This window comes from Silene latifolia, chromosome 5 (assembly GCF_048544455.1).
Source record: "Silene latifolia isolate original U9 population chromosome 5, ASM4854445v1, whole genome shotgun sequence".
NCBI classification, from domain to species: Eukaryota; Viridiplantae; Streptophyta; class Magnoliopsida; order Caryophyllales; family Caryophyllaceae; genus Silene; species Silene latifolia.
This window is the reverse complement of record NC_133530.1, coordinates 86,273,627-86,345,715: the sequence shown is the minus strand read 5'-3', so window position 1 is coordinate 86,345,715 and position 72,089 is coordinate 86,273,627. Positions and strand designations below refer to the sequence as shown.

Sequence of the window (72,089 nt, the reverse complement as noted above, 5' to 3'; positions counted from 1 at the left end):
TCGGGATCGATGACTTTCGCATATGGTGGAAGAAGAGACAGAATCTAGTTATAGCATATCTTACCTTTTCAGGTAAAATGGAACGAATAGCCACAGGTTGTAATTGTTGCATCAAAGTGTGACAATCATGTGACTTTAACCCGGTGAGTTTTAGGTCTTGCATCGACACTAGGCTTTTGATGTTCGACGAATAACCATGTGGCACTTTAATTCCATTCAAGTATGCACATAACTCTTTTTTCTCATTTCGTGAAAGGGTATAAGCTGCTGGCGGTAAAAATGTACGATTACCTCTCTTCTGTGGTGTCAACTCTAGCCTAATACCCATCATTTTCATATCTTCTTTAGCTGCGGCGTTATCCTTTGTTTTACCAGGAACATTAAGAAGGGTATTGATAATATTATCACGGACATTTTTCTCAATGTGCATGAAATCGAGGCAATGCCGACCTCCGTGTCAGGCCAATATGGAAGTTTATCAAAAAATATGGATCTTTTCTTATACCCACGAGTAGACAATTTAGAGCCGCTCTTCTTCCCATAATCTATCTCAATATGCTTTACTTTCTGATAAACTTCATGCCCACTCAAAATTATAGGAGGTTGACGAAGTTCTTGTCTTCCATTGAATGCTTTCTGCATCTTGCGATAACAATGGTCATGATACAAGAACCTCCTATTTCCCATATACACATACTTACGAGAAGACTTCAAGTATTCAGACTCGATATCCTCCTCACACAATGGACAAGCCTCTTTCCCATGAACTGTGTGCCCAGAAAGGTCGTCATAAGCCGGATAGTCAGATATTGTACACAATAACATCGCTCTCAAATTGAAAGTTTCGTTCTTATATGCATCAAATACTTCTATCCCACTATCCCACAACAATCGCAAATCATCTAGAAGAGGTTCCAAATATATTAGGGCCGGAAATTAACAACGACAACATCAAATACTTTCTTTTCATGCACACATATGGAGGTAAGTTATAAATAACCAACACTACTGGCCAAGTACTATGTTGGCTACTCATGTTTCCGTGTGGGTTCATTCCATCAGTGGACAGCGCTAGACGTAAGTTTCTAGGTTCATTGCCGAACTCGGGATACTTAGCGTCGAACTATTTCCATTGCTTACCATCTGCCGGGTGTCTTAGCTTTCCATCATTTATTCTTCCCGTTTCATGCCAAGTTAACATTTTTGCATCATCGGGATTCGCATAAATCCTTATGACTCTCGGTATCAATGGAAAATACCACAACACCTTAGCCGGGATCCCTTCCTTATCCTTATAACGCCACTCCAAACATTTAGGGCAATTGGTTAAGTTTTGATATAATTTCCGATACAATATGAAATCATTTGGACATGCATGTATTTTCTCATATTTCATACCCACTCCTCTTATTAGTTTTTTCGCCTCATATGTCTTAACAGGTAGAAATTTACCATCAGGAAGCAACTCCTTTATCAAGGCTAAAAAACTAGTGAAACACGTGTCACTCACCCCATTTGCCCCCTTGATATTATACAACTTCACCACAGCCGACATTTTTGTGAACTTACAACCAGGATACGAGAGGTGCTTGGACTCACACAACTTCTCATACATGTTGTTAAGGTCATCCCAATTACTAGTGTCATCACCTACATCTTCGAAAGCAATGGACTCGTCATCATTCTCTTCATTATCTATAGACCCAACATTCAACTTCTCTACTTCCAACTCTTCCAACTCAAAAAACTCGGCAAACTCAGGATCATCAGTTAGCCTTTCGTGTACCTCAACATCATCTTCTTCAGAGTTATTCTCTTCCTCTAATGATTCCCCATGAAAAATCCAACGTGTATAGGATCGACTAAATCTCCACTTTTCTAGGTGTATTTTAACGTCCAGAAAAGCCATATAGCTAATATTACCATATCTTTCACAAGGACATGCAATACTAGAAGAACCTTTCAAATTGTTCGAAACGAATTCATAAAATTCAGCTAAACCATCCTTGTAGGTGCGGTCACTCATATTTGCATCAATCATCCAAGTTCGAGTCATTATTCTACATTCGTAATAATAGGCAACTAATTCAGAAAATACAATAATAGGCAAACAAATAAACGAAATTCAGGAAAGCAATTAAGCTAAATTATCAACAAATTAGATAATAACCCAAAAAATCCTATATCTATAAGCGTTGCTAAGAAACATATATATACCTGATTGATAAACACGATGAGGGAGAGAAGACGGTGACAACAGTGACGGAGATGAAGACAGAGAGACGATCAGGGAGGAATGGAGGATGATATAGTAGCAGTATTAGCTTATGTTTGTGTTTTGTAGCGTATAGCAGAATAAAGCAATCTGTTGTTCTTAAGATTTTCATAACATTAATAACAACGGTTATTGAGTCTACAACCGTTGTTAAAAAGTATTAAAAACGGGTTCTAATATAACCGTTGTGATTACTTTTCACTAATTTGGCGCCAAACCATTAACAACGGTTAAAATTTAACCGTTGTTATTAGTTTTTTCATTAACAACGGTTTTTCAAGTATGACCCGTTGTTAAAACCTATAACAACGGTTAACAACACAGAATCGTTGTAATTAAGTTTGGTAAAATTCGCGGAATCAATTCTACAACATGTTTTGATGATTTTCGTGAATAAGCGTTGTTAAAGGGCCATTGTGGTTGCCTGTATTTGTAGTAGTGGCTGTGCTGCTTGTATCTGCAGGTTAGCTTTGAACAGGTTTGGTAGATGACGGCGTACGCCGTCATGCCGTCGAAATTTACATAGAAACCACGCAAAACATACATATGGCCTTGATTACCGCAAAACGAGTGACTCAAAAGAATGCAAAAATGCAAAAACTTTGCCGGAAATGACCGGACGGTGGGGAGGGTTACCCCCTAAAAAAAGAAAAAATAGAAACTATAAGTTAGAAATGAGATGATTAAAAAAAGAAATGAATAAAATGAAATAAATTTAAATTTTGAAATGAATTATAATGAGAATTATTTCCTAAAATGAATTTGTACGAGTGTGGTAAAATGACGAAAATGTCGATGTCGTCTCGAAATGCGCGCCCGCGGAAATTAGGAAACCCGAAATATGGTAACCTCCACGTATTTACCAAAATAATAACCCGTAGGAATAGCAAATTATTCGTCATGGAATTAGGAAAGATCCAACGCGGAAAATCACAGAAGTTAAGCTGAGGAAGAGGCGCAACATGAGCTGCGTCCCTTTGAAGAGGCGCAGCAGGTGCTTCGCCTGTTCCCAGGTTGTTCCGTTCTGGCGGATTTTTGGAAACAGAAATTAGTATAAATAGAGACGTCGATGGAGCTTTTATTCACACAATTCTTCCGTCTCTTCTTCGTCTTATTACTTAAAACTCTCAAAATAATCCTTCATCATGAATACTTTAGAGGTTCGCGTAAAAGAATGGACCAACGAATTTTCCAACATGGAGAAATATGATATGGGCGCCTATAATCTTGGATCACTGCTGAGTCTGAAGCTTATCAAGGTTGTCAAACCGTTCTTGGATGCTTGTCTTGATTATTGGGACCCGAATTACCATGTTTTTGCGTTCCCTGGAGGCGATATTTGCCCATTTCCTGAAGATATTACTGCGATTGGTGGGTGGGACCCTGAACACTTGTCTGCTATTCTTCTACTTCGCAAGGGTACAAGAGCAAATTTAGAGACTTGCTTGGGTTAACTAGACTCGAGGTGGACCGTCTAGTGACCTCGAAGGGAGTGCGAATGTTGGACTTCATTGACCGACGATTTATTAACGTGGTGACCCCACCGTTTCTTATGTTGCCAGGCGAAAGGCATTTGGGTTTTGCTTGTTGCATGTGTATGTCTTCCAAGGGCATGTTGATGAAGACTTGAGAGGTGATCCCCGTCTTCTGGGCCTTGTTGAGCAAATGGAGCTGCGCAGGAGCCCAACTTGTTTATGTTTAGGAGAGATCCTGTTGGGCTTGGATAATAGGAGGGCCAATCGTGACCTACCGTATTTGGGAAGTCCCGTCATTCTGCAGGTAAAAGAACTTTTCTTTTTCTTTTTTTTTCTTTTTCGTTTTTTTTTTTTTTTTGTCTAATACCCGCTTTTGGTAGGCTTGGCTTATGGAACGGCTTCGATTGATCGAGCCCCCAGTTCATGTTCCTTCTTATCATGCTCGTTCAATTGCCATGAGGACCAGGCTTTACATGGTGGATTTCACCCGGGTCTGCAATTATTGGGAGAACAAACTGAAGAGTGACGATGGCCCGTTGATTAGGTGGATTGTGCCGTGGTGGCACCTCAAATCTGTCACTGGAGTGTCTTCTTTGGATCCTACTCGGTCCGTGCGCATTCCTGGCTTGGAATTCATGGTGTGCATCTTCCCGGAAAGGCTGATGAGACAAATTGGAATGAAGCAGATGATCCCAAAGCTTGATATCGTTCCGCAGACTACCGTGGCGCTTACTACTGATAGCCGGAGGGAGTGGGCCGTTAAATGGGCTCAAAGAAATGTATGGTTCTTGAACTCTTCTGCTAATGCCTTATGGGTGTCGGATTCTTATCTGCGATGGAGGAACGCTACTACTCCGGAAGAGCGCGAGAGATTGAGGAAGCGTGAACCCGTTGACTACAAGGCGCGCGAGGTGGAGAAAGAGAAAGAAAAGCATTTGACTGAGGGAGAGGAAGAAGCCGGGTTTCGAGTTGTTCGTCCTTCGAAGAAACCGAAGACTTCTCCTGTCGTAGAGATGGTGATTGGCAAGAATGGGAAGTCTAGGCCTCGAGAAAGACCTTTGGTGATTAGGTCCGAAGTGGTCCAAGAGCGTCCGGCTTGAGGTCGTGACAAGAAATATGACAAGAATGACAAGGGCAAAGGGAAGATGGAAGAATAGCCCGAGTCTTTATATATTATTTATTATTATTATTATTGTTGTAATAAAAAGGTGGGGTTTTTAGAATCCTGGCCTATTCTAATTTTATTATGTAGCGTATTATTACTATTAGAAAATGAAAGAAATAAAAAAAGGTTAAATGGTTATGAAATCGTTGTGATTTTCTATTTATTCTTGTCGAATTCCAAATGCAATGCAAATGTCCTTCTATTTACATTTTTAAAATAGTGGGTTGTATCCTGTAAAGGATTGCCTACGTATTCACTTAAAAAAATGAAATCAAACCCTTGCGCGTAGTTCGAGTAAATGTAAAAGAATAATTGTTCTAAGCAAGAGCTTGTGATGTACTTAGAAAATAAGCATGAGCTTTTGCTTACTCTAAAGGTGCGAATTTAGTTTATTTGATGATATGAGGACGACAAAAAATTGCCAAAGTGCAAGAGCAAAGTGAAATTAGCTTATTTCAGCTTGGCCATGGGTCGTTTATTTAGTGCCACAAGAGCGACACGTGAGGTTACGCGAGGCGCGTTTTTGTTCCTATTTTAGGCATAGTACCGTTTTAATTGGTCGAGGTTTGTTGTGTTGGAAAACTCATTCCCGTCTAGGTCTGTGATTCTAACCGCACCCCCTGGAAGTATGGACTTGACTAAAAATTGTCCGACCCAATTAGGTTTGAATTTTCCCCGTGAGTCAACAGGTAAAAGAGCTCTAACCGATTTGAGTACTAAGTCTCCTTCCTTGATCTTTCTTGGCTTAACCCTTTTGTTGAAAGCTCGTTTGATACGTGCTTGATATGTTTGGACATTATGCAAGGCGCGTAGCCTACGTTCATCCAGGAGGATGAGTTCTTCATATCTATCCCTCTTCCAATTGGCTTCTGGGATTTAACTTTCGAGTAGAATACGCAAGGATGGTATCTCTAGCTCGACTGGTTGTACAGCTTCCATGCCGTAAGTCAAATAGAAAGGGGTAGCCCTAGTGGGCGTCCTAACAGATGTACGATATCCCCACAAAGAAAAGGGTATCTTGCTTGGCCAATCTCAATAGTTGTCAATCATTTTCTTGAGAATTGTGACAACGTTCTTATTTGCTGCCTCTACCGCGCTGTTAGTCTGTGGTCTATAGGGCGAAGAGTGGTGATGCTTAATCTTGTATTTGGCTAGTAATTGCTCAGTCTCAGCTTGGAAATGTGATCCATTATCACTAATGATCTCATGTGGGCAACCGTATCGACAGATGAGGTTGTTTTGTATGAACTTTGCCACATTTTTAGCCGTGAGACTAGTGTAGGAAGCCGCTTCTACCCATTTGGTGAAATAGTCGATTGCCACTAGGATGAAACAGTGACCTCCTATTCCGGCTGGGGTTATCTTCCCGATTATGTCTTTTCCCCAAGCATAAAATGGCCAAGGAGATGTCATCGTATAGAGCAATGAAGGAGGTACGTGTTGTACATTCCCGAAGATTTGGCAATTGTGGCAATGTCTTACGTATTTGATGCAATCGGATTCCATTGTGGTCCAATAATACCCCAGACGTGTGATTTTCTTTGCCATCATGGGCCCACTCATGTGAGGACCGCATTCTCCATCGTGAACTTCTTCCATCACCTTTCGTGCCTGTGAATGATCAAGGCAACGTAGGATTACACCAAGAGGTGTTCTTTTGTATAACTCTCCTTGCATGAGAACGTATTGGGAAGCTAATAGGCGTATAGCACGTTATCCCCTCTTGTCCATATCGGGTGGATAGGTACCGTTGAGCTTGAAATTCAGGATTGCTTGGAACCAGGGTTCCTGTGCGATTTCCTCTTCATCGGTGATTTGGTGTACATAAGCCGGCTCTGACCGTCGTTCGATGCACAAAGGAATTTCCATCATGTCATCTGGCATATTAATCAAAGATACAAGTTTTGAAAGAGCATCTGCAAATTGATTTTCTTCCCGAGGTAGGTGTAGATATGTCACGTGATCAAAGAATTGGGCAACTTGGTCTATTCTGGCTTGATAAGGTGCTAGGCTTTCGCTTCGAATTTTCCAAGATCCTGTAACTTGGTTGATGATCAGTGATGAATCCCCATGTACTCGGAGGTTTTTAATGCCAAAGCTCACTGCCGCTTGTAATCCGATGGACAAGCTTCGTATTCGGCAGCATTGTTTGTCACCTCGAAGTCGAGTTTGACAGCGATTGGTGTGTGCTGGCCTTTAGGAGAAATGAGCAACACTCCTATTCCAAATCCTCTTAAGTTTTATGCCCCATCAAAGTAAAGGACCCAGTAGTCTACATCAGTTTGGAGTATATCCTCGTCCGGAAATGACCAAGTGTCTATTGTTTGTGCATCATTGATGGGATTTTCTGCGAAGAATTCGGCAACGGCGCGCCCTTTTATGACTTTTAGAGGCACGTATTTGAGGTCAAATTCTGAGAGCATCAAAGTCCATCTTGCTAGGCGTCCGTTGAGGATGGGTTTCTCGAAGAGGTATTTGACCGGATCCATTTTGGAGTATATTTTGACGGAGTAGCTAAGCATGTAATGGCGTAGCTTCTTCGTCGCCCACACAAGAGCGAGGCATGTATTTTCGAGTTGTGAGTATTTGCACTCGTACTCCAAGAACTTCTTAGTAAGGTAGTAGATAGCCCTTTCTTCACTTCCTACGGTCTGAGCTAGCATGGCACCCATGGCTGTTTCAGTTACTGTGAGATATAAACTAAGAGGTTGATCTCGTTGAGGTGGCATGAGCACTGGTGGTCTAGCTAATATTTCCTTTATTCGGTCAAATGCCTTTTGACAATCATCATCCCACATGGTGTGGTCTGTTTTCTTGAGCTTCTTGAAGATAGGCTCGCAAATCATGGTGAGTTTCGATATGAATCGACTTATATATTGCACTTTTCCCAGGAATCCTCTGACTTCTTTTTCTGTTTGAGGTTGTGGCATTTTGATCAGAGTCTTGATCTTGGAAGGGTCTATTTCTATACCTCGTTGGCTAACGACGTATCCCAGGAGTTTGCCGGACGTTACTCCGAATGTGCATTTTTGAGGATTGAGCCTCATGTTGTATTTTCGTAGCCTTGCGAAAAATTTGCGAAGGTTCGCAATATGCCCTTTTCTATCCTTGGATTTGACAATCATGTCGTCTACGTATACCTCAACTTCTTTGTGCATGACCGTATAGCAATAGGTTCCCCATTGAGTGACAAAGGCGGTCTTATGCATGTCTTCTATGGCCATCTTGATTTGGTTATAACCCGCGTACCCATCCATGAAGGATAGTAATGCGTGGTCTGCAGTATTGTCCACTAATATGTCGATGTGTGGTAGAGGAAAGTCATCTTTAAGACTGGCTTTGTTTAAGTCCCTAAAATCAACACAAACTCGGGTTCTCCCATTCTTTTTGTGTACAGGTACTATGTTGGCTACCCAGTCAGAATACTCAGAAACTTTGATGAACCCGACTTTGAATTGCTTGTCAACTTCTTCCTTAATTTTGAGAGCCCATTCCGTTCTCATTCGTCGAAAACATTTCTGAGGCTTGAAACCTGGCTTAATCGGAATTCTATGCTCGGCGATGTCCCTGTCGATCCCTGGCATGTCTTTGTAGGACCAAGCGAAAACGTCTTTGAACTCGTTTAGGAGGTCTGTGAAATCGGCCCTTTCGGTAGAGCTCAAGGTAGTCCCTATCCTAAGTTCTTGGAGTTCTAGTTCGGTTCCTACGTTGATGGGTTCAGTGTCCTCTATTACTGGTCCCCTTTCCCCTTCCTATAGTATTTCTTTGGCTACGTAGGGAGGTATTTCGATTGAGTCTGGGTCTTGGTCATCCTCAGTATCATCGTAAACAGAATTGCACTCAAGATAACACAAAGAGTAAGCGTAACCCGATTTATTCATATTAAGGTTTGAGTAAAGTTGAAACAAAGAAGCCATCGATTCATGGTCAGTGGCGGCAAAGGGACAGTGGTTGGGACATTTCCCGAACTACTGTGACTACTCGAGGCTAAGCTAGGAGAAACAGAGGGAATGGGGATGACGACAGGAGAAGACTCCCTAATGACTTCTGTAGACTCCGACTCTGACTCCGACTCTGACTCGAATTCATCATCTTCTTGTTCTCCTTTAAACATCTCTCCTTCTCCAGTGGTGAGCTTGAAGAGTCTTCCTTGATTGTTGGTCCACTTGATTGACTTTCTCCATCCTTTCTGCTGACTTGCGTTGGTTTCTGTGATTAACGCGGTGGGGTTGAAGCGATTGTCTTGAAGTATCATGGTAATGATCTCATCCTGCGCGGCCCTAACAAATCGATCTTCTCCGAACATTAGACTAACAGCTTGTTCGTCTAAGCAAGGTGCTTGACGGGTTTTGACGGTAGGAACCGTTTCTGGAGGGATGAAGTAGCAATCGTGAAAGATCTCGATTCCGGCTAGCTTCCTCTCGAGATAATGCCAAGGCTCGGGAAAGCCGTGAAAGAGTTCTAAACTTCTTTCTTCAACAAAGTACCCATTTAGGGTAGGGAGATAGGGTCGCATTTGGACTCCTACATGCTTACGGTTTTGGACTTGAGCGAGCATCTCGAGAATCTCTTCTTTGGTGGGTTTGTACCCTAGTCCAAGTGGTATCCTCTTTGAGTTGCCTTCCTTGTATGGTGCGAAGGTGTTTCTTCGAGTAGGGTTCAAAGGCATTCCAGGGAAGTATCCCTGGGTTTTGAGTATGTGGTTGACCACCAAGTTGGAGTAGGGATCATAGTATAAGGTTGCCAATTCGCTTTCTATGACACTTATGCTTTGGAAGTCCCCAAGTTCGTATACGGGATCTGCAAGGACTTGATTGTTCGACTTCTTTTCGATTATTGCCTTGATGGGTGACGAAGTGATCGTCACCACTTTGCCATTTAGTGGGATCTTAATCTTTTGATGAAGGGTGGATGTTACCGCTTTGGAAGCGTGAATCCAAGGTCTTCCAAGGAGTATGTTGAAGGAAGCTTCGATGTCCACTATTTGGAAGTTAACCTTTCGCTCAATTGGCCATGTGGCTATGGTTAGGTTAACAAGTCCTACCACCTTTCGTCGTGTACCATCGTATGCACGCACACCTTGATTGGTAGGGGTCCAATCTGACTCTTTCATGCCTAATTTGTATGCCGTTTTGAGGGGTATGACGTTGACCGCAGAGCCATCATCTACCAAGGTCATTGGCACATTCTTCTTTAGACAAACGACGGTGATGTAAAGAGCTAAATTGTGACTAGCGCCAAAAGGTGGCAAATCTTCGTCTGAGAAAGTAATAGGATTACTTAGCTTTGGTGATTCTTGGAATACCAAGTTGACTACATCATCGGGTGTCGAGTTATGTGCTACATTTAGTTTGGCCAAATCTTGCAGTAAAGCTTGGCGATGTGGGAATGAGCTCGCTACCAATTGCCAGACTGAAAGATCAGCCTTTGTCTTCTGTAATTGCTTGAGCAAATGGTCAGCGGAGTCCTCTTCGTTATCATTTGGTGTGACAACGTTGGTTGGACCATTTTGAGTGGTGTTTTGATATGGACGTCCCGAACGAGTTTGGTGGTCTACATCTTGGTCTTCACCATTTTGGACTATTTCCTTGACGAGGGAGTTCTCAATGAGATACTCGTCCTCATCATCGTCGGCCCAAACTCTATTGATTGTAGCTAGTTCCCTCATTCTCATAATTTCATCTTCTAGTCGTATGATTTGGTTGACTAGTCTATCAACCACGGCAACTATTTCTTGCATAGTAGCGTTTTGAGAGAAGATTAGTGGCACATGCTCCTTGGGTGTTGCGTTGGGATCACGTAAAGTTGTCACCACATTTTCTAACTCTCAAAATTGTCTATCCACACTCCTTGCCCATGTGATGAAGTCGGAAATGGTAGGGGAGATAGTAGAGTAGAACCCTTCATTCTCGATTGCGTGGATTTCTTTTTCAATTGGAGAAATGAGGTGTGAGCAATCTAAGGTAGATTCGTCACTTATAATCACTAGAACTCCAAGAGGATTCTGAGTGTTGTTGGGTTTACCTCCCGGCGGTATTGGTAGTCAGCCATCTTCAATCATGTCTTGAAGCACATTTTTCAATTTGTAGTATTTCTCTGTGTCATGCCCTTTGCCCCTATGGTATTCACAGTACGAGCTCTCGTCCCAGAACTTGGATTTCCTTTCGGGTTCTGGAGTAGGTCCAATGGGTTGAAGTTTGCCTTGCTTCATTAACCTTTTTAGAGCGTTGGAGTAAGTGTCCCCAAGATTTGTGAATTTCCTTGGTGGGGTACTTTTATTGGATGGCTTGAGAAGGTTAACTTCATCGGTCTTGCTAGTGGAGCCGTATGAACGACTTGTTGAGCCTTGATATCCTCGACCTACCGTTTTGGACAAGAGCCCTTTACGGATGTCATTGTTTGGGCTGAAAATAGCATAATAAAGAAAGCCCACTTGGTAAAATAAAGATTATAAAGAAGAATTGAGGAGGAAGGGAGCCCGCGGTCTGGAAAAGGGAGATGGGCTTGAGAAGGATCAAGAGCCCACCGAGGAAGGTGCCCGCGTTAAGGAAAATAGTGTTAGGGAGAAGTTAGGGAGATCGGGGAGAATTGGTAAGAGAGTCCGGGTTTGGAAAGAAGTCCTTATGGAAATAATATTCCCTTTCCATATTTGAGGTAGGACATATCTAGGGTTCTTACCCTATAAATAGCCAAGGAAGGAAATCAAGAAAGACATTCACTCATCCATATATTCATTCAAGATTATATTCAAGACAACCATATCACGTCATATCACTCACAAATATACACCGTCCGAGATCTTGCAGGCCTGATACCTAACGCCAGCAAGATTAGCATAAACGTTATCATTGTAATCATCCTCCTATTCATATAGTGCAATACTTGGCAGGGTACCGTCCCTCCCGCGGTTGTTCCCACATTGGGTTTTCCGCGTCACCAAAATCTTACGTGTCAGTTTACATTACTTACTCTATATCCCGTTTACTTATTGACATACAAATCATCATACAATCGACCAACGAATATAGACTACATTGACCCTAATAAATCGACTTAGGTAAAAAAGACCTAAACAGTTTGGCGCCCACCGTGGGGCATTGTGGTCGTCAATCGTTGATATTCAGAATATACAATGGAAAAGCAAGTATCTGAAGCCATGTCAGGGAGCAGGCAGCCATCGCCACCACCATCGTCTACCCAAAGTCCAACATCGACAGTGGCCACGCAGGCTCCCGGACATACCCCAAGAATCATACCGACAACAAAAGCCTCTCTACCTCCCAGGACCCCTGTTGTCTCGTGCCCACCCGGCATCGACAAAGGAACATCAAGCTCAGGCGTCACTCCGCCGCCCAGTCCCACGCAAATCCTGCTCACCGGCGTGGAAAATCTTCAGAAAGCCATGGAAAACATGAGAGAAGACCAAAGGAGAGCAGATGCCGAGGTAAGAAGGAGAAACAGAGAGCTCTGGGCACAAATTGATCTCTGCAAAGCAGTCCCAAAGACTCAATGAACGGGACGGGTGAAGGAAGATTTCCTTTGGTAGATCGACACAAGGAGCGAAGAAAAGAGCGGATACCAGTGAAATAATTACAAGATTGGATTTGGCTATGACACCGTCGAATGGAAGGATAACTCCACGAGGGTTAGGATACCTCACACGAGATAGGCGCGACCCGGCCCGGGTGCGTAGGAATAAAAACAGGTGGCCTCCCCGTCAGCAGTCCTGCAACAATCGATCAGACACCTGTAGCAGGATCCGAGTCAAACCAGCAAGTGAACTGGCAGCAGAGGACAATCGTTGCCACAACCCCCCTGGCAGCCGGAATTTATGAAAATCTTCAAGAGCCCTGATCAGGAGGAACTATGCAGACAGCTGACAGGCGGACCCCAGATTCAACCAATATAACTAATCAGCAGTACTTGGAACTAAAGGAGATGCTGAGCATAGTTCCAGGGCTACCACCCCCACTCGAGAAAGCAGCTCTAGACAGTTATGTCGACTCGCCATTCGTGGACACCATATCCATCACAGCCATGCCAAAGGGGTTCACAAACCCAAATATGCCTCTCATCGACGGCACAGCAGACCCCTTTGATCATATCAGCCAGTATAAATAGAAAATGATGACCGTAACAGCCATAGGACAAGTTAAGGAAGCCTGCATGTGCAAAGGATTCGAGTCCACCCTAACAGGACCGGCACTTCGATGGTTCGTAAGCCTGCCAAACAGGTCGATATCTACATTTCTTGAATTGGTAAACGCATTTACTCAACGGTTCGCAAGCGAGCAGAAAGCCACGAAGCACGCGGGGGACATGCGGGAATCGTCGGGCGGAGAGAGCATTGGAGAATACAATACAGATTTAACAATGAGAAGGTAGCGATGACGAGAATGTGATATCTCAACGGCAGAGAAGCCTTGAGAATAGGCCTCCACCACGACTCGACCTATACAAGCGATTAACCATGCATCCATGCCATAGTTTGAACGGACGAGAAGAAGGCGTGCCGCAATAATCGAGGTTGGAAGAGGATATCCTGGCGAGCCGACTTACAGAGCACGTCAAGTATTTCTAGTACTTCAGCCGTGGAGAAATCAGGAAGAAAGCAAACCACCAACAAGAAGGACGAGAGATACAGGCCATATGGGAGGGGAGTCAACAGAATCGAGGAAAACCAGCTACTCCCCACCCTGGCAGAATATGGATTCACTACAGGTATCGGAGGAATCTTGAAGGCACTTAGAGAGATGGGAGATGGAGTCAGGTGGCCTAACCCACCGGTAGGAGAGCAAGCTTGGAGAAAGGATAGCAAGAAGAAGTGCGAATTTCACCATGATATTGGGTACAATACTGAGGACTGCTATACATTGAGAAGAGAGATCAAGCGCCTGTACGAACAAGGAAAGCTGAGCCACCTGTTACCACGTGGGGGCAAGTAGCAGGATAAGGTAGGTTCCGCCAAGCCGGCAGACCCACCCACATGCACTAAAATTATAAACGTGATAACAGTGGCTCGGACTTAAGCGGCCCGACATACTCAGCAGCTAAGAGGCATGCTACCGAGACCAAAGGAGACAGACCAGCCAATTCTTGCAGAATATCTCACAGTGATCTGCCAGCAGTCAGCTTTGATGAAGGAGATACATACGATGAACGAGAGCACCATGACGCACTTATTATCACCTTGCCAATGGCCAATTGCACAGTAAGAAAGGTCTTGGTAGATACAGGAAGCTCGGTCAACTTAATCATGCTGAAAACCATAGAGAACATGGGATTCAGCGAGAAGGATTTACAGAAGAAGACTATTCCGCTAGTAGGCTTCAGCGGAGAAACAGCCAGCTCGCTAGGTGAGATAATCATCCCTACCTATGTGGGAGGAGTCAACAAGCAAGTCAGGTACCTGGTTATAGATGGCCCCTCTACTTACAACGTCATCCTAGGAAGACCATGGCTGCACCAGATGAAAGCAGTCCCTTCAACATATCACCAGTGCATAAAGTTCCCCACCCCATGGGGAGTAGAAACGATAAGAGGAGATCAGGAGGAAGCTAGAGGCTGCTACAAGAAGGCACTCAAGTGCACTGCCAGCCCTCCCGCATAGCAATTACAGAAGCAGCCTATCCAGGACGAATACATCGAGCCCCCAGCAGAAGAGCTGGATCAGATTAACCTGGACAAGCTGCACCCAGAGAGAACCGTGCTCATTGGAGCAGGATGTACAGGAAGCTTACGACAGCAGCTAGTCAAGTTCTTACAAGATAACATGGATTGCTTTGCATGGTCACACGATGATATGATAGGCATAGATCCATCCATCATAACACACAAGCTTAGCGTGGACCCAAAGTGTAAACCCATCCAGCAGAGAAGGAGAAAGTTTGCAGCAGAGAGAAATAAGGTAATCAACCAGGAAGTAGACGACTCTTTGGCAAGAAAGAAGATAAGAGAAGTGAAATACCCAGAATGGTTGTCTAACGTAGTGGTGGTGCCTAAAAAGAATGGGAAGTGGAGAGTATGTGTGGACTTCACTGATCTCAACAAAGCATGTCCTAAAGATCCATTCCCGCTGCCTCATATTGATGCAATGGTAGATGCAAATTTGGACACGAGATGCTAACATTTACGGATGCATGGAGTGGATACAATCAGATCAAAATTGATCCTGCAGATCAAGAGAAGACAGCATTTATGTCCGAGAGAGGAATATATTGCTACAACGTCATGCCATTTGGCCTAAAGAATGCAGGCTCCACATATCAAAGGCTGGTTAACCGCATGTTCAAAGAGCAAATAGGAAGAACCATGGAGGTGTACATTGATGACATGGTGGTGAAGTCAGAAAAAGCCAAAGATCATATGCGGCATCTAGCAGAAACATTCAGCACCCTCAGGGAATACAAGATGAAACTAAACCCATCTAAATGCACCTTCGGGGTATCTTCTGGCAAGTTCTTGGGCTATATTGTGACTCAAAGAGGAATAGAAGCCAGCATCAAGCAGATCAAAGCTGTCTTACAGCTGGAATCACCCGAGAAGCCTAAAGATGTTCAGAGATTAGCTGGAAAGGTAGCAGCCCTAAACAGGTTCATTTCAAGATCTTCAAACAAATGCAGGCTATTTTACGACGTGCTAAGGAAAAGCCAGAAGTTTGAGTGGACCGCTGAACACGAGCAAGCCTTCAGAGACCTGAAGCACTATCTCAGCAGCCCGCCACTGCTGTCAAAACCAAAGCCAGGTGAACCATTATTCCTATACCTGGCTGTCACAGAAAAGTGATGAGTCTTTGTCTGGTCGAGAGAGCAAGAAAAGGAGCAAAAGCCGTATACTACGTAAGCAAGTCTCTCTCTGCGGCAGAGACCAGTACACATCCCTTGAAAAGTTAGTACTAGCATTGGTAGTAGCATCTCGCAAACTGCGTCCCTATTTTGAGTCACACATCATACATGTTATGACAAACTACCCGCTAAAAGCTATCATGAGGAAGACTGAACTGTCAAGAAGAATGTCTAAATGGTCTGTACACCTCAGTGGATACGACATCCAATACGACCCTAGAACAGCAATCAAATCACAGGCACTGGCCGACTTCGTGTCAGACTTCAGTCCAGCCATCCATAATCTGGCAGATACCGAGATCCTCACTTTAGAAGGAAGCAAGCAGACAGAAGTCTGGCAGATGCATATCGACGGAGCCTCCAACCAAAGGGGGGCAGGTGTAGGATTAATTCTGCGATCACCACAGGGAGATCTGATAGCACAAGCTGTAAGATGTGAATTCAAGGCAACCAACAATGAAACGGAATACGAAGCCTTGATATTGGGAACGAAGCTAGCTGGAGTTAGGGTCGATACTGCTCATATTCGGTGACTCTTTGTTAATAGTCAACCACGTGAATGATGAGTTTATAGCCAGAGATTCGAAGATGATAGCATACCTAAAAGTAGCAAAGGAATTAAAACAAAAATTCGAAACTTGCAAGCTTAAACGGGTCCCCAGAGATCAGAACGTGGAAGCAGACACCCTAACAACCCTGGGGGCAACATTCAAACCAACAGAGCTGTCCAGCATTCCAATAGCGCATATGCTGGAACCTTCTATCCAGAAGGCAGACGAAATAGATAGGGGTGAACTGGAGGATCCGCAAAGCGAAAAGGAAGTCAGCGATTCTGAGAGGAAGGTGAGAGCTCTCGGTCAAAAGGCGGACGCGACGACTGTAGCCGATCCAGCAGACGACTGGCGCACACCTTACCTAGACTGGCTGCGCCATAACAAGCTACCAGATGATAAGAAGGAAGTTAGAGCTTTTAGAATAAAGTCTTCCAGATTCATACTCATTGATGATACACTATTCAGAAAATCGCTAGCAGGTCCCTACCTACGGTGCCTGGACAAGGAAGAAGAACAGACTGTGTTACATGCTCTCCACAGTGGCGAATGTGGAAACCATGCAGGGGCAGAAGTCTGGCAAATAAAGCCCTCAGACAGGGATACTATTGGCTTACAATGAAGGCAGATGCAGCAGAGTATCCACAAAAATGTGACGCCTGCCAGCGCTCACCACAAATGATTCACCAGCCAGCAGAGCCCCTACACCCTATTATTTCTCCCTGGCCATTCATGGCATGGGGCATGGACATAGTAGGCCCTCTACCACGGGCCACAGGAAACAGAACCTGGATGCTAACAATGACAGATTACTTCTCCAAGTGGATAGAGGCAGAAGCATTCACGGAAGTAAAGGACAAACAGGTCATCTCATTCATAAAACGAAACATCATCTACAGATTTGGTATCCCATCAGAAATCATATGTGACAATGGCTCACAATTCATCTCAAACGATCTTGAAGGATCTTGTGCGGTGGAACATCACCTTAAAAAGTCAGCACCCAGGACTCCAAAGTCCAATGGACAAGTGAATCCAAAGAATAAAATCATTATGGACAATCTGAGAAGGAGGTTACATGAGTTAGGAGGAAAGTGGGCAGATGAATTGCCACTAGTGTTGTGGTCAGACAGAACGACGCCAAAGATAGCAACAGGTCAAACACCCTTCAGCCTGGTGTTTGGCGCGGAAGCAGTCATTCCATCAGAAGTTTTAGTTCCCACCCACAGGTATGAAAATACGACGAGGAACCGAAAAAGTGCGAGATGACCGAAGCCGGACACTGATTGACAAGTGCGAGCAAGCGCAAAAATCCATCTGTCGCCTACAAAACGGTCGGTGGCCATGAGTTATAACAAGAACGTAAAAATCAGGCTTCTGGAGGTAGGAGACCTGGTTCTCCGAGAGGTGTTCCAGAACACCAAGAATCGAAAAACAGGCAAATTCGCCTACAAATGGGAAGGACCATACCAGGTAGAATGAGTTGTTGGCCATGGTGCATACAGACTGATGACTATGGACGGTCAAATCATTCAACGCCCATGGAACATACTTCACCTGAAGAGATATTACTTTTAATAATAAGTAGACTCTAGTTTTCAGAATAATGTACTATGAGAAGCCAAATCATTTTTAAAAGATAAAATAAAAAATTCGGTAGTAGGCATACTGTCAGTTTCACTCTTATTTCTGGTGTCTTTAGTTGTTTTTAAACTTTAAACTACTATTGGATGGTGTGGTCAGCGGCGTCCGGGACCACAATTGCTCGGTACCCCATGAGATGGCGGCAGGTACTTCACACCATTCGATAGATTTTTCTATTTTCGAGGCTTCTCTAAGTACATCACTTTGAATACTGGTATCTATGGTACTTTAAAAGGATGTCTAGCAGATCACAATCGCCAACGCGGGGTGACAAGGCACATGACACTCCAACATGCCTAACCTATTTTCTCCACAAGGAGCACCCTCGCCAGGCGGACTGTGGAACATACGAAAGGGAGCCTGGCTGACAGCTGAATATGCTTATCCAGCTACCCCTGATACCACCCCCTGGACGTAGCTCGCACTAATCGCACTTAATCAGGGCCCCAGCATGCATGCAAAAATGAACATGGAACGTAGGGATATCTGCGCTACCAGAATCCTGCAGCGTCTCCATCTGGTCCTAGAATGACGATAAACTTGCCTCAATGACGCCCCTGCTGGCATAAAACGAGACGAACACACCTTGCGTCATTAACAAGGTTAAGTAGTCCACAAACTGCGGCATACGCCTAAATCAGCCAGCCGGCTGACACGGCAGCTAGCTTGGTCTGGATCAGTCTTTTCAGGCTGACCAGGCTGGTCTAAATCAGCCCCCTGGGTTGACACGGCCACTCCTCCTTACATTGTGGCATACTCCTAAATCAGCCGTAAGGCTGACACGGCAGCTAGCTCAGTCATAACGTTATCCTTTTCAGGGTGACAAGACTCGCCTAAATCAGTCAAACAGACTGACACGACATAAACTTCCTAAAAACAGGGAGAATAAACAAACAAACGAACGACATATAAGCTAAAACCTTGCTAAACTATGACAAGGGGCATTTCAAAATATGGCCAAAATACGGTCCCAAGTTTAACCGCCACCCTGGCGGAGCAAACACAAGAACAAGTTTAAAAAACTTACAAAGTCTGCCACCTCTGGGCCAGACTGCCAAAAAAATTCATCAAAACATAAATACTTAATTATCGGTCACATTAATGACCTCCACCTCTGGCATCTCCTCTGCCTGCTGACCTCTAATTTTTGTCTTGCGTCGTCACTGAGCATCCTCGTGACCATAGCTCCCCGAGCTCGTCAAGAAACATCCGGGACATTCCAAAGATCACCCCCTGACACTGCTCAGCCAACGCAGGAGAATTCACCTCACCAACTTCAGGCATCAGCACGCTCAAATCAGGTTGGGTAGGGTAGAGCATCTCCAGCTGCTTCTCCTCTTCCTCTATGGCCTGCTGGGTGGGAGCCTCCTCGAGTGCAGCACTCATGCCACTGATCTTTCCCCGCCAGGTGGCATATGCAATGACGTTGGTGGCCAGGGAGATCAGCTCACTGATCTTCTCCTCGACCGCTTGAGAGAGTCGAAAAGGTCCGCACACCGCCGGGTTCGAGCCAGGTGATCGGCCCCCTCCTTCAACTTCTTCTTGGTGACAAGCTCGGTCTTGACTCCACCACGCACTCCTTGAGATCAACCCGTTCTTTGTGCCGGATCGCAACAGTCTCCTTGACTCCTGGTTCTTGCGCGGTAGCACGGCTGGTGGTCTGCACTATGTTGATCATCTTCCTGTTGTAGAGTGCAAACTGAAGAGTCTGGGGCATAAATAATCAGAAGTCAGCAAAAGAGTTGGAAGGCAGAATTTAAGCAAGAAGCAGATAGACAGACAGGCGGATAGAAGATGAAGAATATTTACCATGAAGGAATTATGCACATCGTTCTCAGCCATCTCCTCTGGAGTGAACTCCGAAAACGTTTCCTCAACAGGAGGAAAGAGCAGCTGATCAATCTCCGGCCAGTACGGCACCTTGTCCACATTCCCAAAGCCTTCTGGGAAATAAGCAATGATGCCCCCACTAGTAGAAGCACGAGGTTTAGCAGGAGGATTAGGCGGATGGCGAGATAACGGATTAACCTCCAGGGGCACGCGAGCAGCAGAACTAGAAACTGCAGGAGGAGTCTGAAAAGAGGCGGCAGGAGCACTCCTCTTGGAGGCAGAGGCCACATCAGGGCTGGCAGACGATCTCTTTCTTTTAGCACTTTGGAGGATGAGTTCCAGTTGATCAACTTTTGAACCTGCAAGCATATACAGTCTCAGACGGCAGAATGTATAAAACATCAGTAACAACAGCATGCAAATAGAAGTGGTTACAAAAACCTTACCAGAAGACATACTGTGGGCTGATTGAGGAGGATTGGAGGAAGAAGCGGGTGAAAAACCAGGAAGCAGGTCTGGGAACTTTCTCTCAGACTCAGAAATACTAAACAGCTTGCTGCAGGCAGGGATCTTGGCGCCGATACGGGTAAGGTCGCAGGGGCCTGCACGAAGACGATGAAGTAAGCTAGTAAGCAGCGAGATAAAACAAATCAGGTAACAGGAAAGCTACTTACTCGAAGTCAGAACCCATTTCTCAAAAATATAATCGGCAGGAGGCTGGATGGAGTCCTTCCTCACATAGAAGAAGTCCTCGAACCATTTCTCATCTCGAGATTTTGACACATGTTTAAAGGGAGCCTCTCCACGGCCTCGGAAAGAGAATTGACCCCTGCCCAAGGACCTGATGTTGTACATATAGGCCAGATCGCCCAGAGTGACAGCTTTGCCAGTACTCTGACCAGCGGCCAGAGAGTAGAGAAGAACTCTCCAAATGGCGGCAGAGACTTGTGCCATGGCGAAATTGTTGGTGAAAATGAAATCTTGGACGAGTTTAGGGAAAGGAAAACGGTGGCCATATCTAAACGGATATAAGTAGAAGCAAACCCATCCTGGACGGAAGGCATCAGCTTTCTGTCCCGGTTCAGGGATGGCAATATCCACCCCATCACCAAGACCCAGCAGGTTCTTGATCGTTGGAATGTCGGCCGGAGTTAGGACGGAGTCACAATCGTGTGGGTGTTTGAAAAGTCCCTGAGAAGGGAAAGTAGGGTCGAGATTACGGTCGGAGGGTGTTGAGGTTGACGTGGATTGTCGGGTTTTGCCCATGGTGGAAAAGAGAAAATGAAGATTAAAAAGGGAAGGGAAGACGGATTACCTGATGATGAAGATAGAGAAGGGGAACAGTGAAGCCGGCGAGGAGTGAAAAAGAAGGAAGATTGAGGGTTTAATAGAGGAGAGCTTTTGAAGTGATTTGAATGATTAAATGAAAGTGGAAGAGAGACGTTGGGGTTATAAAGAGGAGAGAGGGAGTTGGGTGCGGAGAAAGAGGAATAGGGCGGCTGGAAGTGATGGGTTGCATGGGAAGAAGTAAAAGACGGCGTAGGGTTTTTAACATTTGGTTACGTAAATTCCTTGTTCGATACTTGAAAGCGTACTTCAATCCTTGTCCCTGGTACGGTTAAGTCCTTGAAAGTCTTGATGTTTTGGTATCTCAAATGGTTGGTATAAATGGGTTTGAGATTATCCACAAACTTCTCCACAAGGGTAGCCTCATCCGGGTGTTCAACTAGTTGGGTACTAGTCTTCCTCCACCTACTTAGGAAGTCGGTGAATCCTTCTTTGTCATTTTGGGTAAGAACCTCTAAAGTGAGCATGTTAACTTGGATCTCGGCATTATCCGCATATTGCTTAGCAAACTCGATTGCGGCATCTTCCCAAGTAGCGACCTTCTTGTGTTCTAAGGAGTAGAACCATTGCTTCGGGATGGTGTCAAGAGATGAAGGAATGATCCTTAAGAACATCTCGGGTTTGATGCCTTTGATAGACATGTAATCCTTGAAGGCACGGATGTGGTTCAAAGGGTTTTCGTGCCCCTTCAATTTAGGGATATCCGTCATATTGAAGTTGGTTGGCAATTTGGAATTGACGGCCTCGTACTTGCGGTTATTCTCCCTATAAATGTCATCCCCTTTAAGGTGCATCAATTGCTCCTCTAAGTATTGGAGTCTTTTCTCGGCTATAGTTAGTCCCATGGGAGGATTTTCATCCCTGGATTAATCCGCGGAGTCACCTATTACTTCACTTTCATGAGGAGGCAACCTCCCCTCTATGGCATAGATCCGGCCCTCGATGATCTCAAGGCGATCATGGACTTGGTCTTGGGTAACTTGGATTTGGGCTAGCGCGGCTAGGATTCGATCATTACCATCTTGAAGTTGGTGGAGGTTTGTTTCGCTGGATCCAGGCATCTTGAAAACTGGATAAGAGATCGATGACGAATCAAAACACGATCGACCAATCTAACACACTTGCTAAAAGAAGAAATGTTTTGACTCGTAAAGTGGGTGTGTGCCACTTGTGTTGAGTGAGCTTTGAAGAAAGGACAAGAATTTTTAAAATGTGTATCCTAGTCAACTATAGTGTAGTTGTAGGAGTGGACTCGAAGTGAGGTTTTGAAATGGGCTTGCGACCCGGAATTTGACTCGACAAATGGACAGAGTTTCGACTTGGTTTTGCGCTAATCAAATGGCCTTTTTCGAAATTTTGATTAAAAAAGAGGATTTTGATTTTTACAAAAATCGTCATGGTTTCGTTTAGAAATGGTGATCACGTAAGGTACAAACATTTATACAAGCATTATAACGGGATGCTGAGTGCATTTAAAAGGGTTTTGGTTTAAAGGGTGGGTTGCCATACCGAACCATCAAACCCGAAGTCTGTGGAGAGGCTCGTACCAAACAAGAGTAAGGCCGATTCCTAGTCCATTTCCTCAAGTAGTGAAGGCCCTTGATACAAACAAGAGTAAGCATCATGGTATGGATGACGTCAATCGCTATCCATCCTTAGGCCTAAATAAGAATTAGGACCGTTTAGACGGGACGATTGGTCGAATGGGTTAGGTTGGGCCTAGGAAGGCCGAATAAAACGGTCTAGGAAGACCGAGTTATGAAAACCGACAATTGTCTTATACAAATTATTCCCTAACCTTGTTCAAGTTTCACCCTTGGCTACACGCAAGTGTATTATCCCCAGCGGAGTCGCCAAACTGTGGACAGCGGGGGGCCCACGGGGGCACTTGGGAGGAAGAGAACAAGCGTTTGCATTTTTGTTGGAGTCGCCACCAATTTTTATGGGAAATTTGAACCGTTCGAATACCTCGTGTCACATCAAGACACAAAGTAGTGACATGAACACTAAGAAATCGTTACTCTTAGCATTCTATGTCTAGAATGACTCTCGTGGATGCCAATGAACACGGATGTTCACAGAGATCTGGAGTAAGGGGTGAGGGTACATATTAGGAAGCTCTTTTGATCGAACACCTAATCCCGCCCGCCTCGATAGTGGCCTCTACTAATGATTAGGGACATCATCTATACTTGATATATCGTCGATTATATGCATGCAATGCAACATCCAAGTTTTAATCCTAACATGTGAAAATTAGGCTAAGTCGGTGAGACACGTAATTTAATCATACAATTAATGTCAAAGTAGGATTTAATGTTCAATTACATGTGAAAACATACAAATGATACAAAATTCAATGATAAATGCAATAGAAAAATTAAGATAATAAAAATTACAATAATTACAATGGATTAGGCGATTTATGTCGAAAATACCTTTAAAACGGATAATTTGAGAAAAACAATAAAAGAATAAAATAACGAACAAAGGTTAGGCGATAATACGGATAATAGTCAATTATACGTAAGCTAATTAAACTAGGTCAAGCAACAACGGAGTTCAGAGACAGAACTCATCCTGGAACAGGCGCTGCAGGACTGCGCCCTCTGGAAGAGGCGCAGCAGATGCTTCGTCTGTTCCAAGGGTGAGTTCTGGCTATGAAGCCGGAACTGCAAATCGTTAATGTTCGTGGGTTAATTTAATGATTGATTAATAATATATACTCGGATGGAAGTGATTAATAGGTTATTTACATATGATTAATGGTCATAAGAGCGATAAAATATGGATGAGACGGATGCAAACGAATTATGTACGTGAAGGAATGATTGATTAGTGACATGGGTGAATGAAATAAACTAAACATGATGAATTAATGACAAATTAATGACGAATACGATAAAAGACAGATGAAAATATACCAAAGGTCGAATTCCAGAAACCCGATATGAACAAATCGAATTTCTACAATCCGGATTGAGCTTAATGACGAAAACCCGCAAATATGAGATTATAAGGGATTTAAGTCGAATTTAATGATGAATTAAACGTGTTAATGATGAACAATAATATACATGTGAGATGATAAGCTTATTATGTGTCAAGAATTAACGGGAAACAAATGAAACAAATTTTGACGAACGAATTACAGAGGACGAAGGAAGAAGAAAGGAAGCAGGAACTGCGGCAGCCTCACGAAGAGGCGCAGCAGGTGCTGCGTCCCTTCGAAGAGGCGCAGCAGGTGCTGCGTCCCTTCGAAGAGGCGCAGCAGGTGCTGCGTCCTTTCTCGACAGTTTGTCTTCTGGAAATCCGCAAAAAGAGGTTTTAAAGCACGGTTTTAGAAATCGGTTTTAAGAGATGTTTTCGACATAAACCTTACATTAATGATGATACAGAAAAATAACAATAAATAAAGAAGGATTTACACCCTCAGACATACATGTTTGACGAAATGAGAATGACTAAGATATCGATTAGTGATGCTCGACGCGAATGTAAAGAAAGTGCCCTCGTAAGAGGAAAACGATTAGATTAATTAAGTTGATTATTGTGGAGTTGGTCAAATTGGTCGGTCATGCAAACGAGGCTGGTACTCAGAAGGATCCGAGCTTACGTGGTCGAATGTTCAAGCACGTAGACGCCAAAAAGTAAGAACAAAGGTCTAGAATGCAAAGGGAGAAGAGAAGGGCGGACACTCGCGTGAGAAATATGAGGAGCGAAGGCTCCTATTTATACTAATCACATGAAGGAGTTAGGGTTTCGGAGAGTCTTCAGAAGTGAATCTCGGAAAGATATGTAAAAGATACGAAAATTACGCAGAAAAGGACCTGGGAAGAGGTGCAGCAGCCACTGCGTCTCTTGGAAGAGGGCCAGCACCTGCTGCGTCTGTTCCCAAGTGGTTTCCTCATGCGGAAGAAAGATTTCTGTGTTTAAGTTATGGAAGGACAGAATAATTTGGTTTTCCTTAATATTTTATGTGAATATTACGGGAAATTGTTTACCAAAGGATGAAGATTGTGAAATATTTATAAAATATGGAATAGAAATATCCGGAACATTCCAGAACATTCTGACTCGGGATTTAACGGTTATCAGAAAATGAAGACGGTTTTAGGCCCGGACTCCAAATGTACTCTAATTACTGTCAAAACGACCGTATCGGCACGTAGATGACAACTAAGAGGTAGACATTAGTATTTGAGCAATCACTTGACGATAAACTTACGAACTGTCACAAATCGTTCCGCGCAGCAAACATGCGGCCCAATCATCACCGGGTGGTTTGCGAGAGGTGCAGAAATGAGGTATCTACACACTGCAGCTGTAGCCAACTCGTTAACTTGCTCACTACCTCGGGGATTTCCATATTCTGAAACATGAATGGCCATCTCTTCAATAAGGCGCCACCCTTGATCATCTTCAACATTCTTCGTGAATCTCCCCTTAGCTACACTATCTAGAATAGCTCTTTGGTTTCGATATAACCCGTTGTAGAACTGGGTACAAAGGAACCAACGTTTGAGACCATGGTGAGGCACAGAACGGACGAGCTTCTTGAACATCGCCCACGCCCCATCCAAATCTTCAGTAGGTATTTGCTCAAAAGAAGTAATCTGAGCTCTCAAGGCATTAGTGCGCTGCGGTGGAAAATATCGCCTGTAAAAGGCCAAAGCAAGGGAACTCTAGTCGGTTACACCGGCTGCCTCCCTATCTAGATCTCTCAACCATTCCCGGGCATCATCAGCTAAAGAAAAGGGAAAAAGAGCTCCCTTCACTTTGTCCTGTGTCACCCCAGCAGCAAGAGGAATGGTAGAGCAATACTCCGTAAATGTGACTCTATATGCCCGCATGGATCTTCTTGAGTACCCTCCCCCTTAAAGAGATTTCTCTTGACCAGCTGTATGTAAGATGGGTGGATTCCAAAGGTTCTAGAATCAGTAATGGGTAATAAGAAACCTTTTGGAAGAGAATCCACATTCGGCTCTGAATGGCTGGCTATATTCGGCATTCTGGCAAATAGAACTTATGAAGCAAAAAGATAACCTGCAAAACTAATCAAAAACTTTGCAGAAATGAGATCAGTCTCAAGGAATAAATTCCTTGAGACGAGAGACAAACTTAAATAAAGCAACAAAATTGCGCCACCCCCCCAACGGCGCGCCAAAAATTTGACAGGGCGTCGTATACCTATCAAAAATAACCAACTGGCTCTAACTAATATAGCTAGGGAAGTCGGGTCGATCTCCACAGGGAGATGGAAAAATGTCAGCTTTGTCTAAGTTCGTCACGGTAACCAAATTGGGGGGTTTTAATTGATTGATTGTTATAAACTAATGAGAGTAAGGAAAAGAATAAAGCAGAGAAAAAGGATTAAGCAGATAAAGAAAACAACTAAGACAGACGGTTCACCATGGTCATTTGGTCAAGTAATCTAGGTCTCAGGTCAATGCAAGTATGGTCTAAGGAGTAGTGAATATCTCCTTTCGGTCTCAATTCGCCATAAAGCACAAATAGCTTAGCTCTCGCCCTCACTATAACACCCTATTGTTCGCTACTAGTCTCACCCCTTCCAACCTTTCAGTCCAGGTCAAGGTTTACTATGATATAAATGCCTAACTGCGTCGACTCAATTAGACAGATACAGATAATTGCAGCAGTTAACAACAAAGACTACACCAGCATTAACCTAATAAATCGACTACTATCCCTTCATAATAATGGATCCCCTATAGTCTTAGTAGGAGGGAATTAGCTATCCATCATCATCGAATCAACAACAATAACATATAGATAATTGAAACTAAACATACTAACGAAACTAATGAGGATTGAAAAGGGCAAAGATGATAACAATAAAGGAAGGGAAGAAATAAAACAACAATTAAGATTAAGGAATTAAGAAGAAAATAATAGTACCGATCACAAATCCGAATTCGAGTAGCAAAAGGGTAGAAAGAGAGCAAAATCTAAGAAACAGTAGCAAGTGATAGAGTAAAAGTGAATGATAGAGTTCTCGCAGTCTACTCCCTCAGTCATATACGAAAAACCTCTTCTAAACCTAATCCATAACTAAATTACAAAAGCCCATACGAAAATAAGCGGAAAATCTCTATTACAGGTAAAACCACTCGATCGAGTGGAAATAAACCACTCGATTGAGCAACTAAGCGTCAAACCCCTCGATCGAGTGGAAATAAACCACTCGATCGAGTACCTCCTTGTATTGCCTACTTGATTGAATATTTGGACTGCTCGATCGAGTAACCTCAATATATAAGGCATTCGATCGAGTAGAAAATCTACTCGATCGAGCTATCTTGGTACGTTTAGGCACTAAACACCTTCCGAAACTAGCTCACGTGTCTTCAAAGTGATAGATTCCAAGCTCCGGCTCCTTGTTCTCCATGAATGCATGCAAATGGGATGAGTTAAGGCTTGATTTAGCTCCTCTTTGATTTATTCCTGCAATTTACACAAAATGAACCAAAGTAGAATATTCGGGGGTAATCGTAGCTAAATGCTACATAAATAGTACAGAAATGCGTGTAAAAATGAGGTAAAAACTTTATATAAAATACACGCATCAATAGTCACGCTTGAAGTCGGGACAATCACTGATGACATGTCCCTTACTTCGACAGTATTGGCAGCGGCCTAAGAAGGGTTTCAGGTCAGGGTTGGACAGCTGATTTTGGGAGGACTGGTACTGGGAATGAGACTGGTTGGAATGGGGTTGGGAATGATGACGAGGCTGGGCAGAATGGGGTTGATAGCGTGGAGTGGAGGGCGTGTAAAGATGGATGGAGGCGGCATGGGCAGAGGGGGTGAAAGGCGTGACAGGGGATTGATTACTCACAAGAAGCTCATGATTGATAAGCTTCTCATGTAAATCGTCAAATGTGATGGGTACGTCACGAGCACGGACGGCATCGATGACGGGTTGGTATAATTTTGGGTCGAGGCCGTCAAGTATTTGGCTTGTGACATCCTCATTGTCGACGGGTTTACCTAATTGGGCAAGGTTTGCGGCACAGGTCTTGATGGCTAACATATAATCCGTGACGGATCTGTCGCCCATGGTAATGTTTTTGAGACGGTTCTTTAATTGTAATATGTGACCACGAGAGGGGTTGGCATAGGTGGTGGCAAGAAGGGTCCAAGCCGCGTGGGATGTGGTGCAGTCAAGGATAAGTGGAGCGACGGTTTCATGTAGGGTACTGGCAAGGGCACCGAGAATTAGTTGGTCTTGTTTAAACCAGGTGTTGTAGGCAGGGTTCGGTATGGGGTCTGGATTGCGTTTGGCTTCGGTGGCTGCGGGTGTGGTTGTTTGTGATGGAGGGGACAACGAGCCGTCTAGAAAACAGAAAAGGCCGAAGCCTTGGAGAAGACGGGTGATTTGGAATCGCCAAGAGCGATAGGTTGTTGGTGTAAGTTTGGTGCAAGTAGGGAAGGATATGGAGATCAATGGTTTGGTTGGCTCGTCGGCATTTAGGATGAGGTTGTTGGAATGGTTGGCCATGGTTGCTCGAAGGAGAAGAAGGATAGAGATAATGGTTAGGATCGATGTGGGAATGATACCACATATAAGAATATGAATTGTGTTATTGAATAATAAATTAGAAAAGATTACAAGCTATTTATAATTACATTAGGAGTAGAAAACTAGGTATAAAACTAACCCTAAAGAAGAGGAAAAAGACTAGGGAAGTTAGCTAACAAAGTACATGAGAATAGGAGCAATAACAGAAGGATAAACGTACAACAAATATCCTAGATACAAGCAAACTATGATTTAGTAATATCTTCAATAGATAATACACGAGTGAATTCAAAGAGAAACAACACAAAAATGGGTTAATTGTTACATAAGGTGGCACTAAAGTCACTTGACCAATGACTTCCTATGACTACTTTAAATTGTGACGGATTTAAATGTAACTACTTTAAAATAAAAAGTAATCACTCATAAAATATTATCTATTAAACAATGTCACATTTTTTCATTAAAATAGTCACATTTAGATTTGTGACGATAAAAAGAACTTGTGAGAATTTGCATAAATTATTAACCCTTTTCTTATTTCTTTCACAGGAAAAAAAATGAATGGTGGTCCCAGTTGATGACAGAGAATTATACTTCCTCCATTCAACTCCACTCTACTTATTTCACTTTTGTACACTATTCACAAATCACAATTGTGTATTCAATTTCGATTTTCTCTCGATACGCAAGTGAAAATATATTCATGTGGGATCTTGTTTGATTCGTCTTTACGAGTACATTAAAAATATCTCACTTTTATAATTTTTGCAAATACGTAGCTAATGATATTTAGCACGTAAAATACGCGTTGGCAAACGTGAAAAAAGAAAGTAGTAGAGTGGAGTTGAATGGAGAAAGTATCACCTAGCGCTTCTAGTTGGAGATTTTGGTACGTAGAATCAAAATCTTGATCCAAAATCTTGATAATTTTGTATTTGCATTGCACTTTTCTTTGCACCTTTTAAGTTTTCACTTTTAACAGTCATTTTTTATTGGTCGAATAAATTATTGATTCTTGCTCATATAATTTGATTTCGCATAAGAGATTGATTTCTAGTGTTAGAGCATGTACATTGAAGAGTATGGTTTCATCCTCTTATTTTTTCTCTTTCATTTTATATTTTTGACACATTATACTCTCTTTCATTTATCCCACTTTCCACTATCTCCTTCCTCTTTCTCTCTTTGTGTCCACATCAAAGAGGATGCTACCTTCCTCTCCTCTTTCACCATTTAAGTATAATTTTATCTCTTATTTGGCACAAGGGCCAAGACAAGAACATTCTCTATTTATAGAGGATGTCATCCTCTTCCTCTTCAAAGAGGATGCTAAGAGTATGTACCCACATTGAAGAGGACATCCTCTTAGCACTCTCTCTCATCTAAGAGGATGATCCATCTTCTTCAATGTGGGTGCTCTTATACTCGCTCATATTCTAATTAACCCTCTCTAGTCTCTATTCATGGGCACAAGAATTAAGAAAGGGAGTATTATATGGTAAAGTATTTGTTTGGGGGTAGGAGATTGGAGAGAGGGAAGGTATTGTGTGATTAAAATAAGTATTGTTGTGGAGTAAGATGATTAAAATAAGTATTATTTTGGGGTAATGTAAAATAAGATAAAGTATGATTATTGTGGGGTATTGTTGTGGGATGGGGGTGATTAAAATAAGTATAAAAATTTGTCAAATAAGAAAATAGGGAAAGTATTGTGAATAGACGAAAAAAGAAATAGGGAGAGTTATTTTGAATAAGAGGGAGTATCTACCAAGTATTTGATTCCGCTTTGAGAGAGAATGATTTCTGGAGTTTTGTCTACCAAGTATTTGATTTAGCACAAAATCTCATTTGTGACGGCACGTATCCGTCACTTTGGAGTGACGGATACCATTTTCCCTCACAAATGACTCAAATAGAGGAGAGAGGGAAACACATGGGGGTGCCCCACCTTGTCCCCCCCTATTCGTTTTGTGAGTGGCATTATCCGTCACTTGCTCCGACCCGTCTTCAGCAATACTAATTGTTGATTTAGCTTATAGTCATTGATTTCATGTGTGATATGTACCAAGGGGTTTGATTTCACACAAAGATGATGATTGTGTGTCCAAGTATTTGATTTCTCTTAAAGATATAGCACAAATTATCCCTTATGACGGAGGGTATTCATCGCAAACTTACGACGGGTACCATATTGTCTCACAAAAAACCCATAAGGGGTGAGACAAAAGCACATGGGGTGGGTGCCCACCTTATCCCCTCTACCCATTTCCACTCACAAAATACCCGTCGCAATATCCGACCCGTCACAAGGGAGACCTACTAAAGATATAGAGGTGGTCCTTTATATTTTTATGTTGATAATGTGATTGAACATGCGTTAGTTGATAATATTCTTGATTTATACATAAGATATATTCTCTTTGTCCCGATGAAAAATAATTTGTTTTTGTTTTTCAGCTAGTCTCACTTGTGACGGACACTATTCGTCACAAGTGAGTGACGGGTCACCTCCCTCTCACATAAATGCAAGTGGAGGCAAGTGGGGCGCTCCATTTTCGCCCCACTTGCCCTCCTACTTGCATTTATATGAGAGGGAAGTGACCCTGACGGATAGTGTCCGTCAAAAGTGAGAATTTGTGTTTGTTTTGAGATATACTATTCAATAGTTATCCATTTTTATTTTTAACATGTCATAATCCACATGCAAGTGGAGTTGTATTTCATGTGGTCCTAAATCACTCATTTGTCTTACCTTGGTCTTTCTTTCAAAAATAATACATAACCATTGATCAGGACTCCGTTTTGTTATATTTAGCTTATTCTTATTTAGTTCAATCTAAGTTACATTAGGTAGAAGATTATATTAATCTTGAAATCTTTTAGAACAAATTTAAAATTAATAGCCTTAGAATTAAAAGTTTTATATTCAAAATAAATTTAATTTAAAAACGCAAAATATAGTATTAACTCAAATCTTTAAACTCAATTCCCTTGAATTAAACACGAGAGTGGCCATTCACCCATCTAATAGTCACCAAATAGCTTTGATCTCTTTTAGAATATAGTTAGTTTTGCTGAAGACGGGTCGGAGCAAGTGACGGATAGTTTTAATGGGATAATCTGGATAGTGAGCTCTTAATCTTATCAATTGAGCTAGTAATCTTGCAAACGCCAGGTTGCGAGTTGATAACAAGGATACGTGTGACCATCTAGTTGATGCATCAATTAATACCATAAAGTATCGAAATGGTCCACTTGGTGGATGTATAGGTCCACAAATATCACCTTGTATCCTTTCCAGAAATGTAAGGGATTCATTCCCTATCTTTGTAGGTGATGGTCTAATAATTAATTTGTCTTGTGAACAAGGGGCGCATGAAAATTCACTAGTTTGAAGAATTTTCTGATTCTCTAATAAATGTCCACGTGAATTTTCAATGATTTTTCGCATCATTAATGATCCGGGATGGCCAAACCGGTCATGCCAAACAATAAACTTGTTTTTATCTGTAAACTTTTCGTTTACTAGTGCATGAGATTCAACTGCACAAATTTTCATATAATACAAGCCAGAAGATAACGCTTGTTGTTTTTCCAACACACTTTTCTTGTTCAAATTTGAACGTGTGATATATAGGTATTCAACCCCATTCTCATTTGCTGTCTCAACATGAAATCCATTTCTACGGAAATCATTAAAACTCAGCAAATTTCTTTTTGACTTAGGAGAGTACAAAGCCTCCTGTATTTCAATATTTGTTCCATTAGGCAACAAAATATTAGCTCTTCCGGAGCCTTCAATTAATTTTGTACTACCAGCAATTGTACAAACATTTGTCTTTTCCTCTTTAAGACAAGTAAAATATTTCTTATTTTTAAGAATTGTGTGCGTAGTCGCACTATCCGCGAGGCATACATCTCCATGTGTAGCTCCCATAATCTTCATAAAATAAATGACATGTAATAAGATACATGCGAAAATAAATAAATGAGAGAATGTAATACTCTTAATTAAGCAAACACAGATGCCACAAAAATTTAATGTCTTGATAATATGGAACTAGTCATGTATTATGCATAATATACATGTAAAGTGATACCATCAAGTTTGATCATTAGTGCGCATGTACATACAGGAGCTTCGTATTTTTTTTTTTTTTTTGATCATATTATATATTACGTATAAAGTTACTAGTGACGTAGAATTATTAGTGCACTAATATGGTGATAACGACGCGACTTGTACGGACATAATTTTAGGGGTGTTGTACGGACATAATTATTAATAAGAAAATGAAAGTTGGAAGATTGTAACTAAATTAAAAATTTAATTATCATAAATAAGGATTAGTAGTGTCCATAAAATAAACTTAACAAACATACTTGATAATATCCGAAAACAAAAAAACGACTAGTAGCTAAATTTAATGAAAATAAATAACTTAAGTAATACAAATAAATTTAGTCCAATTTCGGGACACTTCCATTGCCAATCAAAGGGCCAATTTCTCCATTAGGATCAAAGGTCATGAAATCTGAGATGTCCAAATGCTTAAATTTGCCAGATACGAAAGGTAGATTGTTATCACCATCAGCATAATTCGTCTCAAAATTTTCATGCTCAGCAGCAAAATTTGCTTCAATATTCTTCCCTTTATTATTTTTTTGAGACTGCTTGTAAAGATCAACAAGATGTTGCGGCGTACGACAAGTATTAATCCAATGTCCTGTACTACCACAACGGTGACATGGATTTTCACCAGTTTTCTTTATCTTATCATGTGGACGATCTTTTGGTTCCCCCTTTCGGTGAGAATACGATCTTTTAAATTTTCCACCTCTACCACCACGAAAATTGTTTCGTCCTCGTCCACGTCCACGTCCAGGGCCACTACCTCTAGTGTGACCCGAATATTTATTTGTCGCATTCTCTATATGGAATGGACTTAAAAGCGTCGCATTCACTGGGAATGGATCGGTGCCGATAGGGACGGATCGGTGGTTTTTTAACAGATTTGATTATTTTGCTCACCACCAATAAGCATGAAACTAGTTCGAGTATTTTTTAAATCCTCTCGACGATATCTGCGTGAAAGCAAAGAATTGTGAACTATGAAAAGTCGATATGTTTTTTCCAACATATCTGCATCAGATATCTTTTCTCCACACAAAGTTAACTGTGAAGCGATTCTGTGCATGGCTGAGTTATACTCAATAACGGATTTGAAATCCTGTAACCTTAGGTGAATCCAGTCAAATTTTGCTTTAGGAAGAATTACTGTTGTAAGATGGTCATACCTTTCTTTCAGATTTTGCCATAAGATCAAAGGATCTTTCACAGTCAAATATTCATATTTGAGTCCCTCATGGAGGTGACGACGGAGAAAAATTAGGGCCTTGGCCTTATTTTGTTCGGATGCTGTATTCCCATCTTTAATAGCATCACCAAGGGCATAAGACTTAAGATACATCTCGACATCTAACACCCATTCAGAATAATTACTTCCAGAGATATCCAAGGCCGCAAAATCAAGTATTGTTGTGGGGTAAGATGATTAAAATAAGTATTGTTGGACCCAAGTCCCACAAGGCCACTCACAAAACGGATAGAGGAGACAAGGTGGGGCACCCCATGTACTTCCTTCTCTCCTCTATTTGGGTTATTTGTAAGAGGAAATAATATGCGTCATGTTTAGAATATACCACGTGGGTTGTGGCCTTGTGGGACTTGGGTCCAACTTTTTATCTCTTGAGGTTCACTTCGGCCCTGTTCTTTTGGACTTCAAGTCACTTAATTTAAGTTCACTTCAGATCCTATAAGTTCGATTCGATTCGATTCGAGATCCTATAAGTTGATTCGAGATCCAATAAGTTCGATTCGATTCGAGATCCTATAAGTTGATTCGATTCGAGATCTTATAAGTTGATTCGAATCCTATAAGTTGATTCGATTCGATTCGAATCCTATAAGTTGATTCGAGATCCTATACCTCACTTAATTTAAGTTAACTTCGGATCCTATAAGTTAAGTTGATTCGATTCGAGATCCTATAAGTTCGATTCGAGATCCTATAAGTTGATTCGATTCGAGATCCTATAAGTTCGATTCGATTCGAGATCCAATAAGTTGATTCGAGATCCTATAAGTTGATTCGATTCGATTCGAGATCCTATAAGTTGATTCGATTCAGATCAGATAAGTTTCAGTCCAAAAGAACAGGGCCTTCCTCTTCATCAGTACTTCATCTCAACTTTCTTATTACTCCCTCCGATTTTTTGAAATTGCTCTACGGCTCTACTTACCTTTTGCACAAAAAAAAATAAGAAAGTAAGTTGGTATAAGTAGATGGTAGGTCTCACGTTCTCAACATTGAATTGTGACCCCCACAAATTAGAGGTGATTAGTAATGGGTTTGGGCCAAACATATTTCTAGATGAGGAAGAATAGTGAAAGTTAATGCCTTAAATTAGGTGTAAGGCGCTACTTTATTAACTCACGAAAATAATGAATATACTTTATTTTCCTAATTAAAGGATGTTTAGTTCTAATATTAACAATTATAGAAGAAATTTTCAAAAGAACCTCCGACTTCCCACTTGGATGAGTTCTTATACTCAAATTTATGACATTATTGTACATCTTATATTTAAGGAAAAAAAACTCCTTTTATTTTAATTGCTTTAGATGCATTTACCATAACTAAGATTTTGTCTTACATATACTACTTAGAGATTGATGCATTGGGTGTATCACATTGAGAAATACTTGTGACCATCCTCCTCATTTTTATTTTGGTCTTCCTCCTTTGAGTGTAAGGAAAACGTCCTCCCGAAGAATACAAGTATTTTCCGTACCACATTATTGTACATTTCAGCTAATGGGAGATTCCAAGTTTAGAACAATTCAATTCTCGCAAGTAGTAGTAATGAAAAGATTATTTTAATTCACTATGAGTCTAGGACTAGGATGTAAAATAATCTGTTATATTATATTATTTAGGTATAAAAGTATTGATTGAGTTTCAATTTTCAGCTTAAGTATTTTGACTCAGATGGTTCTCTCACATGATATTAGAGCTTAATAATGCTAATGTCCCGAGTTTGTATTTTGGGAGCTTTCAAATCTAAGTAATAATATTTCTTTTTCTTGTGTGTGAAGGGAGGTGTAAGGGTAAATATAATGTTGAATGGGTTTGAACTCAGGTCATGAATATCACAACTCATGACTTTAACTAAGATGTGATTTAAGTATGTATATTGCAGTACATTACTACAAGGATATCTACTCACTATTCAAGCTTTAGACATTTAAGTTTTGACATAAGGCTTGAGATAGCCTTATATTGCAGTACATTACTACAAGGATAATAAATAAACTTTAATGTTGAAAAATTAATCTTATATAGAATACTTGGCAAATTTGTTACGCAAAAGGGACGAGTGGGAATATAAATTAAGAAGTGGAAAGAGTGGTGTGGCCTATGGACCAAGAGGCAAGAAGATACGGAGTACCTTTCTTGGCAATGCTTTTCGTTTTGCGCTTTTCTATTGGGTTATACCAATATCTATGGGTTTATTTGTCACCATAGATTCTTCTTTCATTCAGATAATTGACAACACTAAATCATCTAGAGTTTCCTTCAAATATTCTTCTCAATGCAATCCCATAAGTCAACATTACGTGGGTATGGGGTGCATGCAATTTAGATCATCTATATTTTTTCGTCTCTCTATTTCCTTCCACTTTCTTTCAATGGTCTGATTATATTTTATAACGATCAACCTGTGCAAGTAGTTGATGAGATAAATGAGAAATAATACTAATGTAATATAGAAATGTGAGAGTAAATGGACAAGAGAGAAGAAAATGGAGAGGATTCTTTTAAAAGGATGCATGGTAATAAATATGGGATGCATATTAAAAAGAAACAACTTTGTAAAGATTTCTTAAGTTACTAGCAATATCATATATTTAACATAAAAAGCACCACATTAGGTTATAAATAATTGGTTTAGCAAGCGTGATTAATCACAAACTAAATGTCGTCTAGAGTTTCCTTCAAATATTCGTCTCAATTCAATCCCATAGGTCAACAGTCAACATTACGTGGGTAGGAGTATTTAGTACTTCCTCTGTCCTAGACTCCTAGTTAATACTGATCTATTTGGGTATATTAATCAAGGCAATCTTTTATGTATATGTGGGGTTATGTGATTTGTGTGGTCCAAATTTATCTATCTTTTTTTTTCTTAATCTTTGTGGCAAAAATAATACTTCTTCATATTCAATATATTTTTCTCTATTTCCTTATTCGATTATTCGGGTTTGCTTCCCTATTTTCTTTGTGACAAAAATAATACTCCCACCCAACCCAATTACGTCAAAGTAATTCAAGATTTTATATAGGCGCATTTTTGCTAGCTGTAAGAATTGATATTTGGGAAAATATTGTTGTGTTTTCATTCAACCAAACAATTGTTACATTTATACAATGCTATGGTCTATGGAAATAAGGAAACAAATAAATTACATACAACCTAATGTACAAGTTTTACCAAAACCGGGTGTGAAAGCAATATCATACAATATGCACAATATCGGAATTCTATCGCAATATTCCTATTACCCCCCCCTCAAGGTGGAGCATGGAGGTCGGAAATGCCCAACTTGGAGAGAAGACCATCGAATATAGGACGAGGTAAAGCCTTAGTAAAAATATCTACCAACTGGTCGGTAGTAGAAACGTAAGCAGGACGAACCACACCACGTAGTATCTTATCACGAACAAAATGGCAATCGACCTCAATATGTTTGGTACGTTCATGAAACACAGGATTTTTTGCAAGATGAAGAGCAGATTGATTGTCACAAAATAGCGAAAGAGGGGCGGAAGATGTAACACCCAAAGTCATCAACAAACCACGTAACCACTTGATTTCACGTGTGGCATAGGCCATAGCGCGGTATTCCGCTTCAGAAGAAGAGAGGGATACCGTATTTTGCTTCTTTGTCTACCATGATATAGGCGAAGACCCAAGAAAAACGAGATAGGCAGTTAACGAGCGACGACTCAAAGGACAACTAGCATAATCGGAGTCACAATAAGCACGTAACTGAAGATCATTCGCAGCGGAAAGAAAAAGACCATGACCAGGACTTTGCTTTAAATAACAAACAACATTGAGTGCCGCAGCCCAATGTTCAAGACGAGGAGCAGCCATAAACTGTGCAAGAATATGCACGGAATAACAAAGTTCAGGGCGTGTAAGAGTAAGATACACAAGGCGACCAACAAGACGACGATAGCGAAGTGGATCCTTGAGAAATTCACCCGTGGCCAAGGCTAGCTTATGGCCTGGTTCCATTGGAACAGAAACGGGTTTAGCACCTAAGAGCCCAGCCTCCGTAAGAATATCTAACGCATATTTGCGTTGAGAAATAAAAAGACCCGATTTATTACGAGCAACCTCGATCCCAAGGAAGTATTTAAGAGGACTAAGTCCTTCATGTAAAAATATTGACTTAAATAAGTCTTAAATTTCCGAATGGCGTCAGAATTATTTCCCGTAATGACGAGATCATCGACGTATACCAATAAGTGAATTTCAATATTAGACTTATTGAAAGAAAATAATGAATGATCAAAAGAACACTGAAGAAAACCATAAGAATGTAAAGCAGTAGCCAACTTAGCATACCAACACCGAGGAGCTTGACGCAAGCCATAAAGAGACTTACGAAGACGGCATACTTTGTTAGGCACTGAATGCTCAAAACTGGGAGGAAAGCGCATATAGATTTCTTCCATTAAATCACCGTATAGAAAAGCGTTATGAACGTCCATCTGGTGAAGCTCCCAATTTTTAGCAGCGGCAACAGTGAGAAGTGTCCGGACCATGACAAGTTTTACAGTCGGGGCAAAAGTCTCATGATAATCAATCCCCTATACTTGCATATTACCCAATATAACAAGGCGTGCTTTATATCGTTCAACCGTACCATCAGAATTATATTTGATCCGGTACACCCATTTACAACCGATAGCTTTCTTTCCCGGAGGTAGTGTCTCAACAGTCCAGGTGTGATTATTTTCAAGTGCATCAATCTCAACCTTCATGGCATGCCTCCAGTTAGCATCGTCCATTGCCTCACGAAAGGAACGAGGTTCGTGACCAGAAGTTACAGCTGCTAAAAATAAACGATGTCGAGAAGAAAACCGATCACAGTTGACGTAATTAGAAATAGGAAAACGCGTACCTCAAGAAGAAGATGACGATGAAGATGGAAGCGACGAGGGAACAGAAGCAGTGGTGTTGCGAACATAGCCTTGAAGAAGAACACTGGGAATCTTAGGACGATGACCACTGTTGGACCTTTAGTCCTTATTAATTGTTTTGATAATGACAGTAATGATTTGTATGTGGACTTAATATTATAAACATATGCGTGTAATTGTGTGCTTAAGTCTTAATATAGAAAGGAACAAATACAATGACGCAAGCTTGAAGTTTGGACCAAGAAGGTACAACTTCAAATATACTTGATCAATGTATTCAAGCAAGATCAAGATCAGAAATCAACCACAAGACTCAAGATGAGAGACTTGTGAAGAGACGATTCGTTTACTGAAGATCTACTGAAGATTAGATAGTATAGGTCGTCATTCGGTAATGGTTTTACTTTGTTTGATTTAAAGGTTAGTGAAGTTATGACCTAATAGCCATAACTTCATTGCTAGACAAAAATGATGCGTTAATTTTTGGAAAATATATTTTTAGTGATTTATAAAATAAGAGAGTATTTATTTTAATTGGAATTAATTAATAAGAATTTAAGTTAAATAAACTATTGGTTTGTAACACGATATTTATATCGTCATGCAACCTAGGGCTTTAACTAAAATTCTATCTCGATTTGTTGTGGGCTATAGAAGCAAGAAGTGGACCGAAGGAGGCCTAGAGGCCGGCCAAACCCTAGGTGGCCGAACCCTAGGTGGCCGAACCCTGGGGAGGCCGAAACCCTAGGGAGGCCGAATCCCTAGGAGGCCAAACTCCCTCTTCCTTTGCTTCTTACTTGTTCATCAAGTTGTTTAGGGATTTATTCTTCCAAAACATTCCTATGCCCTAATTCCAGAATATTCCTAACCCTAATTCTCTTCTACTATAAATACTCTCATTCATTCAACAATAAAAGTTGACACACACATCTACACTTTTAGAGAAAAATATTTTAAGCAAAATTCTTTGAGTTTCAATTCTTATTTTCCAATTTGCTTATACAAAAATTGCGCATCAAATTTGTCAATCACTCGAAGTAAAATCGTTATAGGATACTAAGTACACAAGATATTGTACTCACTCGCATAACGTGAGATTAGTATTTATCGTTGTACTTTTCTTATTAACGTAAGAGCAACCTAGAATATTTAGCGATACTCAATCTGAGTTATAATCATATAGTTGATTATACGAGTGGATTGATAATTTTTGTAATCCGGAGAAAGGTACTAAAAATTATTAATCGAGAATAGTGGACGTAGGTTTCGACTTGTGAAACTGAACCACTTCAAAATCCTGTGTGTCTCTCTTTCTCTCTCTCTCTCTTTATTATTGTTATTTCGATTTTGCATTTATTATTATTAATTTAATTAGTTGATTTTAATCAATAAAATCAAATAATTATTTTATATCATATATTTCGAAAAAGCGGTCATCGTTTTTAATACTCACTAGTACAGAAATGGTTTTTAGCTACGGTTAAAAACGACTTTTGGCTACGGTTCCTCGACCGTAGTAAATCGGGGCGTTGCCTTAGATCAAGTAGTTATGGCTACGGTCAAGAACCGTAGCCTAAAGTGACTTATGGCTACGGTTATTAATATGAACCGTAGCCTAAAGTGACTTATGGCTACGGTTATTAAGATTAAACCGTAGCCATATGTCACTTTAGGCTACGGTTCTCTTTTAACAACCGTAGCCTTTTCTCAATTAAAATTGTACAAAAAAAAATTATTTACAAAAATATGATTTATTATAAATGTAAATTCTTTAATTAAGATAATAATAATTAATTACAAAACCAGTGTTTATCATACAACTAACATTACAAATTAATATCAATACTTTGCTAAAAAAATAAATTTTCTCTGATGCAAAAGGTAAAGCTACAAATTTTCTCCAAGTAGCATCATTCAAATTGATTTCACATATCAACAATTTCTTAGGCACAATTCATGTCTCTCCATGCCTGACAAAAAACAGACAAAAAAAAACATATTGGACTTCACAGAAGAATTTTAAGTAGTATGAACTGCAGATAATAAGCTGTCAGAATCAGTAGGAGAATCGAATCATCAATTTTTTAGCTTGCACCCCTCACATTCTTGTATTTGAAGGGTCAGTTTCCCAACAAAATTGCTTGGAAAAATTATTGAAATGACTCGGCACTACAAAAGTGAGTCAAACTCCAAAGTAACTTCAACAACAATACAACAATGATTTTCCAAGAGCTTACAGTCATAGTCCTTAATAACAAAGAATCATCAAACATCTATCAAATTGTGAAAAGAGAAATAGCTTAACAGATATTAAACGGACTCAATAGCGCATTAGTTGTGTATTAAAACATAAGTCAGTCACCTGTACAAGTTTAAGATAGAAATCACTACGAGCATAGTTCCATAGCCATCTGCTACTTTACAACCGACAATAGGAAAGGTGACTTATGGTTCTTAGAAACCTGCAGAATTCCAACTGAGAGTCAAATATAGTTCAAATCATTGCTACCATTATCAAGAGAACTTATAACTTTAAGCAGCTTACAATCTTGCTCTCTCTTGTCATACTTACTTAATTCACCCCCCCCCCCCTTTCGTATTCGATCAATAGACTCCTCAATTGGTATCAGAGCCTCGTGCTCTTGATAAGCCTAACGGCTAGAGTCCGATTTTTTTTTGCGTCTATTTATCTTTTTTCCGCTGCATTTATTTTTTATCAAATGGATTCCAAACACCTAAAGTGTCCTATATTCAATGGGAAGAACTATGGTTTATGGAAAAATATGATGACCCACTTCATTAAGGGAAATGACTGGGAGTGTTGGTTGATTATCAAGAATGGTCCGAATAAGATCTTACTTACAACCAGTAATGGCACTACCGTCGAAAAGAAAGAAGAAGACTATATTGAGGCGGATTATAAAAAGGCCGAGAAGAATTCAAAAGCAATAAGCTTATTGCAAAACGGTATGATTACTACTGAATTCGATCGTTTCTCAACCAGTTCATCTGCCAAGGAAATATGGGATGGTCTAGAATTAGCCTATGAGGGAACCACTGTTGTCAAAAAGCAACGTATGGCATTACTAATGCGAAAATACGAGCTGTTTGCCATGGAGCAAAACGAGTCAGTTGATAGCATGTCCTCTCGCTTTTCTAGCATCATCAATGAGCTAAAGAATTTAGGAAGAACTTTTGACTCCGAGGAAATTGCTAGAAAGATACTCGAAGTATGTCTCATGAGATGGAGACATAAAGTATCTGTCATAGAAGAATGTAAGGACCTAACTTCATTATCCTATCAGGAGCTACTCGGAACCTTAATGGCTCACGAGATTACTCCGAATCAGGATGAGGAGGAAGTTGGCACAAGCAAAAAGATGGCCTTACAAGCTGAGTCTAGCAAGATTGATAATTCTTCAGATATTGAAGATAAAACTGTATTGTTTGTTAAACGTCTTAGGAAAAAGCCTTTCTTTCAAAATCAAAATAAGACATATAACAAATCAAAGCAAACTCCGAAGAAAACTTTTGAGTCAAAAGGGTCTTTCTCTAATCGTGGATGCTTCAAGTGTGGTGATAATGATCACATGATCAAAGATTGCCCTACATGGAAGAAAATTAAAGACAAAAATCAACGTGACAAAACAAAGAGAGAATTCAAGCAAGTTATGATGGCATACTGTTGGGGAGACTTGGACTCTGAAGATGGCGAATCCGAAGATGAAGAAGAATCTGTCAATCTTTGCCTAAGCAGCGTTAGTCTTGACCTATTCTCCGACAGCGACAGTGAAAGTAATGCTTCAAAAGCTGATATGTGTCTTGTTGGAAATTCAGATTCAGATTCAGAGGATGAAGAGGTACGTCTTCTTGAACTTAAAAAGCAAGTTAATAAATTTTCTAAGAGTGCTTTAATTAAGACCTTTGAACAAACCCTTGATCATTGTCATGAACAAAGTCTAGAGTTAAAAGACCTTAAGAAACAGATTTTAGATATTGCTGAGGAAAACCAACTTCTGAAAGCTAAAGCCAAAAAGCTCAAATCTAAAGTTATGGCTACTTCAGCTATAACTTCAGACAAGACAAATGCTGAGAAAAACGCTCTTGAATCAAAAGTTAAGGCTAGTGATGCCATAACTTCAGAGCTTAAACTCAACATTAAGCATCTTTAAGCTAAAGTTACAGCTAGTGATGCTATAACTTCTGAGTTGAAGAAAGTCAATGAGATTTTAAAAGATGAGCTTAATGGCAAAGATAGTATGGTTTCCGAACACAAGAGAGAAATTGTATTTCTCTCTAAGCAATTGGAAGAAACTAGTGGTAGTATGTCCAAACTTAAGAAACAACATGAAAATGAGAAACGTGTCTTGAATGAACGTTTTGATAAATTTCGTGAAGACTTTGAGAAAGGTAACTCTTCCAAGGATTCAAGTGTAGATCATTCAAAATGTGAAAAAGAAATTGAGTCCTTGAAAGAATTACTTTTACATGCACGAAAAGTTCATGATAAGTGGGAAGGAAGCACAAAGGTTTTAAACTTCCTTCGAACAATCGATAATAACATGAAGATGGGACTTGGTCATGAATGTTATAGCCGTAGAGACCATGATAAATGCAAATCTAATCCTTCTGATCACGATTTCAGAAAAAGAAAATATGTTAATCTTCCAGAATACTTGATTTGCAATTACTGTGGTTCTACTGGGCATATTCAAGTCAATTGTGTCAAACTTGCTTGGGATAAGAAAAAGAATGTTGAAACTGTTAAGACTTGTGATTTCATAGTGGAAGATGATGTCTCTACTATAGATGAACCTAAGGACAATGAAGAACGCAATAATGAGTTTAGATGGACTTATGATATGGCTTTTGATTACTCATCTGTTCCTTCAAAATCAAACAAAATAAATGAGAATCGAAAGCATACATTCAAGCCTAAAGTTCATAACTCTAAACCTAGAGCATCTCATGAAGGTACTAGTCCTAGAGCTACTTTTGTTAGAACAAAACCTAGAGTACCTTATGTTCCAATTGTTAGACAAAGACCAAGACAACCCAATGTCAAAGCCAAAAGAATAATAAGACAAGTATGGGTTAGAAGGGATCAAATATATAGAATCACTAACCATAAAGGACCCAACTTAGCTTGGGTACCTAAAAGTTGTATTTGATTCATTTGCAGGTGGAAGTGAAAGAAAATAATCTATGGTATCTCGACAGTGGATGCTCGAGGCACATGACAGGAGACAAAAATTTTTTTCTTTCACTAGAGCCCTTCTTTGGAGGCAAGGTTACCTTTGGAGATAACAAGAAGGGTAGGATTATTGGAGTAGGAAAAATTGGAATCTCAACCTCCCATTCAATCGATAAAGTATATCTGGTAAGTGGTCTTAAACATAATTTACTTAGTATTTCTCAATTATGTGACAAAGGAAATAGAGTTGTTTTTCATGCCGATGTTTGTCGTATCATAATTGAAGGTACTAGTAATGTTTTACTTGAGGGTCACCGTATGAGGAATGTGTATATGATTGACTTAAATGTTGTCAATACAAATTCCTTTTCGTGTATGAAAACAACCTCAGATGAGTCTTGCTTGTGGCACAAGAGGTTTTCACACATTAGTCCAACTATTTTAAAGAAACTTAAGTCCATGGATTTAGTTGAAGGCTTGCCCTCAATTAAATTCGAGCAAGAGACAATGTGTGACTCATGTGCCCGCTGCAAACATGTTAGATCCTCTTTTAAACCTAAGAGAATAGTTAGCACTAAACGACCACTTGAGATGGTACACATGGATTTATGTGGACCTATGAGAGTTAGAAGCCGTGGTGGATCAAATTATGTATTTGTTCTAGTCGACGATTACTCAAGGTATGTCTGGCCAATCTTTCTTTCTTCTAAGGATGAAACTTTTGATGAATTTGTGGTATTAATGAAGCTTGCCCAAAATAGATATGATAACAAGCTTATTTCGATTCGGACGGATCACGGCACGGAATTTGACAATCAATTGTTTATAGAATTTTGTAGGGAAAATGGTGTGGGACATAACTTCTCCGCACCACGTACCCCACAACAAAATGGTGTCGTGGAACGTATGAATCGAACCCTAGAGGATATGGCTCGTACTATGCTTTTATGTAGTGGCCTTCCTAGAAGCTTTTGGGCAGAAGCTGTTAGTACCGCATGCTATGTGCATAATAGAGCTATGATCTGACCTATTTTGAAAAAGACTCCCTATGAACTATTAAGAGGGAGAAAACCCAATATATCACATCTCCGTTGCTTCGGGAGCAAATGCTTTGTTCACAATAATGGAAAAGAAAATTAAGGAAAATTTGACCCCCGAAGTGATGAAGCTGTTTTTCTGGGATATTCGGATCATAGTAAAGCTTACAAAGTGTTCAATAAAAGAACCTTGCGTATAGAAGAAAGTGTTCATGTTCGCTTTGACGAAGATAATGTGTTTGATAAAGTTGAACAGGAAGAAGAGGATCCAGATGAGCCCGATTTCTTTCTAGCAAGAAATGAGCCCTTAAATGAAGATGAAGATATTCAAGGTATCAATGATGAACTAGATAATTCTGCAAACGATCCTAAGAGGAGTGATGAGTCCATAGTTAATGATACTATCGACCCTTCCTTAGATAAAGAAAAAGATCTTGAAATTATACCTAATGATGTTGTAACTTCTGATCCAAATCATGATATTTCTAATGAAGTTAGTGATACTTTTGAAGAAAATCCCGAGTCCAACTCAGGGGGAACAAATCATGATTCTTCGTCTGCAGATGATTCTAGTCCATCAAATGATAATGAGCCTAGAGTTCTCAAAAAGTGGAAACATCAAAGCTCCCACCCTTTGGACAAAATCCTAGGGGATCTAGAGCAAGGCATTAAAACTAGAAGGTCCTTGAATAATTTCTGCTCGTTCTTTTCGTTTCTATCAACCATTGAACCTACCAATATTAAAGAAGCTCTTGCGGAACCTGATTGGATAACTGCTATGCAAGATGAGCTTCAACAATTCGAACGCAATAAGGTATGGCACTTGGTGCCACGACCTAGTGATCAAACTGTTATTGGTACAAGATGGGTGTTCAGAAACAAATTGGACGATACAGGACTTATTACAAGAAACAAGGCATGACTAGTTGTCCAAGGCTACAATCAACAAGAAGGGATCGACTATGACGAGACCTTTGCACCTGTAGCAAGACTTGAGGCTATACGTCTCATTATTGCCTTTGTTGCTCATAAAGGAATGAAACTATTCCAAATAGACGTTAAGACTACATTTCTTAATGGTTATTTGGAAGAAGAAGTTTATGTAGAACAACCTCCCGGATTTTTAGATAACAAGTTTCAAAACCACGTTTATAAATTAGACAAAGCTTTATATGGTTTGAAACAAGCTCCAAGGGCATGGTATGACAGATTATCCAAGTTCTTATTACAAAATAATTTTATAAGAGGATCTGTCGATAAAACCTTGTTCCTAAAATCCGAGGGTTCTAATTTACTTGTTGTGCAAATTTATGTAGACGATATTATATCCGGTTCTACTAATGAAAAATTGTGCAAGTATTTTTCAGATCTAATGACTTCTGAGTTTGAAATGAGCATGATGGGAGAACTGAAGTACTTCTTAGGCTTACAAATTCAACAAACAAAGGATGGTATAAAGATTCACCAACAGAAATATATCAATGAACTGATTCGAAAATTCGGTATGGAAAATGCAAAATCTTACGATACACCTATGGTACCTGAAAAGAAGATGACTATAGATGAACATGGTAAGTGTGTCGATGAGACTACATATCGAGGTATGATTGGTTCACTTTTATATCTAACTGCAAGTCGTCCTGATATAATGTTTAGCGTATGTGTCACGTGCGCGATATCAATCGTGTCCTAAAGAGCCACATATGATTGCGATTAAACGTATCTTGAGATATTAATTGGTACATCTAATTTATACTTATGGTATCCACTTGAGTGTAATTTCGATCTAGTAGGATATTCAGATGCAGATTATGCAGGATGTTCTTTAGATAGGAAAAGCACTTCTGGGTATGCAACGTTTGTTGGACCTTGTATTATCACATGGGGGATCAAAGAAACAAAATTCAGTTGCAATGTCTCACTGGCGAGAATGTATCTCATGGGACTGGTATGTTCTCAATTACTTTGGTTAAAGCAACAACTATGTGATTATGGTATTAATATAGGTCGTATGCCTATTATGTGTGACAATACGAGTGCTATAGATATTCGACACCATTTCCTACGAGATCATGTAGAGAAAGGCAACATTTCACTTGAATTTTGTAGTACCGAAAGGCAATGGGCTGATATCTTGACTAAGGCATTAGCTAGAAAACGCTTTGAGTTATTGAGACTTGAGATTGGTTTAATTAGCGATAATTAAATCCGTCATAATTATGTCTGGGAACCTGAATGACTGGCTAGGAAGATGAGATTGTACGATTGTGTCCGTATATTTTTGTTGCAAGTTTAATTATGTTAAATAATATTTATTTTACGTCTTATATCTTGCTTATGTGTATGGTTATATTTTATATTCTGCATAATCACATTTCTTTACAAAAATTCGACAAAATCTACAATAAACTGCCTAAATATAATAAAGATATTTCTATCTTATTATATTCCTACACAAATCATGCCTAAACTCCATCACAAGATTTTCTTTCCTAATCTTGCTTCAAAGAGGATTCTTTTCTTCTTATTGTTATATAAGAAATAGGAGATAATACTAAAAGCAAAAAAAAAACAAAAAAAGGGTGCCGTGAAAAAAAAAAAAAAAAAAAAAAAAAAAAAAAAAAAAAAAAAAAAAAAAAAAAAAAAAAAAGGAAAGGCATAAAAGAATTTAAGGAAAGTGGTATTATTTTCTCTCTTTAAGGAATTCTATTCTTACCAAAACACAAATTCCTTATGCTATATATACATCTTTAATCTCTCCATAATTCTCATCAATTCTAATCATCTAAAACCCTAATACCTTTTGCTAAAATCTTCTAATTTAATAATGACAAATCAACCTACAACCCGTTTTCAATCCAAGAAACATGTTGTTATTAGAAAGAAGGTAAGGCAATCACCGCCAAGACCCACGCGCTCCACCTCACCAGCCGAGACCCCACGCTCCCCACGGTCCGCCGACCTACCCGACAACGACAAGAAGCGACGGAAATTGGTTAAGGGTAAGGGGAAGTTGGTTTCGGAAATTGAGGTAAGTTCAAAGACTGAGAACTATATACTTCAAGATGGTTCTTCACGTGTTCTTTACGCACAGCATATGGATGATTACACCAACAATGGACTGAATAATCTTCGATTAACTCAAGTAGAACGAAGCAATATCAATCAAGTTGCTCGATATCGCATTCACGCAGGACAAGTTTATTCGATTGATTGGTTAAAGCAATACAAAGCACTTGGGTTGTTCAAGAATTTTCTCAAAGATCAAGGATGGGAAAATATTGTTGCTGTAAGTGGTCCTGTCTTTCCTATTGAGGTATATCAATTTATGCTACTGTTCAATTTAAGGAAGGAAATTTATTTCTTTGTGGTTAATGAGATTTCTATACGAGTCTCACCTGGTGATTTTTGCGACTTGGCTCGAGTTCCTAAAGAAGGAATTGATATCAATCCAAGCGTAGAATGGGGAAGTGTGTCACCTGAAAAGAGGTTGATAGTGAAACGGTATTTCAAACAAGATGCGACTTCATCTGAGACTATCTTAACTGCGAAGTTGTCGCCAACCTTGAGGTTCTTTTTGAACTTTCTTTGGACTACCATTGTTCCTCGAAAAGAAGGTAGAGATAAATTCGGGGCTCATGAGATGATTATTATGAAGGCTTGGCTTGAAGGAGAAAAGGTTAGTCTACCCTTGCTTGTGTTTCATAAAATTATACAAGCTAGTGTAACGGCTAGGATGGATGATTTAGCTTCTACTTTAAGTTTGCCTTATGGGAATTAAATATCTCGAATTTCAGAAGAAAGGAGTATTGGGAAGCATAGTTATGGAGTTATATAAAATGACGAGATGAGCGATCTTTATCTATCTTATATGAAGCTCGTTATTAATGGCACCGAATTATGTTTTGAGACAAAAGGAGAAAAAGGAGAAAAAGGAGGAAAAAGCAATGTGAGTTTTGAGATGTTGGATTCTAAGATGGATTCAAACTTTACTTCTATTCTTGGAACGATTAATGAGCAAGACAAGAAATTAGGAGAATTGTTTGATCTTATTAAAAGGGAAATGAGAGTTGATACTAGTGGACCAAGTGAGGTTAGCTCGGCTCGTATCCAAACCGTGTTGTCACGATTTGACACCAAAATCGACAGTGCTCTTAAGGCCGTCGTGCGAACACACTCTAAGTCTACTCTTATGAAGGAAGGTTTGGCTAGTTTGGTTAAGTTTGGTGATGAGCTCTTGCAATCTGGGAAGGAGATGAGGTCTGAGATGCAAACTATATATGAAGCAGTTAAAGCTATGACTTTGAGAATTGGTAACTTCGATACTCGATTGACTGCCCAAGCTGCACTCCTAGACCATTGTCATGCGCGACTCGAAGACTTGGAATATCGAACCCGTCCTAGGTCACACCCGCCGAGCCCACGTTACCCTTGACCATCTTGCCCTAATCCATTCAACCTAGCCTTATCTTTTTAATTCCTTTGCTCACAATAAAAATCCATTCTTATGGATATTAGCTTTTTCAATTCCGCATTATTCCTTTTGTGATTGCAAGTTTATAATATTATTATGCTAATTAAGAACTAGATTGCGTTTAATATAATACGTTTTTCATGATTAATTCTTGTCTCATAATATATTATTCTGGTCGTTCTACGTTCTTATCTTTTCAATGATGCCAAGAGGGGGAATTGTTTTTATGATTTGCGACTGTCTCAAGTTAATTCTCTCATGGTGTTCTATAGTTATAACTTTGAAGAGATTATTAGTTTCTGCGCTCAACTGTTCTATAATTTGGGAAGTATTATGTTGAGGGGGAACTAGACTTAGACACAAATCATAGGAGACTTGTCATCATCAAAAAGGGAGAATATGTTGGACCTTTAGTCCTTATTAATTATTTTGATAATGACAGTAATGATTTGTATGTGGACTTAATATTATAAACATATGCGTGTAATTGTGTGCTTAAGTCTTAATATAGAAAGGAACAATTACAATGACGCAAGCTTGAAGTTTGGACCAAGAAGGTACAACTTCAAATATACTTGATCAATGTATTCAAGCAAGATCAAGATCAGAAATCAACCACAAGACTCAAGATGAGAGACTTGTGAAGAGACGATTCGTTTACTGAAGATCTACTGAAGATTAGATAGTATAGGTTGTCATTCGGTAATGGTTTTACTTTGTTTGATTTAAAGGTTAGTGAAGTTATGACCTAATAGCCATAACTTCATTGCTAGACAAAAATGATGCGTTAATTTTTGGAAAATATATTTTTAATGATTTATAAAATAAGAGAGTATTTATTTTAATTGGAATTAATTAATAAGAATTTAAGTTAAATAAACTATTGGTTTGTAACACGATATTTATATCGTCATGCAACCTAGGGATTTAAATAAAATTCTATCTCGATTTGTTGTGGGCTATAGAAGCAAGAAGTGGACCGACGGAGGCCTAGAGGCTGGCCAAACCCTAGGTGGCCGAACCCTAGGGAGGCCGAAACCCTAGGGAGGCCGAATCCCTAGGAGACCAAACTCCTTCTTCCTTTGCTTCTTACTTGTTCATCAAGTTGTTTAGGGATTTATTCTTCCAGAACATTCTTATGCCCTAATTCCAGAACATTCCTAACCCTAATTCTCTTCTACTATAAATACTCTCATTCATTCAACAATAAAAGTTGACACACACATCTACACTTTTAGAGAGAGAAATATTTTAAGCAAAATTCTTTGAGCTTTAATTCTTATTTTCCAATTTGCTTATACAAAAATTGTGCATCAAATTTGTCAATCACTCGAAGTAAAATCGTTATAGGATACTAAGTACACAAGATATTGTACTCACTCGCATAACGTGAGATTAGTATTTATCGTTGTACTTTTCTTATTAACGTAAGAGCAACCTAGAGTATTTAGCGATACTCAATCTCAGTTATAATCATATAGTTGATTATACGAGTGGATTGATATTTTTTGTAATCCGGAGAAAGGTACTAAAAATTATTAATCGAGAATAGTGGACGTAGGTTTCGACTTGTGAAACTGAACCACTTCAAAATCCTGTGTGTCTCTCTTTCTCTCTCTCTTTATTATTGTTATTTCGATATTGTATTTATTATTATTAATTTAATTAGTTGATTTTAATCAATAAAATCAAATAATTATTTTATATCATATATTTCGAAAAACGGTCATCGTTTTTAATACTCAATTCACCCCCCCCCCCCCCTCTTTCGTATTCGATCAATAGACTCCTCAACCACGACCAAGTTCCTCATGGACGGGTGTATCAGAAAAAGAGCTTGAACCCGCAATTTCAAAATTCTGAGACGTTTCATGATGTTGAGCAGGGGAAGCATCGGCAGCAGGAGAAGTCGCATCTGAATTTTGAGAAGTACCCACTTCTAATGGTGTAATTACAGAGGGTTGTTCATCCTCCATGTTGATGAAAGAAACAGGGGAAGCCCGAGTATCAGAAACATGTAAGTTGAGATAAGGAAACTCGTTTTCGATAAAGACGACATCGCGAGAAGAAAAATAGTCCGTTGTATCTAAATCATATACTTTCCAGCCTCGTTTACCAAAAGGGTAGTCAAGGAAAACGCACTTCCGACTACGACTAGCGAATTTGTCACGCGAGCGATTTATATTTCGTACATAACATAAACATCCAATAACACGAATATGACTCATCGGAGGTGACTTATCAAATAATAGCTCAAACGGGGTTTTACCATTTAGAAGAGGCGAAGGCGTGCGATTAATTAAATGGACAGCTGCGAGTACACACTCACCCCAAAAGAAAATAGGTAAACCCGCTTGAAAAAGTAATGCCCGAGCAACATTTAAAATATGTCTATGTTTACGCTCAACTCGTCCATTTTGCTGAGGCGTATCAACATTAGACGTTTGATGAATAATGCCATTTTCCTCAAAATAAGAATGTAAACAATGAAACTCGTAGCCATTATCGCTTGTAATACTACGTATTTATGAGTCTTGGGGTACTCTATCGAGTAGGCCTTACTCTGTCGAGTAAGGGCGTGTTGCGGAATAAAATAGTTTCTAACCTGTTGGGTACTCGATCGAGTAACGTGGGTACTCGATCGAGTAAGGGGGCACTCGATCGAGTACCATAGCTACTCGATCGAGTAGCCGGTTTACGGGGGCTGTTTTCTCGGGTTTTGTTAATAATACGATTAGAGTATATAATACTTCCGTCATTGTTCCTAAATCACTTTTCAAAACCTAATCACTGTGAGAAGAGAAAGCAAACTACGTTATTAGCTTTAATCGCATTGTTGGCAAATCCCGGAGCTTGGAAGGTCGGATTTCACTTTCCTATATACCGTTGTGATCCTTGCGTCGAGGGTAAGACCTATATACCGTTTTTATGATGTTTCTTTAAAGTTGGTTAAACCCTAATTTGGGGATTTGGGGGTTTTGTTGTTTGTATGCTTGGTAGTGATTATGTGTTTGTATATTAGGAGGAGGATTCGTAGAGGAAGCTTTTTGATATCAATTTTGTGAGATCGTCCGATTGTTGTGCTTTCAGGTAGAGTTTCCCTACTCGTATTACTTAAATAATGTGTGGTGATTGTCCGTAGTTAGTGTGGTTGATTGATTCAGACGGTTGTGATTATACATTGTTGATAGATTCAGACGGTTGTTGATATTGTGATTGTGATTGTTTGTCTATGGTTCTCGAGATGCGTTCTACCGAGTGGAGTCACTTGCGGGAGTGGCTTTACGCCTAGTTTCGCCCTTCGTGGAACCCGCCACGGAAGGGGATGTGCACATTAATGGGGACAGGGTTATCGCTCGGTATGATGAGCGGGGATTTGGTGGGTACGGCTGCGGTCCCCCCCGGCGGGTGGCTGGTCCGGTGGACGGTCGGTGACGGAGATGGAGTGGAGTGGATGATTGTGTATGATTGTATGAGTTGTATTGTTTATTGTTCTATTGGTTATATAATTTATGTAAATAGTACTGACCCCGATTATTGTTTTAAAACCCGCGGTGATCCATTCGGGGATGGTGAGCAGATATTGAGCAGGTATGAGTTGAGTACTGGGATAGCTGGGATGTGCCACGATCTGATGATAGAAGTCTTCCGCTGTAGACTAGTAGTTTTTATAAACTTTTCAGTTAGATCAGTAAACAGTCAGTCTGAGGATATGTATTTGTACTTTTGGTTTTGGTTCTGAGATTGTAACCTTTCACTAAGTATTTCTATTTAAACGTTGTTTCATTATTGTTTATTATTTGATTATCATTGCCTCGGGTAACCGAGATGGTAACATCCTTATACTTGGGTGGTCCTGGTAAGGCACTTGGAGTATGGGGGTGTTACATCGCTCCTCACAATTTTGATGGAACGATCAAATTGTCGAGAGATTAAGGCAAAAAAAATTCTTTAGCTTTTGTGGTGCCTCATGTTTACCTCGCAACAAATAAACCCAAACTGACCGGGAAAAATCGTCAACAATTGTTAAAAAAGAACGAAAGCCACAAGCACCATTAGCGGTATACGGACCCCATAAATCACAATGAATCATGTCAAAAATAGCAGCGGATTTATTATTACTTAGATCAAACGATTCACGTGTTTGTTTGGCTCGAAGGCACACATCACAGGTAAGAAACGAGGCAGAGAATTTATTTGTATGTGAAAACCTAACCTGATACCATGTAAGAATTGATATTTTGGGAAAATATTGTTGTGTTTTCATTCAACCAAACAATTGCTACATTTATACAATGCTATGGCCTATGAAAATAAGGAAACAAATAAATTACATATAACCTAATGTACAAGTTTTACCAAAACCGAGTGTGAAAGCAATATCATACAATATGCACAAAATCGGAATTATATCACAATATTCCTATTACTTGCGTCCAACGATGACCTATCTCTTTCTTCATACTTGCAAAACAAAAGAAAAAAAAACACTTGTGCCGAATGACAATTATGCGTGTGGAAATGAGGATTGAAAAGATTGTGCTTGATGCCGAGTGTTTTAGACTTGTACGGAGTAGTTCACACAGTGTACAGGGGGAGGTTGGACAAGACGGCACAGTCCCAAAACTGTTTTTTTGTTTAGCTTACTGATTACAGTGACAATTCTTTCAGATCACTGGTTTGTCTCATAAATTCTTATTTAAAATAAGTATATCCGTCTCAAACTTAGTACGAGAAAAATAGATTGATGTGACAAGAGCAGATTGCCTAGGGATTAGGAAATAGCTCGTCTCATCTGTCTAAACGGGATACAATTCGACTAGTTTCAAGCTTATGTACGGATCGATATACCCGTCAATGCTTTTGTCTTTTAGTGCTTGTATTGCTCTAAGCTGATTTTTTTGCTCATGAGTCAAGAACCGTCTGAAAGTTTTCTTCCTCGGAACAAGATTCTTGCTTAATGCTTATTGTTGCTTGCGTAGTGTCACGGTCCGCTACTTTTGCCGGACCGTGGCGCGCACCTTTGCCCCTTCTCTAGGCAAGATGCAAGCGACAAGGCTCTTCGTACTAGTGAGGGATCGCCCACTAGCACGATACTCGGGTCTCGGGGGTGTGTGTCGGGAATCCTAGTCACGATTATCAAGTCCGACACACGAAAGCAATAAAAGTAAGCAATACGATTATTGAAAGCAAGCAACAAGCAACAACAAGCTTTTGGATGAGAAGCGGTTTTTCATTGACTAGCACCTCTCAAAGAGGGAAATTTGATAGTTTGGTCCTGGTAGCAGGATACATTGAATTTACAAGTTTAGTTCAGAATAGCGATATACCTATTTATGGAAACCTATTCTAAAACTACTAAGAAAATCCTTACTACAAATGTACAAGGAAAATGAAATTACATAAGCATAAATAAATCTAAGGGCTCAAGTGTGCGGATCGTCACACTCTCCCCCACCTAATCTGTTGCCGCCCTCGGCAACACAAAAAATCTTGAACGGTGCTTCAGTGAGACATCCTCGGTGAGCTCCGATTGTCCATGCAAAGTGTTGGGGATTGGCTTGTACAACTCGGCTTGAATGTGCGCTTCGTCCCAAACAATGACTGGCCTCTTCGTCCCTTCAAGGATAGGCTGGAGTTCCTTGACATAGAAGCTGCCGAACGTCATGTTCTCCAAGTTCACCACGTGCTCCTTGTCTCTCGGGAACGCCCACTTTGCCGCTGCTTGAAAAGTGCTCTCTGGGGCTTCCTCCAAGTACTGGCCCCAACGGATCTTCGTCTTGTCTCTCGTCACTTCAAAGCACCGCATTCAAGGGAATGTGAGATCTCCGGACGCCGAATCGCATTTCGGCGCGGCCCCCGATGGTACGAGGCCTTCTCTCTTGGGTCGACTGACCCGCAAACCAGGACGTCGATTCAGCACATCGACGCGGCCCCCTGATGGTACGAGGCCTACTTCTTTGGGCATCTCTGCCCTCATTGTCTACTCCTCGGTGAGGGGGTAGACTCTTCTTTCGTCCCCCAGGCCACTTAGCATCGTAGTTAGCCTGGGTCTTGTTCGCCCTCGGCTCCACCGAACCTTTAGGCATTCTCCAAGGTCGCATCCCTTGTTTCGGCATCGGTATCACCCTCATAGCCGAAATTCGATGCTGCCCCTTGTCTTCGTCGCCATCTACCGTATTCACTACGATAGACCCCATTAGTAGCATCGATCCGTCACTCGGTTTCAATACCACCAAGGCTTTCTGAAAGAACTGCATCCCGAGTACTAACTTGAAGTCATCCCGGCGGAACGGTGGTGAAGTCGAGCTCCCCCGCCCACTCACCCACTTGGACCGCGACCTTCTTAGCCACTCCTTGGACGCGTCTCATTTTCCCATTGACCGCTTCAGCAGGGGCGGTGTTAGCATCCGCGTAACTAGCCCCAACCGATCGCCTTCCTCTTTCGTAACAAAGTTGTGGGAGGCGCCCGAGTCGATCAAGGCTCGTGCTTGCTTCCCATTCACCATCAAGTTCACGTACATGAGCCCGTTGGATTTCTTGGCGGAGGAATCTTCGTATTTCCCCATCGCGCTGATCCGTTGAAGTGAGCCCATCCGTGGTTGGTCTTCACCATCACTCGAGTCTTCGTTACACTCTTGGTGATAGTTGGCCAACGCCCCATCAAGATGTTCTTGAGCCCCTTTCGGCATCTTCTTGAACATGGCATTGAACTCCGCTTGGTTCGGACAATCGGCCATCTTGTGAGGACCCTTGCACACAAAACACGCGAACGGTCTCTTCGTTGTGGAAGCAGTAGAGTTTCCCACCTTAGAAGACGAGCTTGAGGGCGAGTTTGTAGTGCTCGCCGATTGGGCTTGACTTCCTTGTGAGCGGAACCGACTGTTCCCAACGGAAATGGCGCTGTTTTGTGGCCTTTGTCCATTGTACCCACTCTGTGATGCACCAGTATTCCCCGTTGGTGCCACCACTCTTGGTGCCTCTCGCTCCCCATGAAAGTCGAGCAGGCGCTCCGCGGCCGATATGGCCGAAGACAGAGTTTTGGGATTCTGCCTCATGACCTCCTGTTGTGCCCACCTCTTCAACCCGTCAATGAATTCGAATGTCCTATCCGTCTCGGACATTTCGGTAATCTCGAGCATGCACGCTGAGAATTCCCTCACATATTCTCGGATTGATTTGGTGTGCTTTATTTCCTTCAACTTCTTCCGAGCAACAAACTCCGTGTTCTCGGGGTAGAAGTGATCCTTCAAGATCTTCTTGAAGTCGGCCCACGATGTCACCGTAATCGTGCCCGCATCGATTTCCTTGTACCTAGCCCTCCACCACATCTTGGCATCGTCGACTAGATACATGCTTGCCGTGACAACTTCCGCGTCTTCGTCGAGCCCACTTACTCGGAAGTATTGCTCCATATCGAAGATAAAGTTATCGACCGCTTTCGAATCCCTCGCCCCATCGTAGGCACGAGGTGGGGGTGCCTTCACCTTATGGCTCCCCATAGATTTCCCGTCATTGCCTACCGCTTTCACGAGCGTGGCACAAGTGTTCTCTAACATCTCGACCTTTCGGTGCAGATGATTGATCTCTTCCTCCCGATCGTCGGGGATCGCACCACTGATCGCTTGGATGCGAATGTCCATCCCGTCTACCTTCGTCTCAAGGTCACAAACCGTCTTTTGCAACTCCTCGAGGCTCGCGGCCATCCGCATCACGATGTCCTCGAGTTTGGGAAGCTTGACGTCGATTGCGTCCTCTAAGGCATCCACTCGGTCCTCGATTGTTTCGCCCATTTTCTCGATCTCGATAAACAAATGCGGCTTGCAGACGCCCGTCCGAAGACCGGGCTCTGATACCAAATGTCACGGTCCGCTACTTTTGCCGGACCGTGGCGCGCACCTTTGCCCCTTCTCTAGGCAAGATGCAAGCGACAAGGCTCTTCGTACTAGTGAGGGATCGCCCACTAGCACGATACTCGGGTCTCGGGGGTGTGTGTCGGGAATCCTAGTCACGATTATCAAGTCCGACACACGAAAGCAATAAAAGTAAGCAATACGATTATTGAAAGCAAGCAACAAGCAACAACAAGCTTTTGGATGAGAAGCGGTTTTTCATTGACTAGCACCTCTCAAAGAGGGAAATTTGATAGTTTGGTCCTGGTAGCAGGATACATTGAATTTACAAGTTTAGTTCAGAATAGCGATATACCTATTTATGGAAACCTATTCTAAAACTACTAAGAAAATCCTTACTACAAATGTACAAGGAAAATGAAATTACATAAGCATAAATAAATCTAAGGGCTCAAGTGTGCGGATCGTCACACGTAGCCTCTCCTTCTGGAAATTTTTTCTAGAAAAAGTTAAGCAAGGAATTAAAGATGAGCCTATAGTCAACTCTTATGGTCACTATCAGCTGAAAATTCTTAATACTATGAACTTGATAAGGAAATGACACAAGCTTAATCACCAATGGTGGGTGGGACTAACTTATGTCACCCTTGTAGTAGATGAGTGAGAAGAGAGAAAGTCAAGGGATTTGGAACCAAAACCACCTTGAAAGAGTTGTTTCTGTTGCTAACACAAGGGTAAGGCTGCGTATATCCGACCTCTCCCTACCCCACAATTTGCGGGAGCCATTAAGACACTGGGATAATGTTGTTGTTGTTGTTGTTGTTGTTGTTGTTGTTGTATAATAACAATGAGAAAACATAATGCTTCGAAATATAATAAGTCAATTTAACTCTCATACACAATAATACTTTGGTATTTATATGAGACTTTCAAAGTATTAGAAAGAGAATCATAACGATTTTTCTCTCTTTCTTATTCGCTGAAATTATACTACGAATTAAATATATGTAAGCAGTATTTTATTTAAATAGTATGATTCTAGTGAATTGGTAGAGTATAACTAACTATACTGACCTTTGAGTCTTCGACAATGATTTTCAGAACGCCTACGACTTTCTTTAGAGTCATTCTTTACTTTGATCTATCTATCAAATTCTTCAACAATTCCTAGTGATAATTTGTTTCAATGGAGTTATGGATACCGTCATTAACATTATTAATACTCCTCCGTCCCGGTCAATAGTTATCTATTTCGACTTAACTTCTCTCACTTCTTCAACCCTTATTCTTTTCTCCAGACCTTGTATACACCCAGTAACTCTCCCCTCTTAAGCACCAAGTATCTCTATATATGAAGTACTCCCTCCCATTCACAATAAACCTCACATTTCATTTTGGCACAAATATTAAGGAAACACAATACCCCACCATATAATTAAATTTGAACCACACAAATACACTACCCCCACCATACAATTAAATTTGGACCACACAAACACTTACCAAAAAAGGAAATAGGGAGGTTATTGTGAATAGACGGAAAAGGAAACATGGAGGTTTATTTTGAATGGGAGTTTGAGTATATATTTGCATTGGTTGTAATTTATCTCCAGGGCCCCACTTATATGCCCTGGGCCACTTGACAGTTAAGAAAGTAAGTGGGACTTCACTGTTTTTTATCCTTCGTTTTTTATAACCTGAGACTAAGACCATCCCCAAGTTGGGTCGTGAGCTTGTTGGGTCTCCTTAATGACACCTTAAATTATGATTAAGGGGATAATTTTGGTAACCTTGAATTACTCAGGGTCAATTGGTGACCTTGAGTTGAGTTGGTGACCTTGTTGGTGACCCGATAGGTGGCATTCTCTTATTGGCTGGAAACCAGAAAAAAAGGACAACCATCAAAACAAAGGGAGGTGACCTTTGGTTGAGTATGGTGATCCGGTAGGTGGCACTCTCTCATTGGCTGTAAAGTGGAAAATGATTGGATTGGTGACCTAGGTCGTGACCTTTTGCTTGGTAGGGTGAAAATAGGTCAAGATAATTAAGGTGTGATTAAGAGGAAAAATATTGGTGACCCGATTAACTCGACTTCTGCTTGGGGATGGTCTTGCACTGAAAATAAGGAGGAACAGATGCTATTGATGCAACATGAGATGCGAAAGAAGATGTTGCATTCTTGTGCTCAGACCTATGTCTATATAAAGCGTTCACTATGCTCTCCACATTTATCATCTTGGCTTCCTTTCTATATTTAGTCATTCTCATTATATCCATCCAAGAAATAAAGAAATTAATAAACTTGTCCTCATGCCTAGGGTTGCAAGAGATCCACTTGTTCTAGGTCGAGTCATTGGGGATGTCTTAGATCCCTTCGACAGGACTGTTCCCTTAAGAGTCACCTACAATGGTAGGGATGTTAATAATGGATGTGAATTTAGGCCCTCCCAAATTGTCACCCAACCTAGGGTTCAGGTTGGAGGTGATGACCTCAGGACTTGCTACACTTTGGTATGTAAAACAAAATCACTTATTAAACATTACAAAGAGGCCTTAATTACAATGTAATTTTCGGCTCAATTTTAATTATGGGTCATTCCGAAATACTCCCTTTATTATATTTGAAACATGGGGTAAGACTGCGTACACCTAAAATGCCTAGAGTAATTAATTCGTCATATGCTACCTCGGTAAACTGATAGTAATAAGCTAAAGTCCTCTTGTATATAATATAGGTGATGGTGGATCCGGATGCTCCAAGCCCAAGTGATCCAAATCTTCGGGAATACTTGCACTGGTATGCTTCTGTTTGTATGTATCACAGGCCACATAACAGCAAAAGCTCAAAGGCTTCTGATTTTTTTATTAATCGTTAATATTATCTTTGGTTTCCCACGTCTATTCCATATGCTTCGTTACAATGTGTGTTGTATGATAGATCGTCTCGAACGTCATTTACATAAGACTGAGATCAATGACAGGTTATAATATGGTATTAAAGGCCATTGTAACCATATTTTGAGGTGGTATTCGACTCTTTTTAGCGCAACAACTGAGATCAGGGAGCGACAACTGATTTTTGGATCAAGAAAACCGATATTATACCATGTTTGTAATGACGCCAACCATTAAACAGGTACCTCAAATCAACTAGACCAAGTATTGCCGTGGTGATTTTTGCTTGTAAGGAATTTCCTTTTTTTTTTTTTTCTTTTTTTCCAATTATATTTCTCCGGTACTAGGGTGTTTGATAAAGATGAGGTTTTTTTATCAACTTATAAATTTTGTTTTTTAAATGTTGATGGAGGGAGATTTGGTTCTTGAATCCTTTAGCTTTTGTTCAATCTAGGCAGCTTATCAACTTATATATATATATATATATATATATATATATATATATATATATATATATATATATAATCGTGATCCTGTGCGAACCAAATTACGGTGCGCGAATCGTATTTAACTCATCTATACCATTGGATCAAACAAATAAAGGGTCCTGATTAGAACTTAGTCTCCCATCCCGTGTCAGCATATCACTTTCCCAGTTCCCCTTACCTACTCTCTTATCCATTCACACCAAAAAAACAAATACTTCTCTCATCCCATTTCCACTCAAAACACACCAACCACCTACAAACTTCACCTGCCGGTGGCCAAACGTCTTTCCGATCAGATACATCTTATAACATATCTAGATACACTTTAGCAATATTACCATGTTTTCTACACGCAGGTGAAGTTTGCTGGTGATCGGAGAGTAGGTTCGTAATATTACCATATCTTTTTTTAGATCTTTAGAGTAGGTTCGTAATCACCTTTTAACTTCCTCCAAAGAGTGGGAAACCCTACCTTTTTTTTTTTTTGCGACTTTCCCCTTTTTTGAATGTTTGCTTGACTAGAATTGCTGACCTAATAACTAAAATCATTACAACAATTATTTAAAAGATTTGAAAATTACATTGACCATATAATGATGTGGTATTAACTTTGTGATGTATTTTTATTTTTTGTGGCTGATGGCTGACGGCTGGCTGTAAGTGCTATTGAGTTTATAATTCTCTTGAATATTTCGCTATTGTTAATAATTAATGCATTTGTATTCTGTGGGTTGAAGGTTGGTGACTAATATTCCTGGGACCACGGGTGCAACCTTCGGTGAGTCCTACCTTTCATTTTCTTCTTCCATATACATGTGCATTAAGCTGCTGGTTTTTACGGAGTTCCCTCTCTTTAAATCCAAGTGCTCCATCTAATCTCGCTGTTTATGTGAGAGGTTTTTTTTTTAAAACATAGGGTACTTGGATTTAAAGGTAAAGAGAAATTTACAAGCGAGCTACGGAATACAAGTATATCTTAGTCCATAAGACCATAACCCACAATATATTGAGCTTTCTTCGTTTTTCATAACGATTTATATCAGGTTTATGCTGTGAAAGTAATAAAATTTGCAGTTAGTCTTGTTGAAGACGGGTCGAAGTAAATGACGGGTAATGTCACTCACAAAACGGATAGGGAGGACAAGGTGGGGGCACTCTCATGTGCTTCCCTCTCTCCTCTATTTGGGTCATTTGTGAGAGGAAATGGTATCCGTCACTCCAAAGTGACGGATACATGCCGTCTTCAATGAGATTTTGTGTAAAATTTGTCACACCTTCAAAGTTTGGGGAAGTTAGTTTGAACTTTGAAGATAAAGCGCAACAAACAAGTGTATGGTCTGTGTAGAGATAAACAATAGGGTATCAAAAGTAATTTTTTTTTAAATAAAAGTTTGTGTTGGGTCCATTGATAATACTTCGTGGTGTCATGAATCATGATCAATCATTTCTTTACCTAGTACACTATTTGGAAGACACTTAAACGGTTGATACTTCGTACTTGTATTAGTCTAATCAATACTTGGTTCACTAACTAGACCATATAGTTTTACAGTAAGTCCTTTATGACGGCCCTCATAAACTGGTGATGGGTCAAATATTATTCATATGGGTAGATAAGACAAAATTAGAGTGCGTAGAAAGTCACAAATGATTTGTCCTTATATACACATGTGTGTTTTATTTGGCTCGTCATAAGCTTGTGACGGATACTGTCTGTCACAAATGAGAATTTGTGATAGTTTTATACTCCCTCCAATTTCATTTATTGTTCCTCTTTCCCTTTCCATCCATTTTCCTTATTGTTTCCTCTTTCCTTTTTTGGACAACTTTGTGTGGTCCAAAATCAATTTGATGTGGGGTCATGTGTATTGTGTGGTCCAAATTGATTCCCTTATTTCTTATGCCAAAAAGAAAGGGGAACAATAAATGAAATTGGAGGGAGTATTATTGGGAGTATTTTGTGTCCATCCCAAATGTGAACTTGTCCTTATCTACTTTATGGTAAGTCTCCCTTATGACGAGTATATCCCTCACAAGCTTGTGACGGGTTAAATATTACCCACATGGGTAGACAAGACAAAATCAGAGTGCCTAGAAAGTCACAAATGATTTGTCTTTGTCTACACATGTGTGTTTTATTTGTCGTAATGCTGTGACTTGAGATCTTGTCCGTCGCAAATGAGAATTTGTAATAGTTTTATATTATAGGGAGTAGAACATTTTTAAATTACGTGAAAGACTCGGCCCCAATGACTTGACCTGAATAATACAACCCAAACCCAACCCGACACCCGAAGTGAGGACCCGAGCATGACCTGAAGCAGTATGACTCGACCCGAATGTTTATGTTGCAAACTGTTAAGTGTTTATTATATCTATAAGGAACTTGATAATAATAATAAGCTCAAAAATGATTCGAACCCGAATTGACTTAACTCGAATTATTTCAAACCTGAAATTAACCCGACCCGTTTGCCATGTCTAGCCGCTCCAATCTTTTATACTCCCTCCTATTCAAGATAAACCTCCCTATTTCCATTTCCGTCTATTCACAATAACTTCCCTATTTCTTTTTTTGGTAAGTGTTTGTGTGGTCCAAATTTAACTGTATGGTGGAGTAGTGTATTTGTGTGGTTCAAATTTATTTATATGATGGGTAGTATGTTTTCTTAATTTTTGTGTCAAAATAAAATGGGAGGTTTATTTATATGATGGGTAGTATGTTTTCTTAATTTTCTTAATTTAAAGGTAGTAACACATATAGATAAAACAAACTACTTTTAACTGGTAAGTGTCATCCGAGGTTTCTAGGACTACAAAAATCATGAAATGCACATGCGGGTCCCCATATTCCAGGTGATAAACTGATAATATGAGTGAATATGATTCTATTTTAGTCGTGTGAGTCAATTTATTACTAAAAATGAACAAACCACAAGTAGCGGCAAACAATATATGTTATCGTATTTATCATCCTGTCTTTTAGTTGTATAATGCTGTAAATGTCCGAGTAGTGTATATAGTCTCTTTGTGTCACGTCACAAGCTTGTAATGAATTTTATCCGTCACAAATGAGAATTTGTGTTGATTGATTATATAGGGACTAAACTCTTCTTACTTTGTTGTTGTTGTTGTGACTACTTAATGGTATAGGCCAGGAGGTGGTTTGCTATGAGAGCCCTCGCCCATCAGCCGGGATTCACCGATTCATATTTGTGTTGTTCCGGCAATTGGGTAGGCAAACTGTGAATGCCCCGGGTTTGCGTCAGAACTTCAACACTAGAGACTTTGCTGAGCTCTACAGTCTTGGTTTGCCTGTTGCTGCCGTCTACTACAATTGCCAACGTGAGGGTGGTTCCGGTGGTAGGAGGTTGTGCAAATTCTGTTCCCTTTTGCTTTTATAATATATATTATATATGCACTTGTTTCATGTTCAATTCTGTACTTATTTTATGCTAGTAGCACTAAGTCATTTCAAACAAAGATAACTACAGATAGGGACGGAAGAGGTACCCCTCCTCTAATTAATATCTAGGATATGACTTGACGTATCCTTCTCATATATTGGCATTAAGATTAGCTTTATTTGTTGGTTTGAAACAAACTTTATAACTTTGGTATTTTGACTAAACCAATTGTTTTATGTGTTCCCTTTAAAAATGTGCGCCTTTTCTCAAATACCTAAAAAATAAACTTGTTTTTGGATATAGACTTCTGTCTTTGACCATAACAGCATAACCTGTAAGATCTAAGGACGATGTTATTGTTGTTGTTGACAAATAATTTTATTATTGTTTGTTGCCTTAATTGTTATATTTGATGATGTGTCAGATTGCGTGACTAAGTAATGTCATTGGAAAAATGGAGCGCCTCACAAATTCGACCTCATTTATAGTCGCAAATGTATAACATAAAGCTTTATAGCCTATATGGATTGTACTTCTCTTATATTGATATAATATGGATTGTACTTTTTTATTTTTATATGTAATATATTAATCACAGAATCTCATTGAAGACGGCACGTATCCGTCACTTTGAAGTGACGGATACCATTTCCTCTCACAAATGACTCAAATAGAGGAAAGAGGGAAGCACATGGGGGTGCCCCCACCTTGTCCCTCCTATCCGTTTTGTGAGTGACATTACCCGTCACTTACTCCGACCCGTCTTCAGCAAGACTAACTGTATATTAATTTGAATAAAGCAATGGTTCTCAGCTTAAATTCTCTTATAATATAGAGTACTTTTTTTTGTAAAAGTTGCCATGTTTTTGTAGGAGGCCATGGGACAATAATGCATTGTTCCTCACTAACTCAATTGGGCCATGGGCCCTAAACTATCACAAAAGGTGCAGATGAAACTACCTCTCACAGATTAGCCCATTGGGCCAATCCTTCTTATGTCTCATGGGCAGCATGATGAGGTTGTGATGGTCAACAATAGGAAACCCACCTTTAGGCAAATAGTGTCGTCTTAAAGGTGATTTATTGTATTCTATGGCGTAATTTGTCATAATGGTTGTACTAGTTATGGTGTTTTATGTGGCTTTTAACGACTAAGGAATAAAATTGTTGAATTTGCTTACTACAAAAGGATTCTGCATTTTGTGTTTCTTTGGTTTAAACATTTTTTTTTTACGCCAATTTCTTTTGTATTTGAGGCCGCTACGTGTTCTACAGAAATAAAATCTTTCCAGCGGGAAGGAAAATATGATAACTTTACGATAAGAGTGTCACCATATGACCGAAATCAGCTTCCCCCTTTGAAGACTTACTTTTCACAAGGCTTTTTTAAAAAAAATAAGAGTTGACTTAGGGGTAAGAGCTCTCTTAACTCAATCATAAAATTTGGGGTTCGATTCTCACCCGCAACATAGTGCACTCATTGAACCTTAACTCCAGAACCTTGCCTAACTCGTATTTGGATCCTACTTCTTTACCTTATATCATTTGTTAAAACAAATGCTCCCTCCATCTCATAATAATCTTCCTAGTTTCACTTGTAAAGTATTCAAGATACTACTTTAATTCGGTTTTTCTCTCCATTTTGTTCTCCACGGAATAGTTACTTAGGAAGTCAAGTGTATATGCCTTGTATCTTCTCTCTTTCTAAGGGCTTGTCTGGAATCCATGGAATTATTAAAGGGGTAAGTTTTATTGGGCGATAATTACTGGGGAAATTAATTAGCGGGGTAATGAGTTCCTTGATGTTATGTTTGGCATAAGAGTAATGGTTACTGAGTAGATCTTTTACTCCATTAATCATTACCCAGGGGGGAGGGTGGCTAATGTATTACCCCTTCACAAGGGTAATAATTCCAGGAGGTGAATAATTACCCGCATACCAAACATGGGAAATACACCTCACATATTACTCCCCTATTCATTCCCCTCCTATTACCCTCAATCCAAGCAAGCCCTAAACATTGTTGGAAACCCCATATCTACTAAAAGAATAGGTGGATCTCCAAAATTTCCCGCCCAAAATTTTAGAATCTAAAATTGGGTTTATTATTATAGTTTATTCAATAGGTATATCTTGAACTATAAATGAATATAATCTTTTAATTGGATATATTTATAAAATTAAAATACTCACAATCTGCACAAATTTTCTGCAAAAGATTTGCCTCCACGATTTTTATGATAAAAAATTCATTGATTTTCTATGAAAATATAAAAAAATTGTGGATCAAAATTAAATATTAATAAAATAAAATGTTAAAAATAAAATGATTATGAAAAATAATCTCATTAAAATAGACATTTCTAACATTACCTAATCCTCTTGATTACTTTTTCAATATTGATTTTTTTTTTTCAAATCAAAATATAAAGATGACACTAAAAAATTGAGGAGTTGTCAAGTTATAAACTTAAAAGTAAAACTTCATATATACCGTGTATAAATTGCAAACTTAAAAGTAAAACTTCATATATACCGTGTATAAATTGCTATACTAGTTCCAAAGTAATACATTATCGAAAGGCGGCTAAACAATGCGTGCTTTGAACCAGGCACGGACGGAGATGATAGGGAAGATTTGAGTAAACTAAAAAAATTAATGCCTCACATCCTTTCTCGACATCTTCTCAGTGGAAGGGTTTCGTTACTTCCGTGGAAATATACTTGCCCTCGAACAATTAGCAGTAAAACCGAGAATAAATTCTCAAGGGAGAGATAAAGACGATGATAAAAACCAAAAATTAAGACCTTCCAAAAGAGAGAATTAAGACTGAGATACTTAATACAAGGGAATGTCTTCTGCAAAATTGTCACAAGTTACCAGACAGTAATTGTGAGACCAACTGACCAACGGAATGTAAAGATCTAAGCCCATTCAGATCAGATAAAGAGCAAAATTGAAGCGTAACACGACAAATGAGTCGTGATCCTCTCTACTAACTGACGGGTCTAGTTCCCATTGTTATATGTGTAAATGATCCAGGTAAGAATCAAAGTGGCTGAAATGAACATAAGGTCAAGGATATAAACCATATATTGTAGAATTACAGTTGTAGCATTCTAATACGCATCGAAAGTAGTAGATACAAAAAGAAACAAGAATCATGATCCTGTTTTCAACCGAGATATTTGTCCTATACAACAATAATACAGATGACGGAAGAGCCCCCGAAATTGGCAGAGCTTTATGTCATGAGAATCGAGAGTAGGCAGTTGTTTTTCACATGATTTTCTAATTCCTATGAATTGAAAAAGGTGTTTGGTTGAACGCATAAAACGAATACCTAAACGAATTTCCACTTACCTAGGGGCAGTATGGACAAGAGAATCATCAAGTAGCTTTACCCTTCGATGCAAGGTTATCGAGTCTCCTAGCTTTTCTTCTAGTTTGGATAAGGCGCACATACTCGGTTAATACGACATGGAACTTAGGAGCGAGCCTTTGAGTGACGGCACCAGAAGCACCGCCCTTCTTCATGGCCCTGCGAATGTTCTGTTCAGATATTCTTATATGTTGGTCGCACATAGTCGGAACCGTGGATTTTAAGACCGGCTTCCCACAAAGAATGGGGTCTTCAGAACTGTTATCAAGAGCAACGTGTCAGCTCTAATTCTGCAAATGATCAAGTCTTTAATTTCCTTCATTCAGTTCCAAGATGGATGAAGAACTGCTAATGTCTAATTCATAATCAAGAATCGAGAAAACTTATGTGGGAAAGACATGATCAAGTTTTTTATTTAGACCAAGTACAACATAAAGTTTACAAAAAGAAGAAAAAGCAACCCTTAAAAGGATGAATTATAACTAGCATAATGGCCAGTAGTTGATCAAGGGCCGTCATTCTTTCAAACTAATTCAGGCAATGTTCGACCAAAAAACTGATAAGTAAAATTTTGGAAAAGAGATCTCTTATCAAAAGAAAATATAGTTTCGTTTCCACTCCCCGTACCATATCCAGCAAGATTTAAACAGCCCAAAGAGTATAAAGACTCGAAATAGCTTACGGTGTTTCCATTCAGTACCTCCTATTATCAGATACAAAGAAAACATCCAAATTGCTTTGTCAAGCACTCATATTTCACCAGTTTACTACTTTGTAGAATTTATATCTATAATTGGAAACATAATAGCTAAACTTGAACCTTAGTTTGTATTTGATTTAATAACTAATCTCAAGGCTCACTCAACTTACAATGATGAAAATATCCCATGGATATTTAATAACTAATCTTAAGCCTGGTGGAGATTAATTCACATATCCCTTAACTTTTGTGATCGTGAGTCGTGACCATTACATGGTACAAAAAGATTGAATGTTTCTTTATATTCCAAAATGGTATAGCACAAATGCACACGATGTCGGAACATCAAGGGCTTCAAGCTATGAAAATGTCGTATAGACTTGTTAGCTAAGGTCACTGTCTTGCTTACAAACCTCTATATTGTAATGCAAGGTCTAGAATTAAAATTATATTCCACAATTTATAAGGCTAAATAACGAGTAATAAGGCTTGGGATGTCTCTAACATTCTCGAAAATAAAAGGGAAATGCAACTGAACAGACTGCCACATGATTTTGCTTACATTAGGCACTTGGAAGAAACATTATCGACCACAATAAGGTCACGGACTCAATGCATATCTAGTATCAACTTCTATCAAAATAATAAAGCCATCACTTACCACCATAGCACACAAAGTTACTCCAGCACTCGAGCACACTCCAACATACTAAGGAAATCACTAAAACACTGCACTCATAATTATCCCTCGTAGAATTCATTCTTGAACTATAAAACAACTTTGATCAATTGTATTGAAGCAATACGCATCATAGCCTATTTCTAAATCTCTATACCGTCTATGTGGGGCCAATAGCAATCTAGTGAACTGCCATGAGCTGTATAATTCTGATACATTGCTTTGACTACATGATGCATGTCAATAAGAAGCTCCTTTATTCACTTCAATTTACGCCAAAACATGAAACTATTCACATAAAAGCAGTCATGTCTGAGAAATCAGATACTTGAAGCTGAGGCAACGTCACATAGACCTTAAATCCATTAGAAGCAACTACTTGTAATCCATTAGAAGCTAGAGTGCTACCGATGATGCCCTACATGTTGACGGGGTTTTTAGGGTCTAGGTTGCGATACAGTGATTCGTATAATCTGATATCTGCTTTCTCTTGCAGACAACACCAAAACATAGAAAGAGTCAAGATTCCTTAACTTTGTAATATCGTGAAATACGACCCATCAATCTGCCAGGGCTTCATATCCTCTTTTAGTAGCAGTCGATAAATGCAATTCTCATTGAGATAAACTCTCCCTTAATAATGCGAACGAAACCGACTGTTTTCTCCCTTTATCCCTCATTCCCTCCCCCTTAACCCCCTCCCCAAGCTTATCTTAACTAACCAATTCAACTATCCAAAATCCAAACCACAGTAAATCCATCAGAATCGACAATCAACGAGCTTTTGATTATAAACAACAACAACAAGCAATCAAAATCAACAAATCAATAATAGTTGAACAAAATACAGAAATCAAAATAATACAGGATAGAAAGAGGGAGAAGACGAACCATTTGAGCGCAAACTGGCATCGAGTATAGAGCACTTGTTTCGAATCCGATAATATGTGCGAATGACAATAACTCGTCAACGCCATTGCTTTCGATTTACAACTAGGAAAACTACAGTAATTCAAGCTTCCTTCACCCATCTCTAACCCTAATTTTCCGCCATTATTCACATCATTAGCCCTAATTCGTCCACTAACCTGATTATTATTATTATTATTATTCACATCATCAGCAAGAACGACACCGTTTTCGCCATCGACGGCGTCGTACTCTTCCTTATAGAAATCCCTACCGTATCGCCAGACGAATTCGCGGTGTTTCCGTCGCACGTCCTCCATTAGCAGCCAGTAATGATCTCTGTAACACTTCGCGAGTCTCCTGAGTCGATTCGCTCGCCGCTTCATGAGTTCCTTCCGAGTCAGGTACTCGGATTTTGCGAGGGACGAGTCGTCGTTGTCTGACTCGGTGATTGATGAGGGGCCGGCCCCGGCGTTGGGTTCCATTCGCTGAGTTAACTCGTTCGAATGACTGAGTGAGTTGGAATTGATTTTGCGAACGAGTCGTTTCGAGGAGAGAGAAAATCAAGAAAGGAAGTGTTCCAGTATTCTGGGCATTTGGGGGGATTGATCTATAATTCAAGCTGTTGGAATTGATTAATATATCATTAAAATATATATTAAATCTTAAGATATCTATTAGAAAAATATATTAATTTTCAGGCCATAATTAATAAATTTATCATTAATATATTTTTTAAATATATATTTTAAAATTATGGTGAAATAATTTACGAAACAAATTCACTATTTCCGCTACCAAAACTATATACTCTCTCATCCAAGCCAAAGGTAATACTTGCTTTTTGACACTATTCATCGTCGTGGGAAATCTTTGATATTATTCTTAATCTATAAGACAAAATATAGTTATGTGAGATCTTGTTTGATTTATCGTTATGAATAATGTAAGTATATCAATGAAGAAATAGGATCATATGAGTTTGGTTTTTTTGGTGAGTTACCCCTCTGAATCTGAACCACTAATCTAATCTAAGATGGATGGTTGAGATTAAATCTTGTTTGACCTATAAATACCCACTTTTCTCTCAATCTCCCTCATTATTAGAAAAAGCAATCTCTCTCTCTTCCTTCTGCCCCTAAATAATCTGAACAAAAAAAAAAAAACGACGACGACATCGATCTTCATCTTCTGAAGGAAAACCCAAAAAATCAACAGATCGCTCATAAATTGCTAAACTTCATCGTCATCATCGTCATTCTAATTTGTCGTCCATCAACATGATTCCTCCGTTTTGTTTTTTTAATTTGATTTCGTTTTACTTAATTTAAGTTATTCATGCTCTTTCTTTTATATTATTTTGTCATTGGCGGACTATTTGGCGAGATTGCAATTGTGGAATATGTTTTTTTCTGTCAATTTTTTGTATGTATAAGTTTGATTTTCGTTTTGATTTTTGTATTTGTTAATTTGTTGAAGCTAATACTTCGTTATGTCAATTTCGAAAGTTAATTAAATACTCGACTATTATGATTGTAATACTTGAATATGAACATTAAAATACTTGAATATGAGTATAAAAATAACCACATATTATTTTGAGAGTAGGTATTCTCGTTTTTTTGGGTACATTATTATTCTCTGAAATAGTCAGTTATTGTATTGTGTTAGTTCAATTATTTTAATGCATTAATTGGATTATTGTATTTCATTTTGCATAGTTACCCCATTCTACAAACTATGCTTCTACTTCTCTAGAATTTCCAGTTATTTCATAGTGTTTTTATGGTTATTTCATAACTTATAGGTGATTATTGTATTTCAATTGCATAGTTATTTTCAACTTACGCCCTTTTTTTGTTTTTATTTCTTCTAGCGAGCTTTCGCTTTATGCTGGTTCAACCTTCATCAACAGACAAGACATGATTTTCGTCGGGAAGAAATATTTGCGGGAGAATGGTGAAAAAGGACACAATAGTTCAATTATAGTTATTGTAAAGTTCAATCACGGTTATTGTATAGCTCAATCACGGTTATTGTAATAGTTATTATAGTACGCAATAGTTCAAGCATGGTTATTGTAAAATTCAATCACGGTTATTGTAATAATTTAAG

The 72,089-nt window shown here is 39.8% G+C and overlaps 2 protein-coding genes and 2 long non-coding RNA genes across 5 annotated transcripts; 1 reads left to right on the top strand and 3 right to left on the bottom strand.

The window, feature by feature from the left end:
- Window positions 1-33,138: 33,138 nt before the first annotated feature.
- Window positions 33,139-34,148, bottom strand: LOC141655702 (uncharacterized). Its single transcript, XM_074462768.1, has 2 exons — window positions 33,710-34,148; window positions 33,139-33,608 (listed from the first exon to the last, which is right to left on the bottom strand). Exons 1-2 carry the CDS (start codon window positions 34,146-34,148, stop codon window positions 33,139-33,141), a joined length of 909 nt encoding a protein of 302 aa, XP_074318869.1.
- A 6,657-nt stretch (window positions 34,149-40,805) lies between these two features.
- On the bottom strand, window positions 40,806-41,531 carry LOC141656211 (uncharacterized). The gene is made up of 3 exons (XR_012548426.1): window positions 41,500-41,531; window positions 41,317-41,416; window positions 40,806-40,924 (listed from the first exon to the last, which is right to left on the bottom strand). It is a non-coding gene; the product is annotated as an uncharacterized LOC141656211 (long non-coding RNA).
- Window positions 41,532-59,728: 18,197 nt separating this feature from the next.
- On the top strand, window positions 59,729-65,483 carry LOC141657744 (protein VERNALIZATION 3-like). Of its 2 annotated transcripts, none has more exons than XM_074465077.1 (5): window positions 59,729-60,023; window positions 60,248-60,309; window positions 61,633-61,673; window positions 64,049-64,265; window positions 65,175-65,483. In XM_074465077.1, the coding sequence occupies exons 1-5, from the start codon at window positions 59,823-59,825 to the stop codon at window positions 65,254-65,256; spliced, it is 603 nt and encodes a 200-aa protein (XP_074321178.1). In that variant the 5' UTR covers window positions 59,729-59,822; the 3' UTR covers window positions 65,257-65,483. The 2 variants fall into 2 exon arrangements, with proteins under 2 accessions (XP_074321178.1, XP_074321179.1); XM_074465078.1 differs by lacking the exon at window positions 65,175-65,483 and adding an exon at window positions 64,727-64,889 and having other exon boundaries at window positions 59,730-60,023.
- A 1,885-nt stretch (window positions 65,484-67,368) lies between these two features.
- On the bottom strand, window positions 67,369-70,574 carry LOC141657743 (uncharacterized). Its single transcript, XR_012548847.1, has 2 exons — window positions 69,957-70,574; window positions 67,369-67,944 (listed from the first exon to the last, which is right to left on the bottom strand). It is a non-coding gene; the product is annotated as an uncharacterized LOC141657743 (long non-coding RNA).
- Window positions 70,575-72,089: the final 1,515 nt, after the last annotated feature.

Excerpts from the sequence above, each read along its gene's own strand:
- LOC141655702 (XM_074462768.1), bottom strand. The coding sequence starts at position 34,148 with ATGTATCTTAAGTCTTATGCCCTTGGTGATGCTATTAAAGATGGGAAT. Across the intron at positions 33,609-33,709 it reads TAGTTTCATGCTTATTGGTG|AGAATGCGACAAATAAATAT; the intron begins GTGAGCAAAATA and ends CATTCCATATAG.
- LOC141657744 (XM_074465077.1), top strand. The coding sequence starts at position 59,823 with ATGCCTAGGGTTGCAAGAGATCCACTTGTTCTAGGTCGAGTCATTGGG. Across the intron at positions 60,310-61,632 it reads CTTCGGGAATACTTGCACTG|GTTGGTGACTAATATTCCTG; the intron begins GTATGCTTCTGT and ends TGTGGGTTGAAG. Across the intron at positions 61,674-64,048 it reads GACCACGGGTGCAACCTTCG|GCCAGGAGGTGGTTTGCTAT; the intron begins GTGAGTCCTACC and ends TTAATGGTATAG.